Source organism: Mesoplodon densirostris, chromosome X (genome assembly GCF_025265405.1).
Source record: "Mesoplodon densirostris isolate mMesDen1 chromosome X, mMesDen1 primary haplotype, whole genome shotgun sequence".
NCBI lineage: Eukaryota > Metazoa > Chordata > Mammalia > Artiodactyla > Ziphiidae > Mesoplodon > Mesoplodon densirostris.
In genome coordinates this window covers 54,368,423-54,440,511 of record NC_082681.1, presented here as the reverse complement: position 1 = coordinate 54,440,511, position 72,089 = coordinate 54,368,423, and the positions used below count along the sequence as shown (strand labels likewise).

Sequence of the window (72,089 nt, the reverse complement as noted above, 5' to 3'; positions counted from 1 at the left end):
TTTTTTTTAAGTGTTAATTTAGGGCCATTTTAGTTTTGTTTTGTTTTTAATATTTATTTATTTATTTATTTGGTTACACCAGGTCTTAGTTGCAGCAGGTGGGCTCCTTAGTTGTGGCTCACCAGCTCCTTAGTTGTGGCATGTGGGCTCCTTAGTTGTGGCATGTTGGCTCCTTAGTTGTGGCATGCAAACTTGGTTGTGGCATGCATGTGGGCTCTAGTTCCCTGACCAGGGATCAAACCCAGGCCCCCTGCACTGGGAGCAGGGAGTCTTACCCACTGTACCACCAGGGAAGTCCCAGAAACTATAATTCTTAATTTCCCTCTTTGATTAGAGTTTCCCAGTCCCCAACCCTTAAATAGGAAGTTGGCTGTTGATGGCAAATAAATATACTTTATCATGTTAAGAAAGTTTTCTGTCCCTCTGTTATTAACAGCTGTGTGGCTTAGGGTAAACTTTCTGTATGGTCCTCAATTTCATCTTAAAAAAGAGAATAGTTACCACCCCACAGACTTTTTGTGAGTATTTAATCTGATAATATACAGTGAACATTATCAGAATTAAGGCTTATTAGTGAGGTTTGTCAGGTTCTCACTTTCTAAGCCTGCAGTTTAAAAAAAAATTTTTTTATACAGCAGTTTCTTATTAGTTACCTATTTTATACATATTAATGTATATATGTCAATCCCACTCTCCCAATTCATGCACCCCCACTTTCCCTCTTTAGTGTCCATACGCTTGTTCTCTACATCTGTGTCTCTATTTCGGCCCTGCAAACCAGTTCATCTGTACCATTTTTCTAGGTTCCACATATATGCGTTAATATACGATATTTGTTTTTCACTTTCTGACTTACTTCACTCTGTATGACAGTCTCTAGATGCATCCACATCTCTACAGATGACCCAATTTCGTTCCTTTTTATGGTTGAGTAATATTCCACTGTATATATGTATCACATCTTCTTTATCCATTTGTCTGTCGATGGGCATTTAGGTTGATCCATTACCGGGCTATTGTAAATAGCGCAGCAATGAACATTAGGGTGCATGTGTCTTTTTGAATTACTGTTTTATCTGGGTATATGCCCAGTAGTGGGATTGCTGGGTCATACAGTGTTCAATTTTTAGTTTTTTAAGGAACCTCCATACTGTTCTCCATAGTGGCTGTATCAATTTACATTCCCACCAACAGTGCAAGAGAGTTCCCTTTACTTCTCACCCTCTCCAGCATTTGTTGCTTGTAGATTTTTTGATGATGGCCATTCTGACCAGTGTGAGGTGATATCTCATTGTAGTTTTGATTTGCATTTCTCTAATAATTAGTGATGTTGATCAGCTTTTTATGTGCTTCTCGGTCATCAGTATGTCCTCTTTGGAGAAATGTCTATTTAGGTCTTCTGCCCATTTTCTGATTGGGTTGTTTGTTTTTTTTAATATTGAGCTGCATGAGCTCTTTATATATTTTGAAGATTAATCCTTTGTCTGTTGATTTGTTTGCAAATTTTTTTTTACCATTCTGAGGGTTGTCTTTTCATCTTGTTTGTAGTTTCCTTTGCTTTGCAAAAGCTTTTAAATTTCATTAGGTCCCATTTGTTTATTTTTGTTCTTATTTCCATTACTATAGGAGGTGGATCAGAAAAGATCTTGCTGTGATTTATGAAAAAAAGTGTTCTACCTATGTTTTCCTCCTAGAAGATGTGTTCGGTCTTACATTTTGGTCTCTAACCCATTTTGTGTTTATTTTTGTGTACGGTGTTAGGGGGTGTTCTAATTTGATTCTTTTACATGTAGCTGTCCAGTTTTCACAGCACCACTTACTGAAGAGACTATCTTTTTCCATTGTATATTCTTGCCTCCGTTGTCATAGACTAGTGGACCATAGGTGTGTGGGTTTATCTCTGGGCTTTCTATCCTGTTCCACTGATCTATATTTCTGTTTTTGTGCCAGTACCATATGGTCTTGATTACTGTAGCTTTGTAGTATAGTCTGAAGTCAGGGAGTCTGATTCCTCCAGCTCCATTTTTTTTCCCTCAAGACTGATTTGGCTATTTGGAGTCTTTTGTGACTCAATACAAATTTTAAGATTTATTGTTCTAGTTCTGTAAAAAATGCCATTGGTAATTCAATAGAGATTACATTGAAACTGTAGATTGCTTTGGGTAGTATAGTCATTTTCACAATATTGATTCTTCCAATCCAAGAACATGGAATATCTCTCCATCTGTTGGTATCATATTTAATTTCTTTCAACAGTCTCTTATAGTTTTCTGCATACAGGTCTTTTGTCTCCCTAGTTAGGTTTATTCCTAGGTAGTTTATTCTTTTTGTTGCAATGGTAAATGGCAGTGTTTCCTTACTTTCTCTTTCAGATTTTTCATCATTAGTGTATAGTAATGCAAGAGATTTCTGTGCATTAATTTTGTATCCTGCAACTTTACCAAATTCATTGATTAGCTCTAGTATTTTTCTGGTGGCATCTTTAGGATTCTCTATGTATAGTATCATGTCATCAGCAAACAGTGAAAGTTTTACTTCTTCTTTTCCAAATTGTATTCCTTTTATTTCTTTTTCTTCTCTGATTGCCATGGTTAGGACATGCAAAACTATGTTGAATAATAGTGGTGAGAGTGGACATCCTTGTCTTTTTCCTGATCTTAGAGGAAATGCTTTCAGTTTTTCACCATTGAGAATGATGTTTGCTGTGGGTTTGTCATATATGGTCTTTATTATGTTGAGGTAGGTCCCTCTATGCCCACCTTCTGGAGAGTTTTTACCATAAATGAGTGTTGAATCTTGTCAAAAGATTTTTCTGCATCTATTGAGATGATCATACGGTTTTTATTCTTCAATTTGTTAATATGGTGTATCACATTGATTGATTTGCATATATTGAAACATCCTTGCATCCCTGGGATAAATCCCACTTGATCATGGTGTATGATCCTTTTAATGTGGTGTTGGATTCAGTTTGCTAGTATTTTGTTGAGGATTTTTGCATCTATATTCATCAGTGATATTGGTCTGTAATTTTCTTTTTTTTTGTAGTGTCTTTGTCTGGTTTTGGTATCAGGGTGATGGTGGCTTCATAGAATGAGTTTGGGAGTGTGCTTTCCTCTGCAATTTTTTGGAAGATTTTGAGAAAGATGGGTGTTAGCTCTTCTCTAAAAGTTTGATAGAATTCACCTGTGAACCCATCTGGTCCTGGACTTTTGGTTGTTAGAAGATAATTCAATCACAGTTTCCATTTCATTACTTGTGATTGGTCTGTTCATATTTTCTCTTTCTACCTGGTTCATTCTTGGGAGGTTATACCTTTCTAAGAGTTTGTCCATTTTTTCCAGGTTGTCCATTTTATTGGCATAGATTTGCTTGTAGTAGTCTCTTAGGATGCTTTGTATTTCTGCAGACTCTGTTTTAACTTCTCCTTTTCATTTCTATATTTATTGATTTGAGTACTCTCCCTCTTTCTCTTGATGAATCTGGCTAAAGGTTTATCATTTTTGTTTATCTTCTCAAAGAACCAGCTTTTAGTTTTATTGATCTTTGCTATTGTTTTCTTTGTTTCTATTTCATTTATTTCTGCTGTGATCTTTAAGATTACTTTCCTTCTGCTAATTTTGGGTTTTGTTTTTTCTTCTTTCTCTAGGTCCTTTAGGTGTAAGGTTAGATTTTTTAATTAGAGATTTTTCTTTTTTTCTTGAGGTAGGCTTGTATAGCTATAAACTTCCCTCTTACAACTGGTTTTGCTGCATCCCATAGGTTTTGGATCATCGTGTTTTCATTGTCATTTGTCCCTAGGTATTTTTTGATTTCCTCTTTGATTTCTTGAGTGACTCCTTGGTAATTTTGTAATGTATTGTTTAACCTCCATGTGTTTGTGTTTTTTACCTTTTTTTCCCTGTAATTGATTTCTAATCTCATCGCATTGTGGCCAGAAAAGGTGCTTGATATGATTTCAATTTTCTTAAATTTACTGAGGCTTGATTTGTGACCCAGGATATGATCTATCCTGGAGAATGTTCCATGCACACTTGAGAAGAAAGTGTAATCTGCTGTTTTTGGATGGAAAGTCCTATAAATATCAGTTAAATCTATCTGGTCTATTGTGTCATTTTAAGCTTGTGTTTCGTTATTAATTTTCTGTTTGGATGATCTGTCCATTGGTGTAAGTGAGGTGTTAAAGTCCCCCACTATTTTTGTGTCACTGTCGATTTCCTCTTTTATAGTTGTTGCTTTATGTATTGAGGTGCTCCTATGTTGGGTACATATATGTTTAGAATTGTTATATCTTCTTGGATTGATCACTTGATCATTATGTAGTGTCCTTCCTTGTCTATTGTAACATTCTTTATTTTAAAGTCTATTTTATCTGATATGAGTATTGCTACTCCAGCTTTCTTTTGATTTCTATTTGCATGTAATATCTTTCTCAATCCCCTCACTTTCAGTCTGAATGTGTCCTAGGTCTGAAGTGGGTCTCTTTTAGACAGCAAATATATGGGTCTTGTTTTTGTATCCATTCAGCAAGGCTGTGTCTTTTGGTTGGAACATTTAATCCATTCATGTTTAAGGTAATTATCAATATGTATGTTCCCATGACCATTTTCTTAATTGTTTTATTTATTTTTTATTTTTTGCAGTACGTGGGCCTCTCACTGCTGTGGCCTCTCCCCTTGCGGAGCACTGGCTCTGGATGCACAGGCTCAGAGGCCATGGCTCACGGGCCCAGCTGCTCCGTGGCATGTGGGATCTTCCCGGACCAGGGCACCAACCCATGTCCCCTGCATCAGCAGGCGGACTCTCAATGACTGCACCACCAGGGAAGCCCTTGGTTTTGTTTTTGTAGATCCTTTTTTCTCTTGTGTTTCCCACTTATAGAAATTCCTTTAGCATTTGTTGTAGAGCTGGTTTGGTGATGCTGAATTCTCTTAGCTTTTGCTTGTCTGTGAAGCTTTTGATTTCTGCATTGAATCTGAATGAGATCTTTCCGGGTAGAGTAATCTTGGTTGTAGGTTTTTTTCCCTTTCATCACTTTAAGTGCATCATGCCACTCCCTTCTGGCTTGTAGAGTTTCTGCTGAGAAATCAGCTGTTAACCTTATGGGAGTTCCCTGGTATGTTATTTGTCATTATTCCCTTGCTGCTTTCAATAATTTTCCTTTGTCTTTAATTTTTGCCAAATTGATTACTATGTGTCTTGGCGTGTTTCTCCTTGGGTTTCTCCTGTATGGGACTCTCTGCATTTCCTGGACCTGGGTGGGTATTTACTTTCCCATGTTGGGGAAGTTTTCGACTATAATCTCTTCAAATATTTTCTCAGGTCCTTTCTCTTTCACTTCTCCTTCTGACACTCCTATAATGCAAATGTTGTGGTGTTTAATGTTGTCTCAGAGGTCTCTTAGGCTGTCTTCATTTCTTTTCATTCTTTTGTCTTTACTCTGTTCCCCAGCAGTGAATTCCACCATTCTGTCTTCCAGATCACTTATCCATTCTTCTACCTCAGTTATTCTGCTATTGATTCCTTCTAGTGTATTTTTAATTTCAGTTATTGTGTTGTTCATCTCTGTTTGTTTGTTCTTTAATTCTTCTATATCTTTTTAAAACGTTTGTTCTGTCTTCTCAATCTTTGCCTCCATTCTTTTTCCGAGGTTCTGGATCATCTTCACTATCATTATTTCAAATTCTTTTTCTGGAAAGTTACCTATCTCCACTTCATTTACTTGTTTTTCTGGGGTTTTATTGTGTTCCTTCATCTTGTACATAGCCCTCTGCCTTTTCATCTTGTCTATCTTTCTGTGAATGTGGGTTTTCTTCCACAGGCAGCTAGACTGTAGTTCTTTTTCTTTTTTTTTTAACATCTTTATTGGAATATAATTGCTTTACAATGGTGTTTTAGTTTCTGCTGTATAACATAGTGAAGCAGCTATACATACATATACATCCCCATATCTCCTCCCTCTTGTGTCTCCCTCCCACCCTCCCTATCCCACCACAAAGCACCGAGCTGATCTCCCTGTGTTATGTGGCTGTTTCCCACTAGCTATCTATTTTACATTTAGTAGTGTATATATGTTCATGCCACTCTCTTACCTCATCCCAGCTTACCCTTCTCCCTTCACATGTCCTCAAGTCCATTCTTTACAACTGCATCTTGATTCCTGTCCTGCCCCTAGGTTCTTCAAAACCATTTTTGTTTTTTTTTTAGATTCCATATAACCACATGTATTAGCATACGGTTTTTGTTTTTCTCTTTCTGACTTACTTCACTCTGTGACACTCTCTAGGTCCACCCACCTCACTACAAATAACTCAATTTCTTTTCTTTTTGTGGCTGAGTAATATTCCGTTGTATATATGTGCCACACCTTCTTTATCCATTCATCTGTCGATGGACACTTAGGTTGCTTCCATTTCCTGGCTATTGTAAATAGAGCTGCAATGAACATTTTGGGACATGACTCTTTTTGAATTATGGTTTTCTCAGGATATATGCTGAGTAGTGGGGTTGCTGTGTCGTATGGTAGTTCTATTTTTAGATTTTAAGTAATGTCTATACTGTTCTCCATAGTGGCTGTATAAATTTACATTCCCACCCACAGTGCAAGAGGGTTACCTTTTCTGCACACCCTCTCCAGCATTTATTGTTTGTAGATTTTTTGATAATGGCCATTCTAACCAGTTTGAGGTGATATCTCATTGTAGTTTTTTTTAACATCTTCATTGGAGTATAATTGCTTTACAGTGGTGTGTTAGTTTTTGCTTTATAACAAAGTGAATCAGTTATACATATGCCTCCATATCTCATCCCTCTTGTGTCTCCCTCCCTTCCACCCTCCCTATCCCACCCCTTTAGGTGGTCACAAACCACCGAGCTGATTGCCCTGTTCTATGCAGCTGCTTCCCACTACCTATCTATTTTACATTTGGTAGTATATATTAGTCCGTGCCACTCTCATTTTGTCACAACTTACCCTTCCCTCTCCCCATATCCTCAAGTCCATTCTCTAGTAGGTCTGTGTCTTTATTCCCATCTTGCCCCTAGATTCTTCATGACCATTTTTTCCCCTTAGATTCCATATATATGTGTTAGGATATGGTATTTGTTTTTCTCTTTTTGACTTACTTCACTCTATATGACAGACTCTGGGTCCATCCACCTCACTACAAATAACTCAGTTTCGTTTCTCTTTATGGCTGAGTAATATTCCATTGTATATAAGTGCCACATCTTCTTTATCCATTCATCTGTTGATGGACACTTAGGTTGCTTCCATGTCCTGGCTATTGTAAATAGAGCTGCAATGAACATTTTAGTGCATGACTCTTTTTGAATTATGGTTTTCTTAGGGTATATGCCCAGTAGTGGGATTGCTGGGTCATATGGTAGTTCTATTTTTAGTTTTTTAAGGAACCTTTATACTGTTCTCCATAGTGGCTGTTTCAATTTACATTCCCATCAACAGTGCAAGAGTGTTCCCTTTTTCCACACCCTCTCCAGCATTTATTTTTTGTAGATTTTTTTTGATGATGGCCATTCTGACCTGTGTGAGATGATATCTCATTGTAGTTTTGATTTGCATTTCTCTAATGATTGATGATGTTGAACATTCTTTCATTTTTTTCTTTTTTTTTAGCAATGTATATATCTATATATCTGTTTAGGTCTGTAGTTTTTCTTGCTTCTGCTGTCTTCCCTCTGGTGGATGAGGCTCTCTAAGTAGCCTATGCAAGTTTCCTGATGGGAGGGACTGTTGGTCAGTAGAGCTGGCTGTTGCTTTGGTGGACAATGCTCAGTAAAAAGTTAATCCACTTGTCTGCTGATGGATGGGGCTGGGTTGCATCCCTGTTGATTGATTGGTCTTAGGCAACCCAACACTGGAACCTACCAGGGCTCTTTGTTTGGGCTAATGGCAGACTCTGGGAGGGCCCATGCCAAGGAGTACTTCCCAGAACTTCTGCTGCCAGTGTTCTTGTCCTCACAGTGACACACAACAACCCCCGCCTCTGCAGGAGACCCTCCAATACTAGCAAGTAGGTCTGTTTCAGTCTCCTATGGGGTCACTGCTACTTCCCCTGGGTCCCAATGAGCACACTACTTTTTGCGTGCCCTGCAAGAGTGGAGTCTCTGTTTCCTCCAGTCCTGTTGAAGTCCTGCAATCAAATCCCACTAGTCTTCAATGTCTTATTCTCTTGTAATTCCTCTTCCTGTTGCTGGATCCCCAGATTAGGAAGCCTGACCTGGGGTTCAGAACTTTCACTCCAGTGGGTGGGCGTCTGTGGTATAAATGTTCTCCAGTTTGTTAGTCACCCACCCAGCAGTTATGGGATTTGATTGTATTGTGACTGCGACCCTCCTACCATCTCATTTTGGCTTCTCCTTTGTCTTTGGATGTGGGGTATCATTTTTGGTGAGTTCCAGTGTCTTCCTCTTGATCATTGTTCAGCAGTTAGTTGTGATACTGGGTTCTGTTAAGAGGGAATGAGAGCACCTCCTCCTACTCCACCATCTTGAACCAATCTACACTTCACCTTTTTTGCAATAGTATTAACCTAGAAAAATTTGAATCTACATGATCAATTTCTTGCCAAGCAGATAAGCTCGAACTAACTATGTGCATTTGTATTTTTTACCCTATATGTGTGTTGTGCAAATTAAAAGAACACTCAACAAATTCCAGAAATTTTTAACTAATGTCTCTTTAATCTTGCTTTCTCTCTGCAATCACTTTTTCATACCTTGTTTATTCTTCCTGAATATTCAAGCTATCCATCATTGCCCTATGTCCATACTTCATAGAGAAAACCGAACCACTTTTAGGGAAACTGTCACATCATCATCAAACCAGAAGAAAAACTTAGTAATGTCTGTTTCTATCTTTGCTTCTTTTCTCCTGTTACAGTATAGGAAAAGGAGGAAATTCTGATACATACATGATCTTCAAACCACAGTTTTTAAAAGACTATGTTAAAGGATACAATTCACATTTAAGGTAAAATAGAGCTGTATATCTAGCACCAAGTAACATAGTAATAGCATTTACAGAGCAGAAATCATAGGAAATGAAAGGAAAATTAGGTAAAAAATATACTAGTAGAATGATAATTCTCTTTTAGTCTATATCAAATCAAGTGGGCAAAAATAAGAATATAAAAGAAGTGGATAATATAATTGATAGGTAACTTTTTGTATATATTGAATGCTATATTCTAAAAAATAGAGAAGAAACTTTTCCAATAGACTCTACAGCATCCACTAATATTCATGTAATACAAATAAAACCTCCAAAACTCTTTGATCATAAGTCTAGAACTTTATAAATCTTTTTTTAATACCATGAAAAGAGCATTTTCTGCCTATAAATAAAAACCAAGGGCTTCCCTGGTGGTGCAGTTGTTAAGAATCTGCCTGCCAATTCAGGTGACATGGGTTCGAGCCCCGGTCTGGGAAGATCCCACATGCCACAAAGCAACTAAGCCTGTGAGCGACAACTGTTGAGCCCGTGTGCCACAGCTACTGAAGCCCATGCACCTAGAGACCATGCTCCACACAAGAGAAGCCACCACAATGAGAAGCCTGAGCACCACAGTGAGGAGTAGACCCCTCTGGCCACAACTAAAGAAAGCCTGTACACAGCCATGAAGACCCAGCACAACCAAAAATAACATAAAATAAATAAATTTATATAAAAAAGCAAATCCCCATAATTTTTGAGGGTTATAGAGGAAATTAAAAATTGAAGAATATCTTTAAAACAAATATAACTAAAGCATTATATTGTAGGACATATGAAATACAGCTAAAGCAGTGTTCATGGGGAAATTCATGGCCTTAAATATGTATATCAATAATAAAGCAAAATGAAAATAAATGAATTAATAATCTGGCTTAAAATTAGAAATATAGCAACAAAAAATTAAAGCAGGGATTCCCTGGTGGCGCAGTGGTTGAGAGTCTGCCTGCCGATGTAGGGGACGCGGGTTCGTGCCCCAGTCTGGGAAGATCCCACATGCCGCGGAGCCACTGGGCCTTTGAGCCATGGCCACTGAGCCTGCACATCCGGAGCCTGTGCTCTGCAATGGGAAAGGCCACAACAGTAAGAGGCCCGCATACCGAAAAAAAAAAAAATTAAAACAAGTTTAAAGTAATGATTTAATAAAGATAGAAAGAGAAATTGGGTTAAATAAAGAAAACATGTTAGAACTAATAAATAAATTAAAAATATATACTGCCAGGTAATCTAATTAAGAATAACAAAGGAAAAATATCACTAATAAAAGGTAAAAAATGATAAGGAAGTCATATCTACAGAATTAATTAAAAGGATGAGAGACTACACTCCTCAAACCTATACAATTTAAATCGAAAGTATGAATGAAATATATAATATTCTAGGAAAATATAATTTACCAAATTTATATCAGGAAATATAAGAAATCTAAACATATGCATTTATATGGAGTAAATGAAGAAGATGATCAAAGTGCTATCTTTCAAACAGCAATAGATATACATGGTTTCATAGAAGATTTTCCAAAACTTTTAAAAGACAGATAATTCCAAAGCTGGTAAAACTGCTCCAAAAGGGAAAACTTCCAAATTCCATTTATGAAGTGAGTTCAGTACTAACATCAAAACTTGAAAAAAATTGAACAGGAAAAAAAAGCTTACAAATATAATTGTTATGTATTGACACAAATCTCTTAAACAAGATGGACAGCCACAAAAAAAGCCAAATAGGGCCTCAGAAAATCTAGAATATTGGCAAAAATTGTCAGATAGAAGAATTTCAGAGTTCTGGTAATTAACTGAATGCTTTCAGCAATCTGGGGAGTGTTTATTCAAGTAAAACCTTTGAATCTTAGCAATACCAGAAAACTCTGTGGCAATATAACTTGCCCTGTTCTGATCTGATTCTCTCCAGCATCAGTGTAGTCTTGAAAACCAAGAGCCTGAAATCTTTGTGAAAACCAGCAGCCTGGCAGCAACCAGAGGGGGCAGAATGAGGTTGGATCTCCTTCAATCTCCCCATTTTCATGTAATTTTTATTATTTCACCTGTTTGGGGATTCCCTGGCATACCCTACTTGCAAGGCTGTCTTTATTTGACCTGTCTCAATGTTCAGTCAGTGCAAAAAGTCTTTCTCTGTGGGTATTTGTCCAAAAAGTACTGGTGTGGTTGATTTTGTGGCTGCCTGACAAGGTAGATAACAGTTGGGGCAAGCAATAGGCTATTAAAAAAAATCTGAAAGGAAAAGCTGGGGAAAGAGATGTTCATAAGGCCTTTGTAAAGTTCTGACATATTCCTGCGAATTTTGAAGGTCATGCACATGTGTCAGACTGTGCACATACCAAGGGCTGTGCACATACCCAGACCCTTGCATATGCTCAGAAAAGACTTGAGAAGGCCCTAAACTCTCATGTGTGGTTGACCTAGAGTCTCCTCAAGCAGGAAGTGAAGGCTAAGGCAGAGTTGTCAACTGCCTCGCTCAATGTTCAAGGTGTGCACCGACATGAACACAGAGTCTCCTAGCGAAGCCTGGAAAATGTATTGAATTCAAGTGCTTAAGGAAATCTCTGTTCAATTGTTACCTGAACTTTAAGCTAACTAAACAGAGACTTCAGCACTCACATATGACAAAGAATGTAGCCATTACAGAATTAGTTCAGAAAGATCACTAAAAAACAAATAACAACTACAAAAAGCAGCAATAACAACATAGTTATATAAAATTATGTTTTATATTATATAAAAATGTAAGTGTAACTTAACACTATATTATATAAAATGTTTCAACAAAAAATATATAAGCCATATAAAGAAACAGGGCAAAATAATCAATAACAACTATTCTTGAAGAAGGCCAGATCTAAGATTTATTAGGCAAAGAATTTAAATCAGCCATTTAAAATATGTTCAAAATACTAAAGGAAACCATGTCTAAGGAACTAAAGAAAGTATGAGAATGACATTTCACCAAAAAGAAAATATCAATAAAGAGATAGATAGAAATTATAAAGAAAAGCAAATAAAAATTCTGTAGTTGAAAAGTACAATAGCTAAGTTGAAAAATTCACTAAAAGAACTCAACAGTAAATTTGATCAGGCCGAAAAAAATTAGTAATGTGAAGATAGGTCAATTGAAAATATTTAGTCTGAGGAACAGAATGAAAAAAAATGAAGAAAGGTGAACAGAGACAAATACCCGTGGGACACCATCAACAGTATCTACATTTGAAGAGTAGAGTCCCAGAAGGAGAGGACAGAGACAAACGGATAGAAAAAATATTGAAGAAGTAATTACTGAACACTTCCCAAATATGAGAAAAGACATTAATACATACATTTAAGAAACTCTATTTAAACTCCAAGTAAAATAAAATAAAGGAGATCCATACCTAGATACATCATAATTCAACCACTGAAAACCAAAGAAAAGAGAAAACTGAAAGCAGCAAGAAAGGAGTGACTCATCATGTGTAGAGTCCTCTAAGATTAACCTTATTTTTCATGAGAAAGCATGAGGCTAGAGGGTAGAAATATTACACTAAAGGCTGAAAGAACATTCTGGCAACAAAGATTTCTGTATCTGACAAAATTATCCTTCAAAAGTTGCATAAAAATTAAGACATTTTTAGATAATCAAAAGCAATGAGAGAATTTATGGCTAGCAGACCTGACCTATAAAGAATACTAAAAGGAGTGTCTGAATAATGACAGGACAAGACACTACACAATATCTCCAATCCTCATTAAGAAATGAAGACAACCATTAAGGCAACACACAGGTATAAATATAACTGTATAAATATATTTTTGTATGTAACTCTTTTTTCTTCTATATTATTAAAATACAAATGAACTAAGTTGATGTATATGCAATCTATAAAGCTGTAATGTTTATGACAATAATAACACAAAGAAGATAAGTTGGGGACTCACACTTTCCAATTTTAAAAGTTATTACAGTGCTACAGCAGTCAAGACCGTGTGTTTTGGCATAAAGATAAACACAAAGATCAATAGAACAAAATAGAAAGTGCAGAAATAAACCTGTACATTTATAGTCAATCTATTATTAACAAGGTTGTCAAAACAATTAAATGGTGGAAAGAATAGTCTTTTCAACAATAGGTACTGGGACAACTGGATATCTACATTCAAAAGAATGAAATTGGATCCCTACCTCATGTCATACGAAAAACTTTACTCAAAGTGGATCAAAGTTCTAAATGTAAGAGGTAAAACTATAAAACTCTTAGAAGAAAACAGAGCAGTAAGTTTTTGTGACCTTGGATTAGGCAATGGATACTCAGATATGACACCTATAGCACAAGAAACCAAAGGAAAAAAATTGATAAATAGAACTATAGCAAGTTAAAAATATTTGTGTTTAAAAGATACTATCATGAAAGTGAAAGGACAACCCATAGAATTAGAGAAAATATTTGCAAATTCTTTATCTGATAAGGTCTAGTATCTGGAATGCATAAAGAACTAAACATAAAACTATAAAAGCACAAATAACTCTATTAAAAATATTTGAATAGACATTTCTCAAAAAAGCAGAAATAACCAATAAACACATGAAAAGATGCTGAGCCCCAACAGTTACTAGAGAAATGGAAATCAAAACTACAATTAAATACCACTTCACACCCACTTAGATGGCTATAATAAAAAAGAGAGACAGTTACAAGTGTTGTCAAGGATATGGAGAAGTTGGAACCATGCATTGTTGATGGAACTGTAAAATGGTTCAACCATTTTGGAAAGTTTTTGGAAGTGCTTCAAAATGTTAAAAATGCTACCATACTATTCATTAATTCCATCCCTAGGTATATACTCAAGAGAAAAGAAATATTATGTCCACACAAAAACTTGTACATGATAGTCATAGCAGCATTATTTATGAGCCCCAAATTGGAAATGTCCATCAATGGATGAAGACACAAACAAAAGTGGTATATCTATACAATAGAATATTACTCAGTAATAAAAGGAATGAAATACCTGCTACAACATGGATGAACATTGCAAACGTTATGCTAAGTGAAAGAAGCTGTGCACAAAGACCATATATTGTATGATTCCATTTATATGAAATACCCAGAATAGACATGCATGCATATAGAAAGTAGACTAGTAGTTTCCAGAGCTAGGGTTGGGAATTCATGAGTGATTACTAATAAGTAAGGAGTTTCTTTTATTTTTTTTCTTTTTAAGGAGTTTCTTTTTGATGAGATGAAAATATCCTGTAATTAGTGGTCAAGGTTGCACAACCTTGTGATTTTAACAAAGTCACTGAATTGTACACTTTAAAAGGGTGAATATCATGGTATATGAGTTATATCTTAATAAAAACATAGTGAGAAAAATCCAAAACAAAATATTAGTAAGCCTGAATCCAGCAGTACCTTTTAAGAAACATGCATCCAGGCCAATAAGACTTATTGTAGGAATCAAGAATGGTTCACTATTTGGAAATCTACTAAAATAATTGATCCTATTAATTGGTTCATGTAGAAAATTATATGCTCATCTCCATAGATGCTGAAAAGGCATTTGACAAAATTCAATGACAAGTCTCAATTTTAAAAACTCAATAAGAATAAATCAATACTTCTTTAACAGATTAACTGTACTTATCTCAGCCCAAAATTCAATATCATGGGGAAACACAGCCATTGCAACCACTAAAATCAGCAAGAAGTCTGGAATGTCTACTATCTCCATTATTATTTAACACTTTACTACATATAACAGCTGAAGCCATTAGATAAGATAAGGGACACTCAAGTATAAAAATTGGAAAGAAGAAAAAGAGTACTATCATTCTTTGCAAATTGCATAATTGAGTAACTGGAAAATACAAAAGAATCAAGTAAGAAAACTACTGCAAGCAAATAAGAGTTTAGTAAGATAGAGGAGTAAATATTAATGTATGGGTATCATATATATATATATATATACACATATATGCATAAAATTAACTAGTTAAAAGTTATATAAAAAACCCCATTAACAATAACAACAATATTATAAAATAACCAAGAATAAACTTATAAATATATAATACCTACATAAAAAAATTTTTTAATAGATAATGTAGTTTATTTCCCAGACAAAGCAGAATTGTTTACTTCATTAATTATATTTTATTATCAATAACCTTTCTTCATTTTTTTAAACTTTTAATTGTAGAATACACATAAAATTTACCATTAAATTTTTACACTATATCTTCATGACTTATTTAGTTATTTATCTTATAATTGGGAGTTTATACCTTTTGACCAACTTCATCAATTTTGCTGTCTGACCCCCACCTCTGGCAAACACCATTCTGTTCTCTGTATCTAAGAGTTCATTTTTTTTTTAAGATTCCACACATAGGTAAGATCATATAGTATTTGTCGTACTCTGTATGACTTATTTCACTTTCCTAACCATTTTAAAGTATACTGTTCAGTAGTGCTAGAGAAAACTTTTAAACACTAAAAAGAATACAAGAACACATGGATAAACCCACCATGTTCCTATATGGAAAGAAGATTCAATGTTACATATATATAAATTCTCCACAAGAAAAGCTATAAATATATAATGTGGTCTCAATAAAAATATTAATGGATTATTATTCTCATTTGGAACTAGAAAAGCTGATTCTAAAATTCATATGGAAAATAATACAAGTAACAACACCAAAGACAATTCTAAAATAGAAGAGCAATGAGATTATATTTTGAATCTGGCCCAGCCTGCCAGACATCTTCCTCAGTTGTGATGAATTTCTTATTAAGTTCTTGTTGTTACCCTTTGATATCTGCCTTCCATCATATCACCCCTCATTCTTTCAGTCAAATCTGAACCCCAGTTGTATACAGGATGCTTTTTTTTTCTATGAGAGTCTTGAAAAATTCATATCAGGGACCATGTCTGGATGTCTTTTTAAGTGTCCCAGAACATTCCATGACAAGAAGGCTTTGTCTGCCCAGAGCAAAGAGACAATTTCATTCAATGTTGCTTACTGACACAGGCTAGCTTACTCAAGTTTTAGCTCTGGCTCTAAGCTATTAATAAACCTTAAGAATCAAGAGGCAATTAAGGGAAATGAAAGACAAGTGTACTACCATCATGAACCAGGACCCTATAAGCATCATCTAGTCTTGTGCAAGTGGTAAAATATTCCAGCGTTATTTTTCATTCAATATCTTTTTCCTGCTGGATAAAAAAAGCTCCCCCAAATCAGATGCAGAAATTTTGAGTATTTAAAAGGATGTGTGCCTGTGTTTGTGATTTTTTCTATTTATAGGATAGGCTTCAGACCTTATTCAAGATTACTCCAGTAAAAACTGTAGCCAATCTTTGATCCTAATGGACATCAATTCACAGCATCATGCCTATCATTCCTACTGAAATTGTTATGTGTTAACTTCAAAAAAAGATAGATTCCCATTTCAATGAGCAAAGGGATTTGTATGTGTATATAAGTTGATAGTCTAATGGAAGGCTCATATAAATTTACCTATATGTATATTTTTCTTTGTAGATGTAATTAAACTGTTAAAAAGAAATATTTTCCCTGAATATATCTATTAGCAAAATGTTAATGTACCTCCCAAGATATTTTGCTTGTTACTTCATACACGATTTAGGTTAAAGGAAGAAAGAGGAACAGATTAATATTGAAAAATGTAAGAATCAGTTGAGGTAGAGGTATCTAAGATGGACTATATAAATATGATATAAATATATTTATGGCTATTAGGATCTATGTTTCTAACTTCTACAGCCTACAAATCATTCTACCCAGTTTTTTTTTTTTGCTCTTTTCTGTCTCTTATGTATTCTACTTCTCCTCACTTTGAATTATTTTTTTTAAATGGACAATAATTCTTTCTTTTTTAAAATTAATTAATTAATTTATTGGCTACGTTGGGTCTTTGTTGCTGTGCATGGACTTTCTCTAGTTGAGGTGAGTGGGACTTATTGTGGTGGCTTCTCTTGTTGTGGAGCATGGGCTCTAGGTGCACAGGCTTCAATAGTTGTGACATGTGGGCTCAGTAGTTGTGGCACACGGGCTTAGTTGCTCCACGGCATGTGGGATCTTCCCAGACCAGGGATTGAACCCATGTTCCCTGCATTGGCAGGTGGATTCTTAACCACTGCACCACCAGGGAAGTCCCTCTCACCTTGAATTGATATTTGGAAAACTTAACACATGAAGAGATTCATGGATAAAGTTAAGAGTGAAGTAGCTATCACTTGAAGCATTCCTCAGCAGAATGTTTTACTAGATTTTGACCATAAGGTGATAATTGCATGACTTTACATTTTTCACCTATCTGTGACCACAAATTGACAATTTACAGAGTTGTTTATCATTGAATGATCAGTGTAATAATTCAATTTAGTCCTTAAGCTGATTGAAAAAAACTGGACTATACTCAATTTCTTTTTCCTGATTGCCCTATAACATAATCAAACAAGTAGTTATGTATAATTAAGTAATAAAAAGGTTGTCAGTAATGTTCTGTGAAAGCACATTTCTACTGTAAACAAACTCTACTATCACTTGCTATGCAAGTGCCAAACAAAGACCAAAAAACACAATATGTGCTTCCATTTAACTAATATGACAATATATTTAAGATGGTGGTTTCCAATATTTTTTATTTTGTGCAAATATGCTTCATATAACTGCTACCTCTTTCATGCCTGGTAGCTGAATCTCCTGCTGAGCACTTTTGTATTTGCTGATCAAATATCACCTCCCATTTTGTTATGTAACTCCTGTTGTCTTTCTTTTGTACTGTGGGATGAAACACCTAAACACTCTTTTCAGCTACTTGAATTTTCTCATAGTCATTATAAATCTTTGGACTCTATTCTAAAACTTGAAAGAATTTCCTTTTAAAATCCAATAGAAAATCTGTCAGAATATCTTATTAGAGTCTCCCCCACCAAAAAAAAAAATTATACATCAAGAAAAAATAAACATAAGTTGATTGCCCTATTTTACTCAAATTCCAAGAAGGTTGCATCCTGGAGTGTGCAAACAAAAGAGTTGTGATTACACATGAGCCTCAACTACATTTTTATTTTCCCTCTTTTTATAAGGTAGCAAAACTACATTAATAAAAGTTTCCAGTCATATGTATAGAAAATAATATAAAACTAGTGACTACACATATAATAAATGTGTAACTAGTACATTAAAAAAGCATGCCTTGTTGGGTGTAATAAGAAACAATATAATCCCACTGCTTCATTAACATGTATTCAAAGGGAGAAAGTTATTTCTTTATTATGAATAAAAATTTGGAAAATACCAAGACATTTCTCATTCAAAGTCCTCCAGTCACTTTTAGTGACAAAATAAATCATATATTGTCCTTTAGAGAGATAAAAATATGAAATGGGAGAAAATGAGGAAGAATTCTTCCTTGAATTAGAATATCAGTATGAACTCATAGTTTCTTAAAAACCTATTTCTTTGTAGTGTATTTTAGAAGATCCCAGAAACACCCATAGCACCGAGATCTGGGTTTCTAAATACCATTTTTCATAAAAGGAAATGAAGCTCCCTTGAAAAATAACCAATCCCAGCCCTGGAACAGGCAAAGCAAAAGATAAACCTATATAAGAACATATTTTTGTGTTATAAAGCAAGGAAGCATTCAAGGAATGATGGGGGCATGTCAAAAAGGGGTTGGCATGGGCCACATCTGGAACTGCATCTGGAGTAATTTGAGCAAGGTAAGATATTGTAACATGTTAAATAAAAGAGAATCTGTGAGTCCATAATAATATTCAAAAAGAGGAAGGGAAGGAAAGCTTTTATTTAAAGATTAATGACAGCTACTAAGTATAGAAAGAATTAGAAAGTCACCACTTTATATCTACAAATATAATAATTGATTCAGGTGGGGATCACCAATGCATGTAAGGTTATTGGGAAATAAGATATATACATAGTTTCAAAGTATAACTCTGAAGATTAACTATTAATTTACAAAGGTGAAAATGTACCTTTAAAATGGACACATTTAGGATTGCCCACTTTAGATGCATATTAAACATTTTGAGGAACAGTCCTAGTTAGGAGTTTACTGAGTCCACAGGTAAAGGAATTTTCCAGTTTAATAAATAATAACTTTCCAAAAGAAAGCAATATCGCCTAGAGTTCCCATTTATGGTTTTAAATTATAGACAAAAGCAGGGGGGATACTAAGCACAAAATATAGGGTAGTGGCTCTTCTAGGGGAAAGATGGATGTTGTGATGTGGAGGGCATACTGGTAGCTTTAAAGGCACTGGATGTATGTAACCCTTAAACTGCATAGTGTATAAATGGGTTCTCATTTATTATTTTTTTAACTGTACACATACATTATATATATTGTATTGGATGTAAAGGGTTGGCACATACCTAGCAGACAAACTCACAAAAATATAACAGGTAATAATTTTACAGAGAAATTTCATTCTCTTTTTAAGCATATGTGGAAATTTACAAAAATTTGGTATTTTATTATCTATATTTCTCTTCATAACATTTGCTTTTTAAAAACTCAATGAGAACATGTATAAATAACTATTTTATACGTAATTTGAAAATTATTGTACCAAAACATTCAGAATATATTTTGATAATTTAATTCAAATCAAAATGTAGGAATGTATTAAATCTCTCTGAAAAATATAGCATGTAAATTTCTTTCTCCCTGGTGGTACAGTGGTTAAGACACCATCTTCCAATGCAAGGGGTGCAGGTTTGATTTTTAGTAGGGGAGCTAAGATCCCACATGCCTCGTGACCAAAAAACCAAAAACATAAAACAGAAGCAATACTGTAACAATTCAATAAGACTTTGAAAATGGTCCATATAAAAAAAAACTTTAAAAAATAAAGCCTTAATAAATTCCCCCAAATCAAATTAAACTTATATAATTTACTGTCTCAGGTGATACAAAAACGTAGATATTAATAATAATTTAAGCAATAAAATATATAACTATTTAGAACAAATCATCACACAACTATTTAAAATAAGGATTGAGTAAAAGAGAATATCAAAGCATAATGAACACAGCACTTATAAAATAACAAAAAATGAGAGTTAAACCTATTAAAATGTAGGTAATATTGCCAAAACTTCATTAAAAAAAAACTCACAGTCTTAAAAACTTTCATAATTAAATAAAAGTTAATGGATTAAGAAAAAAACATGAATTAGGGAGAGACCTTCAAGATGGCAGAGGATAAGACATGGAGATCACCTTCCTCCCCACAAATACATCAAAAATATATCTACATGTGGAATAACTCCTAAAGAACACCTACTGAATGCTGGCAGAAGACCTCAAACTTCCCAAAAGGCAAGAAGATCCCCCCATACCTGGGTAGGGCAAAAGAAAAAAGAAAAAAACAGATACAAAAGAATAGGGAAGGGACCTGCACCTCTGGGAGGGAGCTGTGAAGGAGGAAAAGTTTCCACACACTGGGAAGCCCCCTCACTGGAGGGGATGGGGGTGGAAGCTTTGGAGCCACAGAGGAGAGCACAGCAACAGGGGTGCAGAGGGCAAAGCAGAGAGATTCCCACACAGAGGATGGAAGCCAACCAGGACTCACCAGACTGAGACGCTTGTCTGCTCAGCTGCCAGGGTGGGTGGGGGCTGGGAGCTGAGTCTCCAGTTTCGGAGGTCAGACCCCAGGGAGAGAACTGGGGTTGGCTGTGTGAAGACAACCTGAAAGGGGCTAGTGCACCACAGCTAACCAGGAGGGAGTCCGGGAAAATGTCTGGACCTTTCAGAGAGGCAAGACACCATTGTTTTGGGGTGAGCAAGGAGAGGGGCTTCCTGCTCCGTTTGCCCACACATGGCAGCCACTAAATGACATGATATTATACACAGAGAATCCTAAAGTCTCTACCAGAAAACTACTAGAGCTAATCAATGAATTTGCTAAAGTAACAGGATACAAAATTAATGCACAGAAATCTCTTGCATTCCTATACCTTAATGATGGAAAATCTGAAAGGGAAATTAAGGAAACACTTCCATTTATGATTGCAACAAAAAGAATAAAGTACCTAGGAATAAAGCTACCTAAGGAGACAAAAGACCTGTATGCAGAAAACTATGACACTGATGAAAGTAATTAAAGGTGGTATAAACAGATGGAGAGATATACCATGTTCTTGAATTGGAAGAATCAACATTGTGAAATGTGAAAATGACTATACTACCCAAAGCAATCTACAGATTCAATGTGATTCCTATCAAACTACCATTGGCATTTTTCACAGAAGTAGAACAAAAAAATTCACAATTTGTATGGAAACACAAAAGACCCCAAATAGCCAAAGCGATTTGAGAAAGAAAAACAGAGCTGGGGGAATCAGACTCCATGACTTCAGATTATACTACAAAGCTACAGTAATCATGACAGTATGATACTGGCACAAAAACAGAAATATAGATCAATGGAACAGGATAGAAGGCCCAGAGATAAATCTACACACATATGGTCACCTTATCTTTGATAAAGGAGGCAAGAATATACAATGGAGAAAAGACAGCCTCTTCAATAAGTGGTGCTGGGAAAACTGGACAGCAACATGTAAAAGAATGAAATTAGAACACTTAACACCATACAAAAAACTAAACTCAAAATGTATTAAAGATCTAAAGGTAAGGCCAGGCACTATAAAACTCTTAGAGGAAAACATGGGCAGAACTCTTTATGACATAAATCACAGCAAGATCCTTTTTGACCCACCTCCTAGAGAAATGAAAATAAAAACAAAAATAGGCAAGTGGGACCTAATGAAACTTAAAAGCTTTTGCACAGCACATGAAACCATAAACAAGACCAAAAGACAACCCTCAGAATGGGAGAAAATATTTGCAAATGAAACAGCTGACAAAGGATTAATCTCCAAAATATACAAGCAGCACACGCAGCTCAATATCAAAAAAGCAAACAACCCAATCCAAAAATGGACAGAAGACATAAATAGACATTTCTCCAAAGAAGATATACAGATTGCCAATAAAAAATATGAAAGGATGCTCAACATCACTAATCATTAGAGATATGCAAATGAAAACCACAATGAAGTATCACTTCACATCAGTCTGAATGGCCATCACAAAAAAATCTGCAAAAAGTAAATGCTGGAGGGGGTGTGGAGAAAAGGGAACCCTCTTGCACTGTTGGTGAGAATATAAATTGATATAGCCACTAAGGAGAACAGTATGGAGATTCCTTTAAAAACTAAAAGTAGAACTACCAAATGACCCAGCGATCCCACTACGGGGCATATACCCTGAGAAAATCATAATTCAAAAAGAGACATGTACCACACTCTTCATTGCAGCACTATTACAGTAGCCAGGACATGGAAGCAACCTAAGTGTCCATTGACAGATGAATGGATAAAGCAGATGTGGCAAATATTTGCAATGGAATATTACTCAGCCATAAAAAGAAACAAAATTGAGTTATTTGTAGTGAGGTGGATGGACCTAGAGTCTGTCATACAGAGTGAAGTGGGTCAGAAAGAGAAAAATGAATACAGTATGCTAGCACATATATATGGAATCTAAAAAAAGATGGTTCTGATGAACCTAGGGGCAGGACAAGAGTAAAGACACAGACACAGAGAATGAACTTGAGGACATGGGGGTGGGGTGGGTAAGCTCGGACAAAGGGCAAAAATAGCATTGACATATATAGACTACCAAATGTAAAATAGGTAGCTAGTGGGAAGCAGCTGCATTGCACAGGGAGATCAGCTCGGTGCTTTGTGACCACCTAGAGAGGTGGGATAGGGAGGGTGGGAGGGAGGGAGATGCAAGAGGGAAGAGATATGGGTACATATGTATATGTATAACTGATTCACTTTGTTATACAGCAGAAACTAACACAACATTGTAAAGCGATTATACTCCAATAAAGATGTAAAAAAATAAAAATAAATAAGAAAACGTAAAAAAAAGAGGTGTAGAAATGGAAGTTTAGCAAAGTATGCTCTTCATATAATTGAAGTCCCTGGTAAAGAGAAATAAAACAATGGAATAAACTAGTAAGATCTAATATTTAAAAGTATATTTCTGGAAATGTATGAAGTAATCAACCTAAGTTTGAGTTTACTGGTTCCGTTTCTCCTGAAGTCGCTCTCCTTGGCTTAAAGGTGGCTACCTCTTAGCTGTGTCTTCACATGGCCTTTCTCTATGCAGACACATCACTAATGTCACTTATAAGAACAACAGACATATTAGATTAACCACCACCTCCACCAAATTTAACCTTAATTACCTCCTTAAATGCATTATCTCCAAACACATTCAAATCGGTAGTTAGGACTTCAGCATATACATTTTTTTCTGGCAGACACAATTCATTACGTTACGGACATTTTAGTTATTTCAAGTGGCTTAATTTAATTTCAGTTTAACAGTAAGAAATTCAGTAATTTCAACTTCCCCCATCTCTCATAGCTGTGTAACTAGGATTTCACAGGGAGCTATTGCCCATGAGGGTAAGTGTTTGATCACCTCTGTGACCAATACCCTTAATTTAGTGTCCATTTGGTAATAACCTATACTGGCTCTACTTTTATTATTACTTCTTTATGGTAAAAGAGATATACAAACATAGTAAAATTTTTAAAATGCAACATGACACTAAATGAAAAGACTCATCCTTCTTTCCTGCTCCATGCTCTATCGCAATCCTTTTAACTTTTTCTATTTCTATTTATTTTTATATACTAAAGGGATTGTTTTCTATATATAGTAGTGTGTATACATTAATCCCAATCTCCTAATTTATCACTTCCCCCCACGTTTCCCCTTTGGCAACCATAAGTTTTATTTTGAGATCTATGAATCTGTTTCTGTTTTGTAAATAGGTTCGTTTGTATCATTTTTGTTGGATTCCACATATAAGTGATATCATCTGTTATTTGTGTTTCTCTGTCTGAGTTACTTCACTTAGTAATAGATAACTAATAAGGACCTACTATATAGCACAGGGAACTCAATATTCTGTAGCAACCTATGTGGGAAAAGAATTTGAAAAAGAATGGACATATATATGTGTATAACAGATTCACTTTGCTGTACACCTGAAGTTACACAACATTGTAAGTCAGCTATACTCCAATAAAAATTAAAAACAAAACAAAACATGAGTTAGCATCTAACCAAGAAAATACAAAAGAGAACATGAAATATTCCAGAGAAAATCAAGGGGAATTACATAGTAAAGCTAAAGGCAGAAATAAATTTCTCAAAGTAAAATCCATAGGATTGAAATTTTAATTTAATCCAAGAACTAGTTCTTTGGGACAAAAAGAAAAAAATAATTCTGCTTAATCTGAAATATGCAATTTGAAAAATTATGAAAGCAAAATAAGGAAAATTACAAGTAGTAAAGAAAACATAAGAGATGTAGATTATTTAATTAGTAATGATAAGATAAGCCTATGTACAATTTAATAATTTTAAATCTCAGAGTAGTGAATAATATTCAAAATTAATAAAATAGAAAGACCTGAATGAACAAATGACCATGGGAGAAACTACTAAGTTTCCTTCCAAGCTCTTCTATCAGTTTACTAGCTATTAAATAACAAATTAAACTATCAATTTCTTCATATATCTGCCAACACTAGATATAATAAATATGTTTCATATATTTTGTCAAACTAAAGGAACAATTGCCTCTAATTTTTATTTGGGATTCCCTTTTGCCAGTGTGATTAATTATCTTTGTGTATTTATATTATGATTTTGACTTTCTTTTCTTGTGAACTGCATTCCCATGCTCATTAAGATAACTGCATTTTTTCTTATTAATTTGTAATAGCTCTTTGTGTACTAAAGACATAAAACTTTTGGTTTCTTCCTCCCCAAATTTGTCATTTATTTTTTTCACTTTAATTGATATTTTGCCACACATTTTCCTTTTTATTTAGTCGAACTTATAAATATTTTTCTTTATGGTTTCTGGAGTGTGTTATGCTTAAAAATGCTTTTTTCACTTCAAGACTATAAACATATTTGCTCACCTTTTAATCTAGTATTTCTAATGTAAATATTTTGTCTATCTAGAATTATACTTTATGTAAAATATGATGTTAGATATTTTTTCCCAGATGACTAATTTTCCCAATAGCATTTAACTATTGAGCTGTTTTCATGGTACTGATTTGAAATTGCCACTTGTATCATGTACTAAATTCCCATATATGTTTGTATTAACTTCTGGATTCTCTCTTCTTTTCTATTATATAGCTATTCTTTTGCCACTATCAAACTTTCTATTTCTTCAGCTTTATAAAATAGTGCCAGTCTACCATATATTTGTAATTCTCCTTGGTATTTTCACATATTTATTATTACAAATGGACAATATCATTTTGTAAAAATTTTCTAAAAAAACATTTTTTAAAGGTAGTGGTGTTTTCACTGGCATTCTGTTGGATTTACAGAGTAATTTTCATACAACTGGCATTTTCTCAATCTTACTATCTAAGAACAAGTCATATCTTTCCATTAAGAATATAAACTTTAAACAGACCACCAAAATGGTAAATAATGGTGAGATAATATAAAGACCAAGAGAATATATCCTAGTAGCACTATTACTATTTAAAACTTTTCTTTCAAACCAACATATTAAACATGGAATAGAAAAAAGTGGTATAACTTCTGAAAAGAAAGGAAGAGACAAAAAACACTAATATCTTTACATATGATATAGATCTAGAAAATCTAAGAGGTTCAACTATTAAATTCTCAGAATTGGAAGTTTAGGAAGAGCAGAATAGATAACAAATATAAAAAAGTCACTATATTTTGTTTATGGAAGCAATAACTCACTAGAAGAAATGAAAGGGAGAAAAGAATCCACTCAGGATTGCAACAAAATATCATAAGAAACCAAAGAATAACACTGCAAAAAATTTGTAGAACTCCTGCAGAGAGTCTGTAGACTCCCTGGGTTCAAACTGTGGCACTGATACTTACTAGGGCTGTGACATGGCCATATTAATTAAGTCTAGGACCCCATTTTCCTCATCTATCAGTATAAGATAAGAATAATCATAGTGCCTAACTCATAGGGTTATTGTGAAGACTATACATAAAGCACCTCAAAAATGCCTGGCACATAGTAAGCACTCAATACATGTAGGCTTGTGCAAAGTTACAAACTTTACTGAAGGAATATTGAAAGAAATAAGGAGAGAGAATTGAGAGTGTCTTGTCACATTTGACATATTGAATATTTTCTGTCTATCCTTTCAGATTCACTCTGCTCTGTACCTTAGGAGACTAGAGGCTGACCTAAACAGACATCAATAGACTTCTTTCTATTCCCTCTGGTGTCCAATAGAATTTGGCTAATGGAGGACCCCAGAAAGAGATCAGAGAGAAAGGAGAGTGAGGTAGGTTAGGGTGTTAATTTCCCTTACTCCCTCTCTCCAGAGACACTGGGCGGTGGCTGTGTTAATTTATAACAGGTTACAGTTCCTGTCAGACAGCCCTTTCCACAGTACCCTGTCTTGGAATTCCTGTAACTTGCATATTCAGGCCTAGGGTGCTAATGGAGTCCACTATTACTAGCCCTGGGTTTCTGTGACAATTATTATGGTTTCCTTACATTTTGGCCACACCTGGTAAAATAGTCCCTTTATTAAACTTCCTTAGAATTATATTAATTTAAGGGTGCCATCTGTTTTCTACTGAGACCTGTCTAATCCACTTGATACTAAAATGTATTATAAAACCACAAGAATTATTTCAAAATGGATTATTCCTAGATTCTTCCTTATAATTTACTAAATTTTATAAAGTCTCTACAACCAACACATTTTCCTTTTATAAATGTAAAAATTACACAGAAAATTAATTATTAACAAAAAATGTGAAACATCAGCTGATATTTATTAAAACATAAAGAAAATAATGAAGAAAAAAATACAGTGTAGGTGTTGTGAGTGAATATTTAGAATGGTCCTTCAATGTGACATTAATGTTCTGGAGAGTTACTTGACAATGACTTATAGAAATCAAGATAAGCATACTTTTAACCTAGTAAAACTGCTTTTGAAACTCTATTCCAAAGAAATAATTTAAATAAAAGATGGACATATAAATCATTATGCCTTAGCTATACATTTCAGCTAGGGCTAGAAATAGTCTAAATGGTCACTGTGCTAGATATAATAGCAGATTATTATATGTTAATGGAGTAGTGCATTTCTGATTACTGTCAGAAATGATGCATTTAAGAACTGAGTAGAAATATGTAAAGGACTTTACACATTTATTCAAGTTAAAAAAGAAAGTGGAACTTAGAGTAATATATGCCTATAGAGAGCAAGAATATAAAATATGGGGCCTTCCCTGGTGGCGCAGTGGTTAAGAATCTGCCTGCCATTGCAGGAGACACGGGTTCAAGTCCTTTTCTGGGAAGATACCACATGCTGTGGAGCAACTAAGCCCGTGAGTCACAACAACTGAGCCAGTGTGCCACAACTAGTGAAGCCCACGTGCCTAGAGCCTGTGCTCTGCAGTAAGAGAAGCCACTGCAGTGAGAAGCCCGTGCACTGCAATGAAGAGTAGGCCCCGCTCACCACAGCTAGAGAAAGCCTGTGTGCAGCAACAAAGACCCAGTGCAGCCAAAACAAAATAATAATAAATAAAAAATCTTAAAAATATATATAAAGTATAAATAGTAGAGTACACATAACCAAAAGTCAATTGTTACATCAGAAGAAAATTACAGAACAGTATCCCTTATAAATATTGAAGCAAAATTTTCAAGTACTAGCTAACTGAATTCAACAGCACATTAAAAAGATTATTCACTATGACCAATGGGATTTATGCCAAGAATGGTGGTTCAACATAAGAAAATCAATGTAATACACTATACTAATAGAACAAAGAAAAAAAAACGCACATGATCATCTCAGTAGATGCAGAAAAGGCATTTGACAATATCCAACACCTTTTTATGAAAAAGCTAGGGATAGAAGTGGACTTTTCAACATGGTAATGATAATGGGCATTTCTGAAAAACCCACAGCTAATATCATTTTCAATGGTGAAAGACTGAAAACTTTCCCCATAAGACTGGATCAAGACAAGAATGCTCACTTTCACCTTTGCAATTTAACATTGTACCAGAAGTTCTATCCAGGGCAATTAGACAATAAAAAGAAATAAAAGGCATTTAAATTACAAAGGATGAAGTAAAACTATTTCAATTGGCAGGTGAAATTATCCTATATACAGAAAATCTCAAAGAATCCACAAGAAAGGTACTAGAACTAATAATGAATCAACAAAGTCGCAGGATACAAGATGAACACACAAAATCCAGTTGTTTCTAAATATATACAAAGATCAATTGAAAAAGGTAATTAAGAAAGTAATTCCATTTACAACAGCATCTAAAGGAATCAAATACTTAGTAATTTAACCAAGGAGGTGAAAGACATACAATGAAAACTACAAAACATTGCTGAAAGAAATTAAAAGATAAACAAATGGAAAGACCTCCCATTTTTATGGATAGGATAGGAGAGCTTAATATTGTTAAAATGTCAACAATACCTAAAGTGATCAACTACGGATTCAATGCAATCCCTGTCAAAATCTTAACAGCCTTTCTGAGAAATGGAAAAGATAATCCTTAAATTTATATAGAGTTGCAAGGAGCTTCAAATAGCCAAAATAATAATGATAAAGAGGAATAAAGTCAGAAGATTCATACCTCCTAATTCCCAAACTTACTACAGAGTTATAGTGATCAAAACAGTGTGCTATTGGCATAAGGATTGACATATAGACCAATGGAATAGAATTGAGAGCCCAGAAATAAATCCATAAATCTGTGGTCAGTTGATTTTTGACTAGGGCTCCAAGTCCATTTAATAAGAAAAGAACAATCTCATCAACAAATAGTGCTGAGATAACTAGATTTCCACAGGCAAGAGAATGAAGTTGGACTTTTACCTCATACAATCTACAAAAATTAACTCAAATTGATTCACCTAAATATAAGAGCTGAAACCACAACAATTTTAGAAGAAAACAGAGTTAAATCTTCATTACCTTGAACATGGTAATGGATTCTTAGCTATGACAACAAAAGAATGAGTGGCAAAAGAAAAAAAAATAAATTTTACATATCAGAATTAAAAACTTTGTACATCAAAAGACATTATCAAGAAAGCAGAAAGTCTATAGAATGAGAGAAAATATTTGCAAATCATATATCTGATAAGGTTTTAATATGTAGAAAATATTTTAAAACTTAAAACTCAACAATGGAAAGACAATACAGTTTAGAAAAATAGGCACAAAACTTGAATAGGCATTTATCCAATGAAGATATACAAATGGCTGATAAGTACATGCAAAGATGCTCAACATCCTTAGCTATCAGAAAAATTTGAATCACAGTGAGGTACTACTTCATTTCTTCACACTTAATAAGATGGCAAAAGAAAAAGAAAGGAAGAAAGGAAGAAAGAAAGAAAGAAAGAAAGAAAGAAAGAAAGAAAGAAAGAAAGAAAGAAAGAAAGAAAGAAGGAAAGAAGGAAAGAAAGAAAGGGGAGAGAGGAAGAAAAGGAGAATAAAGGAAAGAAAGAGAAAGAAAGAAAGAAAAAGAAAAAAAGAAAGAAAGAAAGAAAGAAAGAAAAAGAAAGGAAGAAAGGAGAGAGAGAAAAAAAGAAAAATGTTGATGAGGATGTGAAGAAACCGGAATCCTTGGACATTACTGGTGAAGATGTAGAATGATGCAGCCACTGTGGAAAACAGTTTGGTACTTTCTCAAAAAGCTTAACATAAAATGGTCATACAGCTCAGCAATTCCACTCCTAGGTGTATATCCATAACAGCTGATACCAGAGATTTGAGCAGAAACTTGTACATCAGTGTTCACTGCTGCATTATTCACAATGACCAAAAGGTGGAAACATCCCTAGTATCCATCAAAGATGAATGAATAACCAAAATGTGGTATATGCATCCAATATAATATTATACAGCCATCAAAAGTAATTAAGTTTTGATACATGCTACAACATGGATAGACCTTGAAAACATTATGCTTAAAGAAATAAGCCAGACACAGAAAGACAAATCTTGTGCACTTCCACATATATGAAATATCTAGAATAGGCAAATTCATTAGAGACAGAAAGTAGATTAGAGTTTATCAGGGACTGGGAGGAGAAAGGGATGAGCAGTTATTGATTAATGATTTCAGAGTGTTTGGAAAGAGATAGTGATGATGGTTGCACAACATTTTGAATATAATTAATGCACTAAATTGTACATTTAAAAATGATTAAAATGGAATATTTTATATATTTTATCAAAAATAGTCAATTTACAAATTAAGGAGTGATTTTTAATTGTTATTGCTATTTAAATATTGCTAATTTTTTTATTTTTAAATTAATAAACTATTTTTGAGCAGTTTTATGTTTACAGAAAAATTCAGCAAAATGTCCAGAGAGTTCTCATATACCCCTCAACCTCCCCAGTTTCCAATATTTATTAACATCTTGCATTAGCATAGTGCATTTCTTACAATTGGTGAGCCAATATTGACACAACTATTATTAACTAAAACCTATAGTTTACATTAGGGTTCACATCTCTGTGTTGTACATTTTATGAGTTTTGACAAATGTATAATGACATTTATCCATCATTATAGTATCATACAGAATAGTTTCACTGCCCTATACAACCCCTGTGCTCTACCTATTCATCCTTCCCTCCCTCCCCTAGAACCCCTGGCAAGCACTGATCTTTTCACTGTCTCCATAGTTTTGCCTTTCCCAGATTGTCAGGCATATGAATGGATCACCATGGAAATGAATCTTCCAGGCCCAGTCAAGCCTTTACATGACTGCAGACACAGTGACATCTTGACTACAACCTCATGAGAGACCTTGAGCTGAAAGGACCCAGTTAAGGCACTTCCTGAGTCCTGACTCGCATAAACTATATGTGGTTTTTTTTTTTTTTTTTTTTTTGTTTGTTTTGCCAGTCTGTCAAAAGCACAAATGACAACCTGGATTTGTGATTGGCATTTGAAAAGGTGGGGTCTCGTGGGACTGAGCCCTTAACTTGTGGAATCTGATGCTATCTCCAGGTAGATCATGTCAGAATTGAGTTAAATTGTAGGACACTCAGTTGGTGTCTGCCCAGAACAGGAGAATTACTTGGTGTGGGGAAAAACCACATATCTGGTGTCAGAAGTGTTCTGAGAACAGAGTAGAGGAAAAACAGTAGTGTCTTCTTTTCAGATGCCACACCACAATTACAGATCAACTCATACACAAAGTTATTCATTGTGCCATGATTGGTAATAGCTAAGGGTGGAAGCAATGTAAATGCCTAACTATAGGAAACAAATACAAGGTGAGGTGGGAGCACATTGCTGTACCAGAAAGCAAGAAAAATACTTAAACAACCTGATAGGACATGTGAAAAGGACATAGGTGTTCACTTAAAGGGACTTCTACTGACCATAGTTGGACAATTTGGGCATTATAAAAACGGGTTATAACACATTGACCAAAAAGAATTTTCAAGTCCTTAGTAATATCTTGAAAATGGAGAGAAGAAAGCTCTTCTTTATAGAATAATACTTATTAATAAATGTAGAAGGAATTCAATAATTCAATTTTGCTACCACCAAGCTAGTGACTGATTTAGGCAAGAATCATCAGTGAATCCTAAAGTCATCAGGTGAAGAGATGTGAGGAACACAACCTCAAAGCCTGTGTTATTATTTTAAGCTGCTAAATTTTAATGTTATTGTGGTGTAAATTTTTGGTGGAATTTGTTATGCAGCTGTAGATTACTACACCTTGATCCATAGCCTTAGTGTACTTTTATCTTTGTTCCTATCTTTCCTTGGACTTGTCCTATTCTTTTTTTTTTTTTTTTTTTTTTTTGCTGTACACGGGCCTCTCACTGCTGTGGCCTCTCCCGTTGCGGAGCACAGGCTCCGGACACACAGGCTCCGCGGCCATGGCTCACGGGCCCAGCCGCTCCGTGGCATGTGGGATCTTCTGGGATCGGGGCACGAACCCGTGTCCCCTGCATCGGCAGGCGGACTCTCAACCACTGCGCCACCAGGGAAGCCCTGGACTTGTCCTATTCTAATATTTGAGTCTATAGACTGTCCTGTCTAGAAAATTGAGCTTTCTTAATACCGTGGATTTTAGTTGATTCCTACTCATTTGTAGTCACTAAGTCCTAGCACCAATCACTCACGCTCCTCTCAAACTCTGAGTCAATATAGAACAAAGCAAGGACGTAGAACTGAGTGTTTTGTTTTTTTTGTTTGTTTTTTTTTTCCTACTAGTGAGTAGGCTCTTCCACTCTGTTTGGTGTCTTTTATGGCTTGGATGAAATCTTCAGCCTCTTCTCTCTAACTCTTGTCATGTTTACATGAGTCAAATCCTTAGGAATTGGTATCTATCTTAGTTAGTGAACTGGAACAGAGCTAGAATTCTGGCTTGAACCCAATTTGCTTTGCTGGATCCCAACGCCCTAAACCTGGATTTGAATCCCAGCTCTCCCACCCATTGGCATATGATCTAAATAAGTGATTTAATTTCACTGAACTGGTGTTTCAAGTCTGAAATATGGATAGGTCTTAACTTATAGAGTTGTGAGGAGAAAATATCATGCATGTTAAGTTCTTAGCCCAAAGTATGGTCTACAAAGGGCACTCACCCTTTTCCTTCTTTGCAGTGTACCTCCCTAGAGAATGAATATTTCTTTGTGCCATTCAAATCTATAATATACCTACCTGTTTGACTCTAAATTTTGCACTGCCAAAAAAACTGAAGCTAATGACCCTTCCTGCAGACTAAACCTCCTTGAATACTAATTGCAATCTTTTAAAGTCTGAATTCAGCACTCCCCTTTGAATGTTATGATCTTAAATGAATAGTGTACCCTCTATGAAAGATAGTTACCCAAATTCTAGTCTCCTCCACCTTTATCACTGACCATCCCTGGAATTCCCAAAATGTGGTCAAATTTTTCTGTGTTGTCACAGCCTGAGGATATAATGAGTGTGAATTTTAAAAAGAAACATTATTTTTCTGCTGTTATTACACAAGTGGTTTTGTCTGACTAGAATCCTTTCCTTCAGGAAATAGCCCATTCCCCACTCCACATAATTCTGATAGGACTGTCACTAACAGAACTCTGCTCCCCTGACCATAGGATAAGTATGTGACCCAAGGTAGACTTATCAGACTTTCCTTCTTGAGAATTTGGTTTTTGATTGGTGATACATAAAAACTAAGGCAATAAATCTATCTGATAAATCTCTTTTTCTTTCTTGGTGTAGTCAGAGTTACTTTTTAAAGCTTTCATAATTTATTTTGGAAAGTCTGCTAGTTGATGTACCTATGAAAAGCATTAACAATTGTAAAAACCTTGGAAAATATTGATTAGTAAAACTAAAATATTGAAAATCACATATTTTCCCACTATTTTAGGGAGATCTATTGTTAACATTTTGTGCTGCAGTGTGTACTGCTTTATTTCACTTAATATTATGTCATAAGGATTTTCTATGACATTTCTCTTCATAAATATATTAAAGGTTGTTTATTTTCCATCACATGGATATGCCATAATTCACTTAGTTATCTCATTATCGTTTAATATTAGGTTGTTTCCAGTTTTTTGTTATTATAAACAATGCTGCAATGCAATCTCCACATGTAAAGTTTTGTTTTCATTGTGAATTACCTTTTTGTGAGTGATGATTGAGCCAACCCCATCTATAACTCCTTTATTTTTGGTTGCTTTCCATCTACAAGTGGTCATGTAACCCACTGCTGAACAGTGAAATGAAGCAGAAAATGCTGGGTGAGACCCTTATGAAAGATTTTCTGAAGAGTCAGAGTTTTGCTGGCATAAACCTTCTTTCCCAAAACAAACGATGATGAGGATGATGATAGTGATGGAAGTGTGAAGGTCTTCCTTCTGCTACTTTCACTGTGCTGCAAGTACTCTCACAATGCTATCTTCTGCATGAATTCTTCCAGCTACCTTCTTCTCACTCCCTGAATAAGTCATAGGCTATCCAGTCTTCTTTCAAAAGTCCCTGACCTCACCTCTGTGTTACAGTCAATGATTCTACTAGCTACATCTTACCTTCCTGCTATCCACAACAGGGGTCGCCTACTTTGCATTCTCAATGTCCTGATTCTGGCCTGCACCATAAAGGAAGGAAAGATTAAAATGTGAAAAGAATCAGTGTAACTTAGTGGTTCACAGCATACTCTATGGGGCAGGATGGGTTTTTATCTTTAGCTCTGTCATCAGCAATTTTCTTAATCTCTCTGTTCCTCAGTTTCCTCATCTGAAAAATGGGGAAAATAAATGGTAGTCACCTCACAGGGTGGTTATGAGGATTAAACAAATGAATATTAGTAAAGCACAGATATTAAGTGCTACATAAATGTTTGTGAAATCTCATATCTCATTCTCTTGATCTACCACACTCATGTAAAAAAATAAGTAATAAATAATAAAAATCTTAATAAGCAATAGCACCACTGTGTTAAGGTCTAGTGTTTTCCATTAACTACTTGAAATATCTTGCATTCATTCATTAACAAACATTTATTGGTTCATGTTCGCTATGTGTAAGATAGGGAAAATACAAGAAACAATGATAAATAGTATTTAGCTTTAATAGCTTCTGCCCAGATACTTAGAAGAATATCAGACTTTAATAGTAAGACTCATATTCATTAAGATCACAAATCTTCTCAGTGAACATATATACCTGGCTTTATTGATAACTACTAAAATTACCTAACTACAAAACAAAACAAAAAGTTTCTCATCAGTGATGAATAACACTTAAAATATTTATATGCTACAATTATTTGACCTGTGGAATACAGCAAATATGGACAGTTTAAAATTGTCTCCTATGTTTAAGATGGTCTTTGTTCATGCTGAGAAAATACATATTTAAAATAATCACTATATTTTCAGAAGTCCAAAGATAAATATTCAAATAAAGAGACCAAGAATAAAAATACAAGCATATCTCCAGCTGTATGTTCTTTGTGAAGCTTCTCAGACTTAAACAAAATATTAAAAAACTTCCCCAAATCACAATTTTAAGATAAAGCAGTTTGGAATAATCTGAGCCCAATTGATCTCTCTCCTCTTTCACTTCAAATACAGAGTCACAAGATAACTGCATCTTGAAATCATCTTTCACCAAACTGACACATTTAATGGATCACATGCTCTGAGTCTAAAAGACATATTTTCTTTGGGATTTGGAAAACAAATGTACATGTAACTAGATACACTTACCTTTCATTTTCAGGGCATAACAGGTCAATTGCCAACATTTCTTGCAGGAAGATATTGATAAGTTCACAAACCTTTTAAGACTATCTTTAAAAAATATATTCCCCCTCTTTTCCACATTTATTTTGTTGGCTTTGTTCCTGCTTCTCACTTGCTTGCAGATTTTCTAAGTACCAAATTAACATGTGAAACCTCACTGGTTAACTGAAAATCTATAAAGCCACAAAACTGAAGAAATGTCCCTTGACAATAATAAATCCTTAAATATTCAGCAATACCACATGCTTTTCCCATTCACCTTGCTGATAGCAAAGAATATTTAAGAAAGACTTCATAGACTGTGAAAGCTTTAACACATTAATCCTATTCCATACATATAGAATTCCAGTAATAGTCAAATGTTTCCAGGCACATTTTCTTTCTTTCCTTCTTTTTTTTTTTTTTAAAGTTAGTTCTTTTTTTTTATTTAGTTTTTTATTATTTATTTTTATTTATTTATTTTTGTCTGTGTTGGGTCTTCGTTGCTGTGCACAGGCTTCCTCTTGTTGTGGCAACCAGGGGCTACTCTTCCTTGTGGTGTGCATGCTTCTCATGGCAGTGGCTCCTCTTGTTGCAGAGCATGGGTTCTAGGCACATGGACTTCAGTAGTTGTGGCACAAGGGCTCAGTAGTTGTGGCTCATGGGCTCTAGAGTGCAGGCTCAGTAGTTGTGGTGCACGGGCTTAGTTGCTCCGTGACATGTGGGAGTTTCCTGGGCCAGGGATTGAACCTGTGTCCCCTGCATTGGCAGGTGGATTCTTAAGCACTGTGCCACCAGGGAAGTCCTCAGGCACACTTTCTAAAATCACAACAAAAACCCCTTGGAAAAGTTTATTTAGTGTCTTATGCTTTTTATTCTAAAAAAGATGATAACTAGTAAAAACAAACAAAAAACATCACTGTCCAAATTACATTTCATATAAGCCCTTAATGTATATCTCCTCTTCAGAATAGAGACAGTATAATTACAATAAAAATGGAATCTTATTAATAAACTTCTGAAGAGTCCGAGTAACAACGAAAAGTTAAGGTTTAATAATAATAGGAGTTAGCTGGTTTAAGCACTTTCTAGTACAAATGCATTTGGATTAGCAGCAAAGTATTTGACCTCTTCAAAAAATTCAATATTATGACTTTCAGAAATTTTAAAAAAATTAAGCAGGTTTTTGTAAGAAGGTAGCTTATACCTTTCTTTCTTATTTACTTTTAAGTTAATCTGTGGTATATGAATAAACATAAAGGACCCAATAATTTTATTTTCAGATGTCAGTCATGAGAGAATAAGAGTTTAGAGGTTCTAAAAACCAGAGGCCAAAACACAAGGTCATTTCCTCAGCAGGATTACTAAAAATGCCAATAATTCTCAGATTATCTCTGCACTAGTTATATGCATTACATGTTCTAGATCAGCAGATCTCAAAGCTTAGGCCCTGGACCAGCAGCACAGGCATCACTTGGGAACTTAAAAATGCAAATTCTCAGAGCCAAGATGGCGGCCGAGTTGGAGTACGAGTCTGTTCTGCGTGTGAAGCCTGATGTCAGTGTATACCCGATTCTGCCCCGGGCCTCCAACCGTGGTTACAGGGCATCTGACTGGAAATTAGATCAATCTGATTGGACTGGTCACCTCTGAATCACTTCAAAAGGGAAGATTGCTTATATCAAACTCGAGGATAAAGTTTCAGGGGAGCTCTTTGCTCAGGCACCAGTAGAACAATATCCTGGTATGGCTGTGGAGACAGTGGCAGATTTCAGCTGCTACTTTGTAATCCGGATCCAGGATGGTACTGGGCATAGTGCTTTCATTGGCATTGGCTTCTCAGATCGGGTTGATGCCTTCGACTTTAATGTCTCTTTGCAAGATCACTTCAAGTGGGTAAAGCAGGAATCTGAGATTTCCAAAGAATCTCAGGAAATGGATAATTGTCCCAAGTTGGATCTGGGCTTCAAGGAAGGGCAGACCATCAAGTTGAGGGTGCTTCTAAGTCCAAGACTACAGGAGCTGGGGGCCTAAGCTTACTCCCACCCCCGCCTGGAGGCAGAGTCACAATTCTTCCACTGTCCTCCTCAGTTGCCATCAGCAGTCATGTCAATCCGCCACCCATACCAAAATCCAATCATGGAGGTAGTGATGCAGATATCCTTTTATATTTGGATTCTCCTGCTCCTGTAACGACACAAGCACCAGCTCCAGTTTCTGCAAGCAATGACTTGTGGGGAGACTTTAGCACTGCATCCAGCTCTGTTCCAAACCAGGCACCACAGCCATCTAACTGGGTCCAGTTCTGAAGAGCACTGGCAGGACGTTAAGGACAGATTTGAAGAATCAAAATGACCTTGAGGGCACCAATCTGTGAGGGTAGCTCAGAACCCCTTCCCTCCCCAGAACCAAAATTATTGATCAGTAGTTTTCATAGCTTCTCCATTTCATTCAGGCTGGTTGTGTCACTCCCCGGTGTTGTTCCTTGCTGTACAGCCAAGAAAGTATTTATCTCCTGTTCACTATCAGGGCAGGGGAATAGTGGGTCTTATGATACTTGTGACTGGCTATACAGGGCTCTAAAGGCCAGGGTCTCTTTAGTGGGGAAATAACCTCTAACATATGTAAAATTTTCTCCATCTTTAAATTCTTTAACTTATTTCAGAATCATCTCATGTCCCTTGTGTGCCTCTTTGTGAAGCCCTGTTTAGCAATTTCAGGGGAGACAAAAACCTCAGAACTTCTTTTTTCCATTAACGGAAGACTCTAAAAATGGACAGACTGATCTCAGTGTTTACAGATTCAGAATTTTGATAGGGGTGGATGTGAAGAAAGACCTGTTTCCTGGGTCTCTGCTATATATCCCCCCCCTCCGGCTTGTCTTATTCAGTGAACATCCAGTGCTGGGTGCAGCCCTCTTAACTTCTAGTGCATTTACATGTCTCTTCCTGTGACAAGAGCGTTGTGTTGGTGGCACCCCACTCTTCTTTTGTCTGTTGAATAGTGCAGCATCTCTGATCAGTGGGTGTCTCTTGGATGAAGGAGGTTCAAGGGGCTATATTTTCCTAGTTATATTCAAGAGAAGCAGTTACTTTCTTGCAGCTCCATCTAGTTGCTGCATTTGAAGCACAGCGTTACTTTGTAATGGCCCCATTATTTGTCCTAAAGTTAAAGGGTTTAGAGTTTTTAACCTAATTTGTAGAACAGAGAGGTTGAAAGCACTTAACTCTTGTTCAGTACCCACATTGCCTTGCTACCTGGGTATCTGGCTCCTTTTCATAAACATTTATTTTTTCAATCCAGCTTTTCAACAGAAAGCTGCTATTACATGTACCATCATTTATGAAGCAAGCTGGAGAGCCATGGCTTTAGCTGTGACAGGTTTTGTCCAAATGATGGCTGCAATACCCATCACCAGGAGTATGTCAGAAGCAAGTTGCTCCCCCACCACTTTCCCTCCCTCTGCCCACCATTCCTTTTACAGTGCTGTGAAGGGGTCCCGCTCTTAGGTGAACTGGCACCAGCTATTTTGTCTGTTAAGGGGCAATTTTGAGAGTGAAATGGGAGGATCTCACTTCTTCCCTTAGCACCTTTTTGGATGTGTACCCTCTGGCTGAAGGGAGTCTTTATATTTAGTTTCAAAATAGATTCTCTCTCTTGGATTTCCTTCTTGACTCTTTTTCACTTTGGGTCCATTTATTTATTTATTATTATTATTATTTTCATTGCTTCCCATTCCAGGCAGCTCTATTCTTACAGAGCCATGGCAGGACATTTAAAAATTCCAATAGAGAACACTAAAAGGAAAGCCTGTAGAATACTAGTGACTAACTACTGAGAACCAATTTTCTCAATCTTCCTCTGTGTTGTGTTCTTTGTATTCTCAAGCTGATAATATATTATGTATTTGAATTCCTGAAAAATTGAAAATGAAGTTTCAGATATATGTATATACAGCATATGTATGCTGCATTGGTGCAATAATGGTAATTAAAAATATGGGAAAAAATGTAATGCAAATTCTCAGGTCCCACCTCAGCAGCACTGAGTCAGAAACTGTGTGTTGGGCTCAAAAATCTGTGATTTTAACACACCTTCCAAGTAATTTCGATGCACCCTAAAGTTTGATAATTGTTCTAGAATGTTATATTTAATTTTCAGCAGTTGTAAACTTAATTCATCATGGAATGAGCATTTTATATATGTTGTACTCTATGTATTCTATGGACACTACAGTAGCTTTATTTATGAGGTGGAAAGAAAAATAAAAACTTCAGCTTTAAATGCAACATAATGTAGGAACTTAATTATGCCCTCTCTCTTTACCAATCTGATTCATTCTCTCTCCCTTTCCCTCCTGCCTGTAAGTAGGAGATTATATCCCTCCTCCCATTAAAGTCCTCTAATGGCTGTCTATCTCACTCAAAGTAAAAGCCAATGTCCTTATAATGGTTATAATGGTTTACAAGGCACTGAAGACTATGCTACCGATTCCTCATTATTTCTCTGATCTTATCTCCTTCTGTACCTGGCCTCGTTCCCTCAATTTCAGCCACACTAACCTTCTTAGATCTCCTTACATTTGCCATGCATACATACACCCATCTCAGAGACTATGCATTTACTGTTCCCTCTGCCATCAACACTCTCCCTTCATATTTGATTTTACATTTTTTTTAACCTCTTTAGGTTTTTGCTCGAATGTTACTGTCTTGATGAGGCCTTCTCTGGCTACCCTATCTAAAACTACGATGTCCTCTACATCCTCTTTTCCCACTTTCCTGTTATATTTTCCTCCTTGACACTTATCTTTATTCTTGGAATATTTTCTGACTGGTTACATCTTTATTAGAAGTCTCTCCTCACTAGAATGCAGATTTGTGGAAGCCATTATTTCTATCTGTTTTATTCACTGCTGATTTCCAAGTGGCTAACACGGTGCCTGACACATAGTTGGTACTCAATAGATTCTCAGAAAAAGAAGGAAGACTGGAATGAGAACTTTATAGTGGTCCTGTGATTGATCAAAGTTACTTTCTACTTGACCCAGGTATAGCTTCCAGATAATATGAAAATTCTCTTTTTGCCTAAATATCTCAAATACTTGGTAGTAGTTTTTCTTTATTCTTTATCTATCAAGTAATTTCCTTCTAATCTCCCTATGATCTTGAATTTCATCCTTAAATCAGCTGAAACTGAATGTCATCTTGTCTAAGAGTAAGATCATGATCAATGCATTCTTTTTGTTTGCTTGTTCTCAGGATAAGTTTGTCCATCCTTTTATTTTCAATCAGTCTCAATCATTTTGTTTGATATCTATTTCTTATATATAAATTGAGTTTATCTTTTGGATGACATCAGAAATCATTTTTCTTTTAATTTGTAAATTTAACGAATTTACATTTAGAGATTTAACAGATATGTTATGAATGTCATAGCATTTTGTATCATTTTTGTTTTTTTTTAAATAAAATCTTCCACATGTAGTTTGCTTGCTTTGCTTTACTTTTTAATAGATCCCTTGACACTTAGAAAAGTTTGTATTTTTGTTGAAGTAATTATATTTGTAATGACTGTACATAATACCTTGGTACTATATTCCTTTAAACAGTATTTGTTAGTTTCCTACTGGAAGCAATGATAAAATTAGCACGTCTCCCCTCATCATTTCCTCCTCATCCTCTCACCAATCAATTTTAGTCAGTAATATTATTTTTCTTCTTTTTAAAATTTTTATTATAGTTACTTTACAATATTGTGTTAATTTTTGCTATACAGCAAAGTAAATCAGTTATATGCATACATATATCCACTCTTTTTTTTTTTTTGCAGTACGCTGGCCTCTCACTGTTGTGGCCTCTCCTGTTGCAGAGCATAGGCTCCGGGTGCACAGGCTCAGCGGCCATGGCTCCCAGGCCCAGCCGCTCCGCAGCATGTGGGATCCTCCCGGACCAGGGCACGAACCCGTGTCCCCTGCATCGGCAGGCGGACTCTCAATCATTGCGCCACCAGGGAGGCCCTATCCACTCTTTTTTAGATTTCTTTCCCACTTAGGTCACCACAGAACATTGAGTAGAGCTCCCTGTGCTATACAGTAGGTTCTCATTAGTTATCTATTTTATACATAGTAGTGTATATATGTCAATCCCTAGTTATCTGTTTTATACATAGTAGTGTATATATGTCAGTCCCAATCTCCTAATTGATCCTACCCTCCTGTTCCCACCTTGGTAACCATAAGTTTGTTCTCTACATCTGTGACTCCATTTTTGTTCTGCAAATAAGTTCATCTGTACCATTTTTCTAGATTCCACATATAGGTGATATTATATGATATTTGTTTTTCTCTTTCTGATTTACTTCACTCTGTATGACAATCTCTAGGTCCATCCATGTCTCTGTAAATGGCACTATTTTGTTCCTTTTTACGGATGAATAATATTCCATGTATATATGTACCACATCTTCTTTATCCACTCCTCTGTTGATGGACATTTAAGTTGTTTCCATGTCCTGGCTATTATAAATAGTGCTGCAATGACCATCATGGTGCATGAATTTTTTCAAATTATAGTTATCTACCGATATATGTCTAGGAGTGGGTTGGCTGGGTCATATGGTAGCTCTATTTTTCGTTTTTTAACGAACCTCCATACTCTTCTCCATTGTGGCTGTACAAATTTACATTCCTACCAACAGTGTATGAGGGTTTCCTTTTCTCCACACCCTATCCAGCATTTATTGTTTTGGACTTTTTAATGATGGCCATTCTGACTGGTGTGAGGTGACACCTAATTGTAGTTTTGATTTGCATTTCTCTAATAATTAGTGATGTTGAGCATCTTTTCATGTGTTTGTTGGCTATCTGTATGTCTTCTTTGGAGAAATGTCTATTTAGGTTTTATGCCTACTTTTTGATTGGGTTCTTTGGGTTTTTTTTTTTTTTTGATATTGAGCTGCATGAGCTGTTTGCATATTTTGGAGATTAATTCCTTGTCAGTTGCTTCATTTGTTAATATTTTCCCCCTTTCTGAGGGTTGTCTTTTTGTTTTGTTTATAGTTTCCTTCACTGGCCAAAAGCTTTTAAGTCTTATTAGATCCCATTTGTTTAGTTTTGTTTTTATCTTCATTACTCTAGGTGGTAGATCAAAAAAGATCTTGCTGTGATTTATGTCAAAGAGTGTTCTGCCTATATTTTCCTCTAGGAGTTTTATAGTATTTGGCATTACATCTTTAATGCATTTTGATTCTATGTTTGTGTTTGGTGTTAGGGAGTGTTCTAATTTCATTCTTTTACATGTAGCTGTCTGGTTTTCACAGTACCAGTTATTGAAGAGACTGGCTTTTCTCCACTGTATATTCTGGCATCCTTTGTCATAGGTTAGGTGGCCATAGGTGTGTGGGTTTATCTCTGGACGCTCTATCCTGTTCCATCGATCTATATTTCTGTTTTTGTGCCAGTGCCATATTGTTTTGATTACTGTAGCTTTGTAGTATAGTCTGAAGTCAGGGAGCCTGCTTCCTCCAGCTCTGTTCTTTTTGGTGATTGCTTTTACTATTCGGGGTTTTTCTATACAAAATGTAATTTTTTGTTCTAATTATGTGATAAATGCTCTTGGTAATTTGATAGGGATTGCATTGAATCTGTAGATTACTTTGGGTAGTAGTGTTTGATATGCTTATACTACTGTTAGTAGCGTATCAAGGGGGAAGAGTGGGAGTGGACCAACCTGGGCATAGCAATAAGGAGGTACATTGGCTATAAAGAATTTAAAAGCAATAACAAAAACAACTGAATACATCTGCTTTTTATTATTACCATGTACCAGAAATTTTAAACTATATCAATGGTAAAATACTCCCTCCTGAAGAGACATGGATCACTCCTACTATTCACCCCCTACCCCTATTCCTTGGTACAACACTGTGTTCTATTGCTTTGCAATTTTTAAATGATATTCTTTGAATCCCAGCTGTTACAGATAAGGCAATCAGTGAACCAGTTCTGGCTCGTGCCTCTACTTTCTTTCTCCCTTCTTTTGATTTGTTTTAGTTTAATTATTTTACCATTATTAGGACATACAAAATTTTTCTTGTGTTCTTTTTCTGTATTCCATCCAATGGTTTTAGTCTTAGGTATACTGTTAAAGATTTTCAATGTTTGCTGGCTGTCCTTTGTTGTAGTTTTTCCACTCATCTCCTGTTTTTTTTTTTAATTAATTTCTGCTTTATAACAAAGTGAATCAGTCATACATATACATCTGTTCCCACATCCCTTCCCTCTTGCGTCGCCATCCCTCCCACCCGCCCTATCCCACCCCTACAGGCGGTCACAAAGCACCGAGCTGATCTCCCTGTGCTATGTGGCTGCTTCCCACTATCTATCTACCTTATGTTTGGTAGTGTATATATGTCCATGCCTCTCTTTTGCTTTGTCACAGCTTACCCTTCCCCCTCCCCATATCCTCAAATCCATTCTCAAGTAAGTCTGTGTCTTTATTCCTGTTTTACCCCTAGGTTCTTCATGACATTTTTTTCCTTAAATTCCATATATATGTGTTGCATATGGTATTTGTCTTTCTCTTTCTGACTTACTTCACTCTGTATGACAGACTCTAGGTCTATCCACCTCATTACAAATAGCTCAGTTTCATTTCTTTTTATGGCTGAGTAATATTCCATTGTATATATGTGCCACATCTTCTTTATCCATTCATCCAATGATGGACACTTAGGTTGTTTCCATCTCCAGGCTATAGTAAATAGGGCTGCTATGAACATTTTGGTACATGTCTCTTTTTGAATTATGGTTTTCTCAGGGTATATGCCCAGTAGTGGGATTGCTGGGTCATATGGTAATTCTATTTGTAGTTTTTTAAGGAACCTCCATACTGTTCTCCATAGTGACTATACCAATTCATATTCCCACCAGCAGTGCAAGAGTGTTCCCTTTTCTCCACACCCTCTCCAGCATTTGTTTCTAGATTTCTTGATGATTGCCATTCGGACTGGTGTGAGATGATATCTCATTGTAGTTTTGATTTGCATTTCTCTAATGATTAATGATGTTGAGCATTCTTTCATGTGTTTGTTGGCAGTCTGTATATCTTCTTTGGAGAAATGCCTATTTAAGTCTTCTGCCCATTTCTGGATTGGGTTGTTTGTTTTTTTGCTATTGAGCTGCATGAGCTGCTTATAAATTTTGGAGATTAATCCTTTGTCAGTTGCTTCATTTGCAAATATTTTCTCCCATTCTGAGGGTTCTCTTTTGGTGTTATTTATGGTTTCCTTTGCTGTGCGAAAGCTTTGAAGTTTCATTTGGTCTGATTTGTTTATCTTTGTTTTTATTTCCATTTCTCTAGGAGGTGGGTCCAAAAGGATCTTGCTGTGATTTATGTCATAGAGTGTTCTGCCTATGTTTTCCTCTAAGAGTCTGATAGTTTCTGGCCTTACATTTAGGTCATTAATCCATTTTGAGCTTATTTTTGTGTATGGTGTTAGGGAGTGATCTAATCTCATACTTTTACATGTCCCTGTCCAGTTTTCCCAGCACCACTTATTGAAGTGGCTGTCCTTTCTCCACTGTACATTCCTGCTTCCTTTATCAAAGATAAGTTGACCATATATGCGTGAGTTTATCTTTGGGCTTTCTATCCTGTTCCATTGATCCATCTTTTTGTTTTTGTGCCAGTATCACACTGTCTTGATTACTGTAGCTTTGTAGTATAGTCTGAAGTCAGGGAGCCTGATTCCTCCAGCTCCATTATTCGTTCTCAAGATTGCTTTGGCTATTTGGGGTCTTTTGTGTTTCCAAACAAATTTTGAAATTTTTTGTTCTAGTTCTGTGAAAAATGCCAGTGGTAGTTTGATAGGGATTGCATTGAATCTGTAGATTGCTTTGGGTAGTAGAGTCATTTTCACAATATTGATTCTTCCAATCCAGGAGCATGGTATATCTCTCCATCTATTTGTATCATATTTAATTTCTTTCATCAGTGTCTTATAATTTTCTGCATACAGGTTTTTTGTCTCCTTAGGTAGGTTTATTCCTAGATATTTTATTCTTCTTGTTGCAATGGTAAGTGGGATTGTTTTCTTGATTTCAAGTTCAGATTTTTCATCATTAGTGTACAGGAATGCCAGAGGTTTCTGTGCCTTAATTTTGTATCCTGCTACTTTACCACATTCATTGATTAGCTCTAGTAGTTTTCTGGTAGCATCTTTAGGATTCTCTATGTATAGTATCATGTCATCTGCAAACAGTGACAGCTTTATTTTTTATTTTCCAATTTGGATTCATTTTATTTCCTATTCTTCTCTGATTGCTGTGGCTAAAAATTCCAAAACTAAGTTGAATAAGAGTGGTGAGAGTGGGCAACCTTGTCTTATTCCTTATCTTAGTGGAAATGGTTTCAGTATTTCACCATTGATTACGATGTTGGCTGTGGTTTGTCATATATGGCCTTTATTATGTTGAGGAAAGTTCCCTCTATGCCTACTTTCTGCAGGGTTTTTACCATAAATGGGTGTTGAATTTTGTCGAAAGCTTTCTCTGGATCTATTGAGATGATCATATGGTTTTTCTTCTTCAATTTGTTAATATGGTGTATCACATTGATTGATTTGCGTATATTGAAGAATCCTTGCATTCCTGGAATAAACCCCACTTGATCATGGTGTATGATCCTTTTAATGTGCTGTTGGATTCTGTTTGCTAGTATTTTGTTGAGGATTTTTGCATCTATGTTCATCAGTGATATTGGCCTGTAGTTTTCTTTCTTTGTGACATCCTTGCCTGGTTTTGGTATCAAGGTGATGGTGGCCTCATAGAATGAGTTTGGGAGTGCTCCTCCCTCTGCTATCTTTTGGAAGAGTTTGAGAAGGATAGGTGTTAGCTCTTCTCTAAATGTTTGATAGAATTTGCCTGTGAAGCCATCTGGTCCTGGGTTTTTGTTTTTTGGAAGATTTTTAATCACAGTTTCAATTTCAGTGCTTGTGATTGGTCTATTCATATTTTGTATATCTTCCTGATTCAGTCTTGGCACGTTGTGCATTTCTAAGAATTTGTCCATTTCTTCCAGGTTGTCCATTTTATTGGCATAGAGTTGCTTATAGTAATCTCTCATGATCTTTTGTATTTCTGCAGTGTCAGTTGTTACTTCTCCTTTTTCATTTCTAATTCTATTGATTTGAGTCTTCTCCCTTTTTTTCTTGATGAGTCTGGCTAATGGTTTATCAATTTTGTTTATCTTCTGAAAGAACCAGCTTTTAGTTTTATTGATCTTTGCTATCATTTCCTTCATTTCTTTTTCATTTATTTCTGATCTTATCTTTATGATTGCTTTCCTTCCGCTTACTTTGGGGATTTTTTGTTCTTCTTTCTCTGATTGCTTTAGGTGCAATGTTAGGTTGTTTACTCGAGATGTTTCCTCTTTCTTAAGGTGGGATTGTGTTGCTATAAACTTCCCCCTTAGAACTGCTTTTGCTGCGTCCCATAGGTTTTGGGTCATCGTGTCTCCATTGTTATTTGTTTCTAGGTATTTTTTTTATTTCCTCTTTGATTTCTTCAGTGATCACTTCGTTATTGAGTAGTGTATTGTTAAGCCTCCATGTGTTTGTATTTTTTACAGATCTTTTCCTGTAATTGATGTCTAGTCTCATAGCATTGTTGTCGGAAAAGATACTTGGTACAATTTCAATTTTCTTAAAATTACCAAGGCTTGATTTGTGAACCAAGATATGATCTATCCTGGAGAATGTTCCATGAGCACTTGAGAAAAATGTGTATTTTGTTCTTTTTGGATGGAATGTCCTATAAATATAAATTAAATCCATCTTCTTTAATGTATGATTTAAAGCTTGTTTATTTTCATTTTGGATGATCTGTCCATTGGTGAAAGTGAGGTGTTAAAGTCCCCTACTATGAGTGTGTTCCTGTCAATTTTCCCTTTTATGGCTGTTAGTACTTGCCTTATGTATTGAGGTGCTCCTATGTTGGGAGCATAAATATTTCAATTCTTATATCTTCTTCTTGGATCGATCACTTTATCATTATGTAGTGTCCTTCTTTGTCTCTTCTAATAGTCTTTATTTTAAAGTCTATTTTGTCTGATATGAAAATTGCTACTCCAGCTTTCTTTTGATTTCCATTTGCATGGAATATCTTTTTCCATCCCCTTACTTTCAATCTGTATGTGTCTCTAGGTTTGAAGTGGGTCTCTTGTAGACAGCATATATATGGGTCTTGTTTTTGTATCCATTCAGCCAATCTGTGTCTTTTGGTGGGAGCATTTAGTCCATTTACATTTAAGGTAATTATTGATATGTATGTTCCTATTCCCATTTCCTTAATTGTTTTGGGTTCATTATTGTAGGTATTTTCCTTCTGTTGTGTTTCTCAACTAGAGAAGTTCCTTTAGCATTTGTTGTAAATCTGGTTTGGTGGTGCTGAACTCTCTCAGCTTTTGCTTGTCTGTAAAGATTTTAATTTCTCCATCAAATCTGAATGAGATCCTTGCTGGGTAGAGTAATCATGGTTGCAGGTTTTTCTCCTTCATCACTTTAAATATGTCCTGCCACTCCCTCTGCCTTGTAGAGTTTCTGCTGAGAGATCAGCTGTTAACCTGATGGGGATTCCCTTGTGTGTTATTTGTTGTTTTTCCCTTGCTGCTTTTAATATGATTTCTTTGTGTTTAATTTTTGACAGTTTGATTAATATGTGTCTTGGCGTATTTTTCCTTGGATTTATTCTGTATGGGACTCTCTGTGCCTCGTGGACTTGATTAACTATTTCCTTTCCCATATTAGGGGAGTTTTCAACTAATATCTCTTCAAATATTTTCTCAGTCCCTTTCTTTTTCTCTTCTTCTTCTGGAACCACTATAATTCGAACATTGGTGCCTTTAATATTGTCCCAGATGTCTCTGAGACTGTCCTCTGTTATTTTCATTCTTTTTTCTTTATTTTGCTTTGCTTTAGTTACTTCCACTATTTTATCTTTCACCTCACTTATCCGTTCTTCTGCCTCGGTTATTCTGCTATTGATCCCATCTAGAGTATTTTTTATTTCATTTATTGTGTTTTTAATCGATGCTTGCTTCATCTTTAGTTCTTCTAGGTCCTTGTTAACTGTTTCTTGCATTTTGTCTATTCTATTTCCAATGTTTTGGATCTTGGAAATAGAATCTTGGATCATCTTTACTATCTTTATTCTGAATTCTTTTTCAGGTAGACTGCCTATTTCCTCTTCATTTGTTAGGTATGGTGGGTTTTTATCTTGCTCCTTCTCCTGCTGTGTGTTTTTCTGTCTTCTCATTTTGCTTATTTTACTGTGTTTGGGGTCTCCTTTTTGCAGGCTGCAGGTTCGTAGTTCCCATTGTTTTTGGTGTCTCTTCCCAGTGGCTAAGGTTGGTTCAGTGTGTTGTGTAGGCTTACTGGTGGAGGGGACTAGTGCCTGTGTTCTGGTGAATGAGGCTGGATCTTGTCTCTCTGATGGACAGGTCCACGTCTGGTGGTGTATTTTGTGGTGTCTGTTGACTTTTTATGATTTTAGGCCACCTCTCTGCTAACGGGTGGCGTTGTGTTCCTGTCTTGCTAGTTGTTTGGCATAGGGTGTCCAGCACTGTAGCTTGCTGGTCATTGAGTGAAGCTGGGTGCTGGTGTTGAGATGGAGATCTCTGGAAGATTTTCGCCGTTTGATATTATGTAGAGCTGGGAAGTCTCTTGTGGACCAGTGTCCTGAATTTGGCTCTCCCACCTCAGAGGAACAGCACTGACTCCTGGCTTCTCAATTTGGGATGATTTGTTGTCTATTCATGTATTCCACAGATGCAGGGTATGTCAAGTTGATTGTGGAGCTTTAATCCGCTGCTTCTGAGGCTGCTGTGAGAGATTTCCCTTTCTCTTCTTTGTTCTCACACCTCCCGGGTCTCAGCTTTGGATTTGTCCCCACCTCTCCATGTAGGTCGCCGGAGGGTGTCTGTTCTTCGCTCAGAGAGGACAAGGTTAAAGGAGCAGCCGCTTTGGGGCCTCTGGCTCACTCAGGCCAGGGGGCAGGGAGGGGCACTTTGTGTGGGTGGAGCCTGCAGTGGCAGAGGCCGGCCTGTCATTTCACCAGGCCGAGGCACGCCGTGCGTTCTCCTATTGAAGCCGTCCCTGAATCCTGGGACCCCGGCAGTGACGAGCTGCACAGTCTCCCCGGCAGGGGGGCATGGACAGTGACCTGTGCTCACACACAGGCCCCGTGGCGGTGGCAGCAGCCCCAGTGTCCCATGCCCGTCTCTGGGTTCCGCACTTTCAGCCGCGGCTCGCCCCCGTCTCTGGAGCTCCTCCAAGCAGCGCTCTTAATCCCCTCTCCTCATGCAACAGGAAACGAAGCAGGAAGAAAAAGTCTCTTGCCTCTTCGGCAGGTCCAAAGTTTTTCCCGGACTCCCTCCCGGCTAGCTGTGGCGCATTAGCCCCTTCAGACTGTGTTCACGCTGCCAACCCCAATCCTCTCCCTGCGCTCTGACTGAAGCCCGAGCCTCAGCTCCCAGTGCCGCCCGCCCCAGTGGGCAAGCAGACAAGCCTCTCGGGCTGGTTAGTGCCGGTTGGCACTGATCCTCTGTGTGGGAATCTCTCTGCTTTGCCCTACCCAGGTACGTGGGTAGTTTCTTGCCTTTTGGGAGGTCTGAGGTCTTCTGCCAGCATACAGTAGGTGTTCTTTAGGAGTTGTTCCACGTGTAGCTGTATTTCTGGTGTATCTGTGGGGAGGAAGGTGATCTCCGTGTCTTACTCTTCTGCCATCATCCCCGGAAGCCCTCCAAAAGAAAAGCTTATATGTATTATTTCCTTATCTCTTCCATAATTGGTACTTTTGTCTGTAGAATCTACATTTGAAGGGCAGTTTGATGGACTTAATTAAATCCCTGACTTCCTCTTTCCTTCAGGGTTAACAGATTTAGCCTCTCAAGAACTTCAGGTGTTGTAAATAACTATGTATGTAATGTTTAATGACATGAAAGATCATATCAAATGAGCAACCAGTAAAAGACTATCAAAAATGACCAGTAACATTTGATAAATTGTCAAATATAACATTAATAAATGAAAAAATAGTTAAATTAAAACTCACTGTTTAGGTTTTAGAGTAGATTATAAAGAACTGAAAAGAAAAAATAGTGACTGAGATGATATTGCTTAGAGAGATAAGGAGATTTTAGAGACAGTATAAAATGAGAAAGTCTAAAATAATTAACTATGGCAGGAGAATGTCATATAGAGAATAGAGAAGAACTTTATTTAAAGAGATAATAAATGAAAATATTCCAGAACTGATTAAAAAAGAAAGAAACAAACAAACAAGTGCATTGATACAAGATTTAACAGTTATCAAGCATGATTTAAAACACACACACACACAAACACACACATAAAACACTTTTAGGGATATTGTAGTGCACCTGCAAGGCAACAAAGGCAAAAATATTTTACAAAAGTCCAGAGGAAGAACAGTCACCTACAAAGGAATGACAATTAGAGTAACTGCAGACTTATTAAGTAGAATAATGAAATCCAGGAGAGTAGAATAATATCTTAAAACTGTTGAGAGAAAATCACTGTCTACCTACAATTGTGTACCCAGAAAACCATTTCTCAATAATAAACGTGGAAAGAAATCATTTTGAAATAACCAAAAGTGAGAGAGTTCATCACCAACAGATTATTAACAAAGAACTTCTAAAGGGGGTCTTTAGGCAGAGGGAAAATAACCACAGAAGTAATGTCTTAGAGGATAAAGTGAATGGAGGGCACAGAAAATAGTGATTTATAGGTATAAAAACAGATATCCTTATGAAATAATTCCAAAAATTATACTCAATGTGTGAGTTTTAAAAAAGAGAACTAAAATAATGAAAAACAATATTGTGGAAGTCAGAAGGGGGTGATCAGGACTAAAGTGTTCTAATGTCCTTGAAACTTTGATATTAGTTTATTTTATTCTTTTCAAAGTTTATCAAGAGAAAGGGAAAGTATAAAGGTTGTAGAAACAAGTTCAAGTTTGAATATATCAGTAAGTCACAGTAAATATTACTGAATTAAACTCATCCATTAAAAGACTAAGATTGGGCTTCCCTGGTGGCGCAGTGGTTGAGAATCTGCCTGCTAATGCAGGGGACACGGGTTCGAGCCCTGGGCTGGGAGGATCCCACATGCCGCGGAGCAACTAGGCCCGTGAGCCACAACGACTGAGCCTGCGCGTCTGGAGCCTGTGCTCCGCAACAAGAGAGGCCGCGATAGTGAGAGGCCCGCGCACTGTGATGAAGAGTGGCCCCCGCTTGCCACAACTAGAGAAAGCCCTCGCACAGAAACGAAGACCCAACACAGCAAAAATTAATTAATTAATTAATTAATAAAAAATAAGTAAAATAAAATAAAATAAAAGACTAAGATTGTCATATGGCTAAAAATAATCCAAATACTTTTTTCAAGAGATATGTCTAGGGCTTCCCTGCTGATGCAGTGGTTGAGAGTCTGCCTCCAAATGCAGTGACACGTGTTCGTGCCCCAGTCTGGGAAGATCCCACATGCCACAGAGAGGCTAGGCCCATGAGCCGTGGCTGCTGAGCCTGCACGTCTGGAGCCTGTGCTCCAAAACGGGAGAGGCCACAACAGTGAGAGGCCCGTGTACCACAAAAAAAAAAAAAAAAAAAGAGAGATATGTCTAATACTTAAAAACGTGGAAAATTTTAAAGGAAAAGGATTGAAAAATATAGACCAGACAGATACTAACTATATACTAACAGATATTTTAAAATATTGGCACAGCTATGTTCATACCAGACAAAAGATACCATAAGATAAAATATTGTTAGGGGTAAAGAGGGTCACTACATGATGATAAAGGGATTATGTGTGTGCATCTAATAACATAGCTTCAAGATTTATAGAGCAAAACATGATAGAACTTCATGGAGAAGTATACAAATCAATCATTATAGTTGTAAGATTTCAACAGACTTCTCTCAATTGATATGTTAAGCAGACAGAGTTTAATACAAATTTTAGAATATTTGCATTACAAAATTAATATAGTTTACTTAAAGGACACATACTGTTAAGTGCAGGATTATATATATATATGTATGTATATATTTCTAATTACAGAACATATAATTATATAATCCTAATTACATATTATATCCTGCACTCAACAGTTAGAGGGTGTGCCTTTTCTTTTCAAGAACACGTTCATGAAAACTGAATACACATTAAAAATAAAGAAGCTATCAAAAATTTCAGAGAATAAATATGCAGAGTAATTTCTGATGATAATGCAATTAAATTGGATTATCAATAAGGAAAGGACACTGATACTTTCAGAAATTAAAAGTGCATTTCTAAGTCAGTCATAGAACAAATTAGAAGTTATAATGGAAATTTGAAAATGCTGAGTAATAAATGATGATAAAATTACTACAATCCAAACTTCTGAATATAGCAAAAATGGTAGCTCATTTTTCCATTTTTTCAAGCTATGCTTTTCAAGGCCTTCTTCATGTTTATTCCTGCCTTTATGCCTTTGATAGTGCTAATTGCTTCCCACCCACCTTGAGAAAATCATCTGTTTTCTATTCAAGTTTTCAAAAGTTCACCTCCAATTTCACCTCATTGTGAAGCCTTAGCCTCTGCTTGTTTGCTAATTGTTTACCATATTCACTTTGCATTCCAAACTAGATGGTAAGGTTTTTGAGGGGGCAAAGACCTTGCATTTTCTCATAGCACAATGCAAAGCACCACCCCCTCCCAGCTCCATGCCTATTTGTGTTCAAAAAAAAGCTTTTTGAATGATTTATAAAATAATTTATAACCTTGCAATGAACTGTCATCTCAGTATGTTTTAGAACAGTATAGCATGGAATTATATTGATGCAATAGCTCACTGGCTTTCTATTTTGCTTCCTTCATCTTCAAAATCTGATTTATAACTAGAAAACTATTTGTTCCTTAAATTCAGGGTTTTAATGTGAATATAACATCTGTTTTTCTTGCTAAATATATCATTAGCAACTAACTTCTTTTGAGGGGGGTGAAAATGTGCTTAACATGAATGAAGTGACAAGAAAAGCATAACCAGAATCCAAATAATCAAAACCAAGTCTTTAATCAGTTAACTTTTTACACATTTTATGATTTCATTTGGTATACTAATAATGGGCCATACACTCGACAGGTGGAAGTGCTTGAGGGCCATTGAGCATTGAATTTTCCTAAAGTAGTGCAATTACAGAAACACCTGTGTTAAATAAACAAGCACTGATTTACTATGAAAATATGCAGAGTGTTTAACAGTGCTCCAAAATTGTGATTTGCTTTGATAGACTTCGTGGATTTACAATGAGTAAATGACAATTTATTGTCAGGCAAACTATTACACTTTATAAATTAGTCAAAACTATCCATATACCTGTTAAATGCATATGGAAGCAGAAATGCATGCAGAGTGAGACCACTTAAAAGAAGCTCTGTTTGCTCTCTGATAGCATAACAGAAAGAAAAACACAACCAAACTTTAGTCACTCCTCTTTGTCTCATTAGAGGTTTAGATTTGGTTTTTAAGATTGTGCTTCCATAATCATATCCAAAAGGTGGCACAAAATGGCTAAAATTATTTCTAAAGAGCTACTAATATATCTTTGAAGTTGACAAAACAAAAAATAGGAATGCAATCACATTGGCCAGGAGCTTATAAAATACAATTAAGAGAAAAATAGAGGGAATCAATAGTTTCCAGGTGGGGAAAGACAAAATGAATGAGGAGAGAAAAAGCATTTTCATGTTCTTAAAAGGACATTACAAACCTGGTGATTAAAATCTTCAGAAAGTATTAAAATAATATGGTGGTAGGCTATGACTGTTAGAAGTAATATTGATTCAACATAATATTGACTTGCCAAAAATATCCCCTTTTAACATCTGTGAACATCTTTTGGACAAGGCTGAGATGTTTTATAAGCAAAAATACAATAGTGGATTGAGGGAATCTTAAGAAATCTGTAAAGTAATATATTTTTGGATACCATAAATATTTTTCTGCATTTTAGCTTATAATTATTCTCAAAAATACATTTTTCCTTTCTTATAAGATGAACTCAACCAACTAAATATCACTTAACACAATTTTAAGAAGAGAAACTGATAACAAATTGAAAAATTGGTTACTAAAATTTCAGATAGATCCCTTTCATCCCCTGGAAGTGTCTTGCCTTCCTTAGCTTACCTTCAGTTGTAAGGCAAGAGAACATAAAAAGAGCCATTTGAATGTTAGCTGAAGTATAAAATACACAGGATTAATTCTCCCATTGAGCCAGTTGTCTGGATTAGAAGAGAGGAGAAGACTTGATTAATGAAAATTATACAGATTTAGAAATACTTTTGCATATAAGAAATCTCCCAACATATATGATTTTTTTTTTTCACGGTATGCGGGCTTCTCACCTGTTGTGGCATCTCCCGTTGCGGAGCACAGGCTCTGGACACGCAGTCTCAGCGGCCATGGCTCACGGGCCCAGCCACTCCACAGCATGTGGGATCTTCCTGGACCAGGGCATGAACCCATGTCCCCTGCATCAGCAGGCGGACTCTCAACCATTGCGCCACCAGGGAAGCCCTGTGATATTTTTTACATACACAGGCACGCACACACACAATTTGGGTAGAAGACTTTTTTTCATCCAATGTTGACACAAAGAGGATAACTAGGTAAGAAGAGCCAATATGCCTAGCAGTGGAACATAAAAGCTAGAAAGATGAAGACTACATGCCACCAGTTGTGTAAAAGGTAACTTGTATCATGTACCTCCCAAGGAAATAATTGTTCATTAACATGAGAGAAGTGGGAGGAAAACTTGTGAAGAAACAGCAAGAATAGAGTTGCTGTATGGGGATAATGTTTCAGAGGGGCCTGTGTAGAGTAGAGATGAGGAGTGGAGGGTTAGGAGGTTGCATCAATTGTCTAATTCCAAAATAATGTTCTGCAACAAACAATCACAAACCTCGTTGGCATACAACATTAAGTGTTTATTGCTCATGTGCCTATGATTGCTTTCTAGGGGCTTTGCTGATCTTCGTTGGGTTCTCACATGTCTGGGATTTGGCTGGCTGCCCTCTCACTTAAACTGACCTTGGCTGGGCTGCTGAGGGCAACTTGGTTCTGTTCACACATCTCTTACCATTCAGCAGGTTATCCCAAACATGTTCTGATGGCAATGGAAGAGGAAAAAGAGAGAGGGTACGCCCAATGGTGCAATCATTTTCAAGACTCTTCTTTCATGTTTGCTAACCTCCCAAAGGAGGTCATATGGCTAAACCCAGTGTCAAATAGAGGACTCTGAAAAAAAATATGGCAAAGGACAAGGATAAAAGAAGGGGTGAGGCAATTTTTGTAATCTACCATAAGGTTCCTGGAAAGAAGATGCAACCCTATCCTCAATTTAGTAAGCCAAAGGTGAAACAAAAACAATCTAACCTCCTCTGCAGTGATGAAAATTCAGTGGCCTTAGGGTTTTGGTTTGTTTTCTTTTCATCTTTATATTCATCAAATTGTGCAAGATAATGTTGCAGTAACTGAAAACCCTCAAAATATTAGCTGCAGGTGGGGTCCTACTCAGGGTAGCAACTCAGGAGTCTGAGCTGATGGACACTCCATCTCCACATCTGTTTCCACAACTGCTGAAGAGGCAGGAAATGGGAAAGTAGCCAACTGAGTACTGGCTCTAAAGGCTTCATCCATCAAGTAACCCGTGTCCTTTCTGCTCATATTTTATTGGCCAAAATAAGCCACATGACCTCAGCTAAACTCAAAGGGGGCAAGGATGTACAATTCAACCCTGCCATGGACCAGAAGGAGAAACATAATATTTGTGAATGACCCTAGTGACTACACAATATCTTACTGGAGAGAAATTCTTGAAGTGATAAGTCTCCATCAATGTCTCCCCACCTTAAAAAGGAAAAGAAAAGGAAAAGAACCTCAGGTGAAGTCTTTTGTTTTAGAGGGAACTTTGAAGAATATTATTTGTTTTTACAGTGAGAAATGCCTAACATGTTGAGGAATACCTGAACTTTTTTTTTTATCAATTCCTTATTATAATTGCCTTTATGAAAGGACAGGTAGGTCAACCAATCCACAGAATGAAAATATTTAATTTTCAGAGGTGAGACTATTAGAAGTCTCAATTAGCTAAATTGGCATGAAACAACTTCCTTTTGGCCTATAAAAAATCTCAAACATTATTTGATTGCATTCAGAATACCAAGGATAAAAATTGATCCTTCTGTTTTAATGTCCCTTTATAACAAACACTGTTCAGTGACCTTTAAAGAAGAAAAAAATAATATATACACATCAAGAAATTGGAGAGAAAATCATCTGAAAGCCAGATTTCTATACTGGGGAGTCTTTCAAATTATTGACTTAAGTAGTTATTATTATTTTAAACAGCCCGCTATTGTGATCAAACCTAATGCTCCACTTCCTCTTATTTTCATCATAAAAATCATTCAGTGAAGTTGTTTCTTAAAAACAAGACAAAATAAAGTATTACATCTTGAAAATATCCACATGATAAACAGGAGAGTGAAACCAAATGAATTCCACATCTTATGTTATTATTATTGCTGAATCTGTGATTAGCTGAAAACTATCGTGGTTGTACTATATGTGCATGTTTGTGTTTCTTAAAAAGAAGGTGATGCTCTGCAGCTCACAGATAACACAAATAGCATGTGATGCAGTAGTTGCTAAGGGCAACCACAATCTTTTTTTTTTTTTTTTGCGGTACACGGGCCTCTCACTGTTGTGGCCTCTCCCGTTGCGGAGCACAGGCTCCGGACGTGCAAGCTCAGCGGCCATGGCTCACGGGCCTAGCTGCTCTGCATCATGTGGGATCTTCCCGGACTGGGGCACGAACCTGTGTCCCCTGCATCAGAAGGTGGACTCTCAACCACTGCGCCACCAGGGAAGCCCACAACCACAATCTTTTCTGTCATTTATTTTATCCCTAAATGGCCAAACCTAATGATGTCCCCAATACCATAAAATCTGTGGATCTTCCCTTAGAAGTTTGACAGGATACAGTCTACAATGATTATTGGGTATGTGTGTGTGAGGGGAGGAGGTTGTGAGACATTTGAAGTGAGTGGCCCTAAAATTCATTGCTTCAGGCTGAGGAAAAATGTATGTGCACTATATTAAAATCTTACTCAATACCAAATATACCCAAAACATGAATAAGTATTGAATAATCCAAGAAGATTAATTTAGCATATGATATATCTACCTTTTGTGTTCAAATTTCCATAATGCAGTTGGACCAATAGTAGAAAATGAATTTGATACCTTATTTTGAAAAATTCTAAAGATCAAAAAAATTACTCTGGTTGATGATAACCAGAGAAATACTCAGCAGCAAATATTGTCAGTCAGGGAATCAGGTATTCCTATCCATTTCTGTTTGGGTTTATTAGAAAGCTATATTATGGAATTCAACAGAAATCTCTTATGTTCTAAAATAGAAGAGGAGATTAAGAGACAAACATATAACTCATATTTTCAAGATAGAATTTGTGTTTCATAGCAAATAACATCCATAGTACATTTGATGGCATTGAGACTAGTCATAAATACTTGCTGAATGTGGCAAATATTCACTTCCACCCTCTGAGATTTCCAAATTTTTGTCTTGTCCTTTGTTTTTGAAGTCATGTTGCTATTGTTGCTTTACTCAAATTCTGCCACAGGGGTCCATAATAAAAAGTGAATGGGTTCAAAGAGGGACAATTGGCTAAAGGTCCTCCTGTCACTTTGGCAAAATTATTATTGTCTCTGCAGCTGCCACCCCTCTCCTGATGGCAAAGGAGTCCTTATAGGACTGAAGAAGTTTCTGAAGCCAACTGACCTTTGGAAACCATTAAGATATATTGATTTTTGTGTTGCACCATTAATTTGCTTCTATAGTCTGAATGTTTGTGTCTCCCTAAAATTCCTATGTTGAAATCCCAACTCTTGATAGTATTAGGAAGTGGAGCCTTTGGAAGGTGCTTAGTGAGATGAATGGGATTAAGCCCTTATAAAAGAGGCTTCAGAGAGCTCCCTCACCCCTTCCACTATGTGCGGACACAGAGAGAAGGTGCCAACTATGAATCAGGAAGAGGACCCTTCCCAGAAGGTGAACATGCTGGCGCCTTGATCTTGGACTTGATCTTGGCTTCCAGAACTGTGAGAAGTAAATTTCTGTTGTTTTTCAGCAACCCAGTCTGTTGTTAAGCCCGCACAGACTAAGCCACTTCCTAAGTGACACACTAGTGTATATTTAGTGAGCAACAGCCATGCTTTACCACATAAAATGCTAATGGCCATGACAGAGTTAGTGTACCTCTGAACCTTTGGTATACTCTTAGGAAAAAGTTTGCCCACAGAGAAAAGTTACAAAACAAGGCTCTCTGGTAGGACTGATTTTTCATACTGCAGTCTGAGAGGCACATTTAGAAGAGGAGGCAGATACCTGTGAGACTGTGCTTTTATAAAAGAAGACAGGCTTTTTATCCAGTTGGAATGTTTGTTTGTTGGTTGGTTTTACAAAACACACTAAACCCTTTGTCTGACTGTCTGTTTGCCTGTTTATACCCTAGCTTAGTCCCCAAAAGGTGATTTTGTTTAATTTGCTTCTTAATGTGTCTAATTTAAATCAGCACAGGGAAAAACAAAAGCAAAAAAATACCCCACACTTTATCTGTAATTATATTACCAGTATTTTACACTCATTTATTTGTCTTTTGATTCTATCATGCAAAATTTTTTTATCGTTAAGTAATCAAAAGTATTTCATTGCATCTGGATTTGCATAAGAGTTAGAAATCTTTCCCTAGTCCCAGGTAATGGGTATACAGTTTCTATTTGGAGTAATGAAAAAGTTCTGGAAATAGATTGTGGTGATGGTTGCACAAAATTGTGGATATACTTAATGCCACTGAATTGTACACTTAATTTTATGTTACATGTATTTTAGCACAAAAAAAAGGTTAAAAAGGAAAAAAAAAATAAATGAGCATGGCCACCTCTGTAGAACCAAGATTCCACCAGACCCTTCTAGGATCACTGGAGATTGATGGCATGTGAAGTGTTCCACCCTCTCCCCAGCCCTCCTTTTCTGCTGTTGCTTCCTGTACTTTGTTTGGAAAGAAGACAGACACCTCATTGTTGTAGTATCTCAGCCTGATTCTATTGTATATGAAATAATCGCAGGGCTAATCAGGCTGCTTCTGCTGGGCCCACTCCACAGCTGTGGCTATCAGCAGCACACAGCAGGGCCTGACAACTCCCAGAATGACAACCCCTCCCAGCAAAAAGCTTGCCAATTAACCTGCAGTCACACTGGATCGAAGACTGACATTCATTATTTTAATGAAAACAGGAAGAAAGGGCACTATTGAGACCCCCGAAAATGAACCCATTATTCTGTTGTATGTTCTGCTTAGCAAGGTACAAAAAGCGAGCTCAGGGTCGGAAAGACAGGGTGCTGTGTGCACCAAAGAGGAATAAAGAACAGCCGCCCACAGCTTCGTGCTCCTCACAAAACATCTCTGAAAGCTTTTGTAACCCAGGCTAGAGAAGAGGATGGAAGTTGCTTGTACCTCAGGAGGGAAGTATTTCAAGATGACTGAGGAACATGGTGCATATAAAATGTATTATTGTGGTTTTCTCGGAACTTCTCTTTCCTGTGACTCATGTAATGTTTCTTCCAGAGGCTTTGCTTTGGTGTTATTCTGCATCTACCCTGAACTCACAAGAGTTACTTTATCTATTGATAGATCTGACAGAGTTAATAAATACTCTTTGACTTTTTTCAAGACTATTGTGGAAATTGCATAAAAAGCTCCTTATAAATAGAAAACCTCTAAAAAATTCCTCTTCATTCCTGCTTAAGGAATCAAAACTATGTACTGAACCATTGATCTAACAGGCATTTATTAAGAGCCTACTAGATGCTACGTACAGTGGCTGTAACCATGAAGAAGTTGGAGGGTTCTGCTTTGGAGAAACTCAGTGTTTTAAATCTTGGGGGGATGTGGTTGGTACCATTGCTTTCATTTGAAATCCCTCAATATGGGCCTGGGATCATGTTTAGCCTCTTCCACTCGAGTTCTAAGCCCACTTATATGGGGATACCAGTGGACTTGACCACTTTTTGAAGGAAATTAGCTTAGAATTTAAGTTTAAATCATTCATATCATTCAAAGGCTCAGAGTAAATCCAAATAGTAGGCCCCAGCTAGCAGCTTAATGTCTTGGTTTGTTCTCTTAATTTTTCATTCATTATTTCAGAATATTTTTCCTTTCAGTTAAACATAAACATAAGCATACAGACTAATTAGCAGACACATGAAAGAAATGTGTCCTGGCACAGTGTGGCTCAGTCAAAGCTTTTCAAACACTGAGCCTCATCTCTCTTGTATGCACAGAACTAGAGGAACTTTTTTTGGGTATGGTTCCAGAGTCTGGCCTGGAGCCCAGCCTAGACCGTTCTTGTTGAAAAGTTGACCTGTAGCGAGGAGTATCCATGTTCAGTTCCAGGCTAGGAGGAGAGGAGATACATTTCCTTGTCTTTCTTCTCCAGCTTCTGTAAAACCTTGATCAGACTTAGTTTTAGGAGAACCTGCTGTCCAATCCACTTGAACAGGAAAACAGGCAGAGTACATCTGCCAACCTATCACATTCCTTCACTAGTATTTCTGGCATGTAATTAATATACATACACCTAGGAATACTTGGAATTTAGGGATTACCCTGTCTCTTCTCATTCAAATCAAATGGCATTTGACTGCAAAGCCAACATTTTTCAACTGAAAGGATTTGAAGTGATTCTTTTGTGCATAACATACGAGGTCAGACTGTGAGTTTATACTCAGGATACATCTCAGTAAGTGCACATTACAGGTTCTGTTGCATCATCCTTCCAAATGGGACTTCTTTTTTCACCAATTGAAGTGTATTAGTTGAGAGTATGAATATTGGAGATGGGACATTGTGTTCAAATCACAGACCCAATGCTGGCTTTCTGTGACTTTGAGAAAGTTGTCTAACCATTCTGTATCTCAGTTTCTATGTTTGTAACTTGGAGACATTATTTGTCTTCCACCACCAGAATGGAAGCTCCACAAGGAATCTGTTTTGTTCACTGTTGCCCAAATGCTTTGAATAGTGCCTGTTACAGGTTGGGAGCTTAATGTTTACTAAGTGAAGAGAACCCACCTCCTGGGGTTATTATGAGAATTACATGAATGAATACATGGAGAGTCAAAGAGGCTGGCACACAGTAAATCTTCAATAAATGTTAAGCTACTATTATTATCAAGATTATACTCTCAAACTTGAATATGAATGAGCAGGCTTCCCCACCTGCTCCATTTGGAAGCTAGTTATAAAAAATCATGGCTTTATAAGAAAATGGTAGGGAGCTCTGGAGCCAGCTCTGCTGTGGCCTTGTCTCAGTTGCAGGGTTCTGGAAGACACAGTGTGGTGCTGTGAGTGTACAAACCTCAAAAATCTAGGGTCTGCTGCAGTGGTCTTGCGAGGCTGCCTGTCACTTGATCTGTCTCCCTCTCTTCTTCCTTTTTTTCAAAATGAAAATAATTCAGGTGCATTATAAAGTGTCCAGAAATTTCTTAAAGAGATAAAGAATAAAAGTCATCTATAATCCATTCTCAGTATTTTTATATATTTTAACCAGTCTTTGGTCTATAATTATGTACACATACACACACACACAAGTATATGTCTGTGTGTATATACATGTGCATATATATATAAGGACACACTAAATGTATTTTAACTTAATACTTCACTTAAGAATCTTTTTATGTTATTAATAGAGTTTTACAATATGTAACTCTTTTTATAATTGAAGTTGTTTTTAGAGAATGGCATTAGCACCATGGAGGATGAAGAGTATAGATTTTAGCCTGAGTTCAAAGAGGGTCTCTGGAAAGGGATAGGAACCTTATGAAGCCACATTTTCTGAGTCTGATATATCCCAAGTTTACCATTAGGAGATTAAACTGGTGAAGTGATTTTAAAAATTTCTTAGCCCTAGGTTTTGGAGGTTTCTCTCCATTATAAGCTTCCCAAATAAACATGAGTTCCTATTCAAATTTAAGTAATAAATATTATTCATTATTGAGGGCACACTACAGGGCAAGCAGGCTGCAAGGTGCTTTATGGTGTTTCATATAAACTTTTAGCAACACTTGCAGGGACTTTTATTTTTTTTATACAGCAGATTCTTATTAGTCATCAATTTTATACACATCAGTGTATACATGTCAATCCCAATCACCCAATTCATCCCACCCCCACCCCCACCCCCCCACACTTTCCCCCCTTGGTGTCCATACGTTTGTTCTCTACACCTGTGTCTCAACTTCTGCCCTGCAAACTGGTTCATCTGTACCATTTTTCTAGGTTCCACACACATGCATTAATATACGATATTTGTTTTTCACTTTCTGACATACTTTGTATGACAGTCTCTAGATGCATCCACATCTCAACAAATGACCCAATTTTGTTCCTTTTTATGGCTGAGTAGTATTCAATTGTATATATGTACCACATCTTCTTTATCCACTCATCTGTTGATGGGCATTTAGGTTGCTTCCATGACCTGGCTATTGTAAATAGTGCTGCAATGAACATTGGGCTGCGTGTGTCTTTTTGAATTATGGTTTTCTCAGGATATATGCCCAGGATGGGATTGCTGGGTCATATGGTAGTTCTATTTTTAGTTTTTTAAGGAACCTCCACACTGTTCTGCATAGTGACTGTATCAATTTACATTCCCACCAACAGTGCAAGGGGGTTCCCTTTTCTGCACATCCTCTCCAGCACTTGTTCGTAGATTTTCTGATGATGCCCATTCTAACTGGTGTGAGGTGATACCTCATTGTAGTTTTGATTTGCATTCCTCTAATAATTAGTGACATTGAACAGCTTTTCATGTGCTTGTTGGCCATCTGTATGTCTTCTTTGGAGAAATGTCTGTTTAGGTCTTCTGCCCATTTTTGGATTGGGTAGTATGTTTCTTTAATATTGAGCTGCATGAGCTGTTTATATAATTTGGAGATTAATCCTTTGTCCATTGATTTGTTTGCAAATATTTTCTACCATTCTGAGGAATGTCTTTTCATCTTGTTTATGATTTACTTTGCTATGCAAAAGCTTTTAAGTTTCATTAGGTCCCATTTGTTTATTTTTCTTTTTATTTCCATTACTGTAGGAGGTGGATCAAAAAAGTTCTGGCTGTGATTTATGTCAAAGAGTGTTCTTCCTATATTTTCCTCTAAGAGTTTTATAGTGTCCGGTCTTACATTTAGGCCTTGAATCCATTTTGAGTTTATTTTGTGTATGGTGTTAGAGAGTGTTCTAATTTCATTATTTTCCATGTAGCTGTCCAGTTTTCCCAGCACTACTGATTGAAGAGACTGTCTTTCCTCCATTGTATATCCTTGCCTGCTTTGTCATAGATTAGTTGACCATAGTTGTGTGGGTTTATCTCTGGGCTTTCTAACTTGTTCCACTGATCTATGTTTCTGTTTTTGTGCCAGTACCGTATTAACTTCATTAGTGTAGCTTTGTAATATAGCCTGAAGTCAGGGAGCCGGAATTCCTCTGGCTCCATTCTTTGTTCTCAAGATTGCTTTGGCTATTCGGGGTCTTTTGTGTTTCCATACAAATTGTGAAATTTTTTGTTCTAGTTCTGTGAAAAATGCCATTGGTATTTGACAGGGATTGCACTGAATCTGAAGATTGCTTTGGGTAGTATAGTCATTTTCACAATATTGATTCATCCAATCCAAGAACATGGTATATCTCTCCATCTGTTTGTATCATCTTTAATTTCTTTCATCAGTGTCTTATAGTTTTCTGCATACAGGTCCTTTGTCTCCCTAGGTAGGTTTATTCCTAGGTATTTTATTGTTTTGTTGCAATGGTAAATGGCAGTGTTTCCTTAAGTTCTCTTTCAGATTTTTCATCATTAGTGTATAGGAATGCAAGAGATTTCTGTGCATTAATTTTGTATCCTGCTACTTTAGCAAATTCATTGATTAGCTCTAGTAGTTTTCTGGTGACATCTTTAGGATTCTGTATGTATACTCTCATGTCATCTACAAACAGTGACAGTTTTACATCTTCTTTTCCAATTTGTATTCCTTCTATTTCTTTTTCTTCTCTGATTGCCATGGCTAGGACTTCCAAAACTCTGTTGAATAATAGTAGCAAGAGTGGACATCCTTCTCTTGTTCCTGATCTTAGAGGAAATGGTTTCAGTTTTTCACCATTAAGAATGATGTTTGCTGTGCGTTTGTTGTTTATGGCCTTTATTATGTTGAGGTAGTTTCCCTCTATGCCCACTTTCTGGAAGTTTTTATCATAAATTGGTGTTGAATCTTGTCAAAAGCTTTTTCTGCATCCATTGGAGAAAATCATATGGTTTTTATTCTTCAACTTGTTAATATGGTGTATCACATTGATCAATTTGTGTATATTGAAGAATCCTTGTATTCCTGGGATAAATCCCACTTGATGGTGGTGTATGATCCTTTTAATGTGGTGTTGGATTCTGTTTGCTAGTATTTTCTTGAGGATTTTTTTTTTTTTTTTTTTTTTTTTTGGTACGTGGGCCTCTCACTGTTGTGGCCTCTCTTGTTGCAGAGCACAGGCTCTGGACATGCAGGCTCAGCGGCCATGGATCATGGGCCCAGCCGCTCTGCAGCATGTGGGATCTTCCCAGACTGGGGTATGAACCTGCATCGGCAGGCGGACTCTCAACCATTGTGCCACCAGGGAGGCCCTTCTTGAGGATTTTTGCATCTATATTCATCAGTGATATTGGTCTGTAATTTTCTTTGTCTGGTTTTAGTATCAGGATCAGGGTGACGGTGGCCTCATAGAATGAGTTTGGGAGTGTTCCTTCCTCTGCAATTTTTTGGAAGAGTTTGAGAAGGATAGGTGTTAGCTCTTCTCTAAATGTTTGATAGAATTCACCTGTGAAGCCATCTGGTCCTAGATTTTGTTTGTTGGAAGATTTTTAATCACAGTTTCAATTTCATTACCTGTGATTTGTCTATTCATATTTTCTATTTATTCCTGGTTCAGCCTTGGAAGGTTATACCTTTCTAAGAAATTGTCCATTCCTTCCAGGTTGTCCATTTTATTGGCATAGAGTTGCTTGTAGTAGTATCTTAGGATGCTTTGTATTTCTGCAGACTCTGTTTTAAATTCTCCTTTTTCATTTCTAATTTTATTGATTTGAGTCCTCTCCCTCTTTTACTTGTTGAGTCTGGCTAATGGTTTATCAATTTTGTTTATCTTCTCAAAGAACGAGCTTTTACTTTTATTGATCTTTTCTATTGTTTTCTTTGTTTCTATTTCATTTATTTCTGTTCTCATCTTTATGATTTCTTTCCTTCTGCTAACTTTGGGTTTTGTTTGTTCTTCTTTCTCTAGTTCCTTTAGATGTACAGTTGGATGGTTTATTTGAGATTTTTCTTGTTTCTTGAGGTAGGCTTGTATAGCTATAAATTTCCCTCTTAGAACTTCTTTTGCTGCATCCCATAGGCTTTGGATCGTCATGTTTTCATTGTCATTTGTCTCTAGGTATTTTTTGATTTCCTCTTTGATTTCTTCAGTGATCTCTTGGTTATTTAGTAATGTATTGTTTAGCCTCCATGTGTCTGTGTTTTTTTACGTTTTTTTCCCCATGTAATTCATTTCTAATCTCATAGCATTGTGGTCAGAAAAGATGCTAGATATGATTTCAATTTTCTTAAATTTACTGAGGCTTGATTTGTGACTCAAGATCTGATCTATCCTGGAGAACATTCCATGTGCACTTGAGAAGAAAGTGTAATCTGCTGTTTTTGGATGGAATGTCATATAAATATCAATTAAATCTATCTTGTCTGTTGTGTCATTGAAAGCTTCTGTTTCCTTATTTATTTTCATTTTGGATGATCTCTCTGTTGGTGTTAGTTAGGTGTTAAAGTCCCCCACTATTATTGTGTTACTGTCTATTTCCTCTTTTATAGCTGTTTGCAGTTGCCTTATGTATTGAGGTGCTCCTATATTGGGTGCATATATATTTATAATTGTTATATCTTTTTCTTGGATTGACCCCTTGATTATTATGTAGTGTCTTTCCCTGTCTCTGTAACATCCTTTATTTTAAAGTCTATTTTATCTCATATGAGTATTGCTACTCCAGCTATTTTTGATTTCCATTTGCATGGAATATCTTTTTCATCCCCTCACTTTCAGTCTCTATGTGTTCCAGGTCTGAAGTGGGTCTCTTGTAGACAGCATATATATGGGCCTTTATTTTGTATGCATTCAGCAAGGCTGTGTGTTTTGGTTGGAGCATTTAATCCATTCACGTTTAAGGTAATTCTCAATATGTATGTTCCTATGACCATTTTCTTAATTGTTTTGGGTTTGTTTTTGTAGGTCCTTTTCTTCTCTTGTGTTTCCCAATTAGAGAAGTTCCTTTAGCATTTGTTGTAGAGCTGGTTTGTTGGTGCTGAATTCTCTTATCTTTTGCTTGTCTGTAAAGCTTTTGATTTCTCCATCGAATGTGAATTTGATCCTTGCTGGGGTAGAGTAATTTTGGTTGTAGGTTCTTCCTTTTCATCTCTTTAAATACATCATGCCACTCCCTTCTGCCTTGTAGAGTTTCTGCTGAGAAATCAGCTCTTAACCTTATGGGAGTTCCCTGGTATGTTATTTGTCATTTTTCCCTTGCTGCTTTTAATAATTTTTCTTTGTCTTTAATTTTTGCCTATTTGATTACTGTGTGCCTCGGTGTGTTTCTCCTTGGGTGTATCCTGTATGGGACTCTCTGCACTTCCTGGACTTGGGTGGCTATTTCCTTTCCTATGTTCGGGAAGTTTTCAACTATAATCTCTTCAAATATTTTCTCTGGTCCTTTCTCTCTCTCTTCTTTTTCTGGGAACCCTATAATGTGAATATTGTTGTGTTTAATGTTGTCCCAGAGGTCTCTTAGGCTGTCTTCATTTCTTTTCATTGTTTTTTCTTTATTCTGTTCCACAGCAGTGATTCCACCATTCTGTCTTCCAGGTCACTTACCCATTCTTCTGCCTCAGTTATTCTGTTATTGATTCCTTCTAGTGTAGTTTTCATTTCAGTTATTATATTGTTCATCTGTGTTTGTTTGTCCTTTAATTCTTTTAGGTCTTTTTTAAACATTTCTTGCATCTTCTCAATCTTTGCCTCCATTGTTTTCCTGAGGTCCTGGATCATGTTCACTATCATTATTCTGAATTCTTTTTCTGGAAGGTTGCCTATCTCCACTTCATTTAGTTGTTTTTCTGGGGTTTTATCTTGTTCCTTCATCTGGTACATAGCTTTGTGCCTTTTCATCTTGTCTATCTTTCTGTGAATGTGGTTTTTGTTCCACAGGCTGCAGGACTGTAGTTCTTCTTGCTTCTGCCATCTGCCCTCTTGTGGATGAGGCTATCTAAGAGGCTTGTGTAAGTTTCCTGATGGGAGGGACTGGTGGTGGGTAGAGATGTCTGTTTCTCTGGTGGGCGGATCTCAGTAAAACTTTAATCCGCTTGACTGCTGATGGGTGGGGCTGGGTTCCCTCCCTGTTGGTTGTTTGGTCTGAGGCAACCCAACACTGGAGCCTAACTGGACTCTTTGTTGAGGTTAATGATGGACTCTGGGAGGGCTCACGCCAAGGTGTATTTCCGGAACTTCTGCTGCCAGTGTCCTTGTCCCCAGGGTGAGCCACAGACACCCCCCACCTCTGCAGGAGACCCTCCAATACTAACAGGTGGGTCTGGTTCAGTCTCCCCTGGGGTCAATGCTCCTTCCCCTGGGTCCCGATGCACACACTACTTTGAATGTGCCCTCCAAGAGTGGAGTTTCTGTTTCCCCCAGTTCTGTCAGAGTCCTGCAATCAAATCCCACTAGTCTTTAAAGTCTGATTCTCTAGGAATTCCTCCTCCTGTTGCCAGACCCCCAGGTTGGGAAGCCTGACGTGGGGTTCAGAACCTTCACTCCAGTGGGTGGGCATATGTGGTATCAGTGTTTTCCAGTCTGTGAGTCACCCACCCAGCAGTTATGGGATTTGATTTTACTGTGATTGCACCCCTCCTAGCATCTCTTTGTGGCTTCTCCTTTGTCTTTGGATGTGGCGTATATTTTTTGGTGAGTTTCAGTGTCTTCCTGTTGATGATTGTCCAGCAGCTAGTTGTGATTCTGGTGTTCTCGCAAGAGGGAGTGAGAGCATGTCCTTCTCTGCCATCTTGTTTCCTAGTCCCTAGAGGGACCTATTTTTATCTCTATTTTATAGAATTGGAAAAGGAAGTGGTTTGTACTTATAAGCACTCTGGAGGATACAAAGATGTGTGAGATGCACATTGCTGGTCCTTAAAAATCTGAGAATATTATAATAGTTACCACTTAAGGCTATTGTAAAGTTTTAATGAAAGTTTGCATGTAATGAGCTATGTGTCATGTATCACGCCAGGAAAATAGTAAATTATCAATAAATCTTATCAATGATGAGGATGAGGATGATGACAATGATGGTTGATGGTGAAGATGATGGTGTTGGCATGATGTAAGGCACAAGTAATGTTGAAAAGGTAGGATGATGCCAAAGCATTCTACCTGAGATCCTGGGGTCTCTGGCCTGAGACAAAGGATTCATTGACTAGTCATATCAGTTTCGTTTTGTTTCCTTGTGGGACAGTTGTAGTATGTTAATTAGGAGAGATATCCTAGGTAGATATTATCAGTGTTAGACACCATAGGAGGAGGAAATTCTTATGCTTCTAGGGTGCCCAGTGACTTTGGGAAATGTTTTCCCCCCTTTTCAACTGAAGGTCAAAATTCAACTTTTAAAAAATCTTAATTATTTTTTCCAATACACTAGTTTACATGTTACAACTCTTTTCTTTTTTTCTTGCTCAGTTTTAACAAAGTAGGAATTTGGGAATAGAGTTAATTATAAAGAAATACACATTTATTATCATATTGTAACACTCTAGGCAGTGCTTAATTAAAGATTAAATTTTTAAAAATTAGCATATTATAGTTTGTGTTTCCAGACAAAAGGGAGACTGTAGAGTGTAGAAGAAAGGGAAAGGAGCTTGAAGTTCAAAGATCTTCTTAGACAGAAAATGACCCAGTGAATCTTAGGTAAGTTATTCAGCATCTCAGAGTTTCAATTTCCTAATTTTTCAAAATGTAGTTTATAAGAGCAACATCAAATATTTGTATTACATGTTATGGTATGCAATGTAGCCTTATGTATGTTCTCTTCTTTTGTTCCTTAAAATGACCCTGAAAGGAGTTGGGCAGACATTGTTATCCTCATCTAACAAATGAGAGAATGTAAGGTTTAGAAAGCTTAAGTGAATACCCAAGGTCACATAGCTAATAAGTGTTACATCTAGGATTCAAAACTGTGATTTCTATTTTACATGCAATGTTTTCTTTGTATTACACATCCAAGTTCTCCAAGAAGAAAGCATGATAAATGGAAGACAGACCTGGTTCTAAATCCAGCTCTCTCACCAAGAAGCTGTGGGATGTTGGGCAGATCACACTACTTCTCTGGGCCCTCTTTTCCTTGTTCATAAAATAAGAGAAATGATTCATTTTGGCAAGGTCTCTGCAGAGTCTGTTTCATCACCACTTGCATAAACAAAGGATCCCAAGCAGAGACAAGTAAACTGCTTTGTTCAGTGTTGCACAGCGAGTGGTAGAGCAAAGCTGCTTCAGTCTCCAGAATGATGTAACTTTTGCCTAGCAAGGGGTAATTATCAACACAACTCAAAAGAGTGAAGAAAGAAAGAACTATATTTCTAACATGCTAAGGTGTGTAGTAAAATCTACTTCCTTAGTATAGTAACAGGTAAAGAGGAGAAACTCCCTACTGTTCCACAGTTTACAATAATCATTTTCTTAGGAAACCCTCTACTAAGAGATGACAAGGATGACAGACTACACCATGGGGAAATTAGTCTCCAGAACGGCTTTTCTCTCTAACATTTTCTTAAAAACCATAAACAAGCATCTGAAAGGGGAGAACATGTAGATAATTTTGTTGACTTTCATAGACGATATACTTTATTGCTATACTTAGAGGTAGCAATGATGCTGCTGATAATGGAGATGCTTGCTAATGAACAATCCACACATGACATTGAATGGACACCAACAAGGCAAATTTTCAAAGCTGTTAATTTTGTATTTAATTATCCTTTCATCTGCAAACATGCTGTGCCTTCTCTATGCCTAGGAAGACACGGCCTGATGACAGTGCACACCCAGTCTTTCCCTAGTTAATTCCTCCTCATCCTTCATATCTCAGTTAAATAATAACTCTCCTCCAGGAAACCTTCCCTGAGGTTTAGTCCAGTTTTCCTCATCAGTGGAAATCTGTAGAGCAATAATCTTTCTACTTATGGGAAATACAGCTTGGTTTTCTTGAGAACTTCCTTTCCCCCATGCATGCAGTGCTGATAGGACTATCCATCAAGGTATGTAATCTTCTTTTCCCTAACCAAGTAATGGGACTGCAACAAGCACTAGGCCATGCAGACTCTCCCTCACAGGAATGTGTACGTTGAGCAGCATTATAGAGATGGAAAATTGAGCTGATACATCTAAATACCCTGTCCACTAATCCCTGCTACCTGGATCCCTGAAGCGGCTCTGCTTCCTGATTTGCAGACTCCTGGTTTATCAGCCATTCTTTCTTGACACTGAGTTGCCTCATATCCTTCCAAAACTTCTGATTTTTTATTTTTGGAAATTAATTTTATTGAGGTATAGTTGATTTACAATGTTGTGTTAATTTCTCCTGCATAGCAAAGTGATTCAGTTATACATGTATATACATTCTTTTTTTATATTCTTTTCCATTATGGTTTATCTCAGAATATTGAATATAGTTCCCTGTGCTATACAGTAGGACCTTGTTGTTTATCCATTCTATATGCAATAGTTGGCACCTGCTAACCCCAAACCCCTTGTGCCTCTCTCCCCCACCCCTTTCCCCCTTGGCAACCACAAGTCTGTTCTGTCTGTGAGTCTATTTCTGTTTTGTAGATAGGTTCATTTGTGTCATATTTTAGGTTCCACATATATCAATACTTCTGATTTTGCTCATGTTAACCCAAATAAATTTTGGTTGCTTGCAACTGAAGAACCTAATCCTACATGTCTGTTATGTGGTCTCTTGGTACATGGACCTATCCTTAATAACACTTATTTTATTTTGTAAGTATACATTCTAGTTGATTATTTGGTTAATATCTGCCACCCTTGCCAGGTTCCGGGAAAGCAAAGAGTATATCCCCAATACTTATAACAGTGTTTAGCATTTTCTAATAACAATAAAATGTTATTTTATTGAATGAATGAATGAAATTTCAGGTTCTCTTTGCTCTCTACCCCTTGCTAGTATGGGGCCTCCCACTACAGTATGCCACCAAGACTTGTTCTCCTAATGGCTCAAGTTTTCAGCCTTTTCTTTTTCTCAATCTCTTGCTTTCTCTCACTCTTTCCTTATCTCCATCTTTCTCTCTCTCTT

General features: G+C 36.5%; 1 pseudogene; it reads left to right on the top strand.

Moving 5' to 3' along the window:
- Window positions 1-36,937: 36,937 nt before the first annotated feature.
- LOC132482322 (adaptin ear-binding coat-associated protein 1-like) lies at window positions 36,938-37,737 on the top strand (annotated as a pseudogene).
- The last annotated feature ends 34,352 nt before the right edge of the window (window positions 37,738-72,089 follow it).